The following is a 60,948-nucleotide window of genomic DNA, read 5'->3' as shown; positions in this document are numbered from 1 at the left end:
AAAGTGGTCACCTCCAATACATTTACCAAATCAATATCTTCCACATAATGTACATATTCACATATGAGTTTTCACAACATTGTAAATTAATGTCGGGTGGATTAATCCCCGGAAATAGGCTATTAACCTTGATTGAACTATGTCAGTATTGTTTGTATGTACGTTAGGCGTTGATTATTTTTGAGTCATTTCTATAATAATGAGATGTACAATTAATGTAAAACACAACTTGTCCTCTATATTTTAGATCTGTTATTGTCACTGTGTTGTCGGTTTACTGTTAAGTTTCAACATAAAGGCAAGCACAGGCGGCACTGAACAAGTGCGAACCGATGTTCCGTAAAGTGGCAACGTAAAAAAGCAGTGTTCGGTCATCAAGAATGCCTTTATCGATACTAGCGAAAATAATTTGGGTGAGCTGGCCAAAGAAGGGGAACGATGATCAGCTAAAATGTTGCTTCGAGCACTTCGAACAACTGAAGCTGAACTCAGGCTATCCGCCTATTCGTGCATTGTTGTCAAAGTTCTGTGCATTCGCATATAGGAGAAGATAGACACGACTCTTCGACGATAGCAAGCAGGATTCTTGCCCCGGAGGATAACGTTTGGACTATATGGTTACGTTCCGCGACATCTATTCAAATTTATTTAGTTTACATCTAAACACTGAATCAACAATTTGACGCCACAATACACGGTTCGAGGCCGCATCTTTCCATCCTCGAATGAGCCCCACGCTCGACAGGTCGTTTTGCTACTGGTCTGCCCAACTCACTCGCTGCGCTCCACGCCGTCTCGTACCTGCAGGGCTGGTAGCGACCGATGCCGCTCAAAATAGTGACTTTAGTGACCAAAGCTGACGAAAAAAAACCAAATAGTGACCTTTAGTTGCAGAAAAAGAGACCAAATAGTGACTTTTAGTTTCAGTTGCTAGTTCGATGAGACGAAATCAAGCGTTTTTGGGGTCAAAGGAGAATCTCTTTATCGTAATTTGTGGAGGAAAACATCTTTCACTCACCACTTTTTCTCGGCAAAAATCTGCGTGAATTAGCATTCTCTTCTCGTGATAATGAGTGAAAATTGCGATCACTGGATTGGCTGTACGTACACCTACTTAAGAAAGATGCATAGAACTCTACGATTTGTCATAGGTGCCACGGAAGTTTTTGGAATTTTTAGTGCGACAGGAAGAACATCGTTTTGGTAAAAAAAAACCCAGATTAATCCACCTAGTGGCGATGATGCCTTTCTCGTGCATCGTAAAATGTACTGAAAAAATCACATGGGAAAGGTCAAAAAAGCACTTTAGGGGGATAGATCGCATATTTTCTATCATTTTGCATGTTTTTGCATTAATTACTATGCATTCCCACCATTCTTGAAAAAAATTTTTTTTTCGATTTTGAAATTTTTTTTTCCAAGGGGGGACCCTTGGGAAAAAACAATGATTTTTCAATAATTCCGAAATGCAATGTCCGATCAGGCCAATTTTCAATAGCAAACAATGGGACCGCATTCCCCGTCGAATGCAACTTGTTGCGAGTAAATCGGGTAATGCTAAGTTCCAAAAAGTGTGTCTACAAAATTTGTACACATACACACATACACACACACACATACATACATACACACAAACAGACATCACCTCAATTCGTCGAGCTGAGTCGATTGGTATATAACACTATGGGTCTCCGAGCCTTCTATAAAAAGTTTGGTTTTGGAGTGAAATTATAGCCTTTACGTATACTTAGTATACGAGAAAGGCAAAAAGAAACAACAATTATGAAGATTCATGTACAACGAGCCTGGGATTGAACGCTCGACCTCCGGCTTATAATGAGGACCCAAGCAACCAAAAGTTCAGATTTTACTTAAATTTGTTCCTAACCGAACCAATTGGTTCACTTTTGGTTCACATTGAGTTCCAAGCACCTTAACGGAACTTCAAAGTTCACTTTTGCGCTCTCACCATCCAAAAAAATTACTTAAAAAAGATGTCTACTCATCTACAAAAACAAATTTCCCTGATTTTTCCAGGTGTTTTACATTAATTTCCAGGTAAAAACAAACTTGCCATATATAGATTTTAGCAGCAAAATAATCGATTCAAACAAGTAAGTATTGCAAAAAACAATTTTAAAAAAAATGGTTGCCTCACAAAAACAATGTTGTAAATTACTTAAGAAATTCTTCCAGGAATTCCTTCGCAAGTTCACCCAGAAATTACTTCAGCCATTCAATCAAAAATTTCTCCAGGAATCGCATAGGAAATTCCTCCAGGATTCCTTTGAAAATTTCTCCATAGATTCCGTCGGAAAATCCTCTGGAAATGATTACAGAAATTCCTTCAAAGAGGGAATTCCTTTTTTGGAAATTTGGTTAAAAACTCTTTCGGAAATTTCTTTGAATTTTATTTCAGCTTTTTTTAAAGAAACTTGAGGAATCCTCTTAAGGAATTGTTCCGGAAATATATTTGGGAACTTCCTCAGGAATTCCTTCAGAACTTCTTGCGAAAACTCCTTCAGGAAATGTGTTGATGCAAAAATATGAGATTGCTGGGTCCATGACGTTAGGCGTAATACTACCTTTTTTATGTCGTGGGCTTTTTTTTGGCATTTTATGCTTAACACCCTTTATGCCTAACGTCCTTATACCTGACACGGGATATACCCGAGATTACTATTGTTGCTCTTGTTCGCGTGACCAACATCTAGTTTCTTTAGACCTAGCAGCCAAGGTACCGGTACTATAGGGTAACCAACTTGATTTGGACCCCTAATAAATATCATGATAAACAACAACCTGATGCCATTCCCATACATTCAATTCTCTTTCTCCACTTTAACATGATAATTATTACGATAAATAATCTAATCGTAATCTGAGTAGGTTATTAAGCTTATTGAAGCATATTTTGGCAGAATAATTTAAATGGTTACAACGCCACTAACATTCTATTGCTTATGGCTTTACTGTAAAAACCTTCGGAAAAAGCTTCGAGTATTCTTTTGAAAATTTTTGGAAACTCATGCAGAAATATCTTGAGGAAAACTTTAGAAAACAGGAGGAGTTGGAGGAGTTTTTCCGGATATTTTGCTTTTAAGAATTCTTTGGAAATTCGTCGAGAATACCTTTAGAAACTCCTTTGAAAATTTCATTCGGGATTCCTTCGGCTATTCTATCAAGAATTCCTTTAGCAAAAATTCTTCACAAATCACTTACTTTTTTTTCAAAAATCCCTTCAGATGATTTCTTTGAAAAATCCTCCGGATATTCCTTGAAAACTGATCCCGAAATTCCTTCGGATGTTCCTCCAGGAATTACTTTGAAAAATCCTAACTAATTTAGTATTTTTTAATATATTCCTAAAGAATTTCCGAAGGAATACTCAAAAGAATTTACAAAGCAATCCCTAATTGATTTCCCGAATGAATTCCTAGATTTCACCAAGAATAGCTTCAAAAAGTCTCAAGGAATTATTTTGAAGCTGGCAAAACGTTTTTTTGCGGAACAACGATCCATAAATGTTTGCTACATTTTTAATAGATTTTTTTTTTAAATTAATAGAATCAATTCAAATATTTGTAAGAATTTTTTTCATCTTTTGAGAGAATTTCACCCATGATCACCGGATATTGAAATTTCCCTGATCATGTCAGGAATTCCCTGATAATTCCAGGTTTTTTCCAGGTGGGGAGAAATTCCCTGATAATTCCAGGTTTTCCAGGTTTTTCCAGGTAGTAGACACCCTGTTAAAATGCGAGCTGATTAAGCCAAAACATCCCACCTTATTCGAACTTTTGATTGCTTGGGGAAAGTACGCAGATTTTTTGATTTGCTGTGCGTATTCATGAACAATTTTTGCTATGTAATTCGACAGTCCAAAATTGGGGAGACTTGATCTCCTTTCTATGATATCTACCCAATCTACGCATGAGAACAATTTATATTTACTTGATTTTTTTTGTATGGGGATTAATACGGGATCAAGTCTCCTCATATTGAGGCAACAACTCAAAATCCAAATATCCTGAGATTGTGTTGGAATTTCGGCATTTTTATCATTTAGCTAGATCATTTAGCATATTTATGGGTTTGTGCTGTGAAAAAATAATAGCATTTGGTCATTATTGGGAGAAGTAGTTCAAATTTTGGTCACTAAAAACATCTTCAGGAGGGACAAAACACAGTAAATAAGGTTGTCAACACTGGCGGCGCCAGCTATTGTTATTTGGTGGGGCACCACTTAGCGTAAGAACAATAGCCTATGAGAACAATGGTGTGATTGCATCGTGTGGTGCCCCACCTCTGTCTTCACCAGTGGTTGTCAATCAGAAAAACAACTCGCTAAATAATGATCATTTGTCTAGAGGATCTATTATAGAAATACGCTATAACAATACTACTTTAGTTCTTGGTAAAACAGGGGAGAATCAAGTCTCTCAAGGGTTCAAGTGTCCAAAAAATCAAGTCTCCCCATCATCCCCTACTGTATAAAGTTTAAATTTGAAAAAAAAAATCGAAATCGGCAGGTCTCCTGCTTGCATGACTGTATAGTAATTTATAAACTGTGACGCAATACACCTTCAATGGTGAAATGCCAATAAGAGCAGCGAGTTAAATGGCCAGCGAATTTTCAGAGCGATCATTTTTCCAAGATCCGTAATTTAATTTCCGCCAAGCATCATCCGACGGATACATAAAGCTTTGTAAAAAAATCTTGGTGAATAGTTTCAAAATAGTTGAAAATAGTGACTTTTTGTGAGAAAAAGTGACTTTAGTGAATGAGGTCGAAAAAAGAGACTTTTTAGTGACGAAAAAAGAGACTTTTTAGTGACGAAAAAAGTGACCAAGTCACTGAAAAGTGGCCCGCTACCAGGCCTGTACCTGCCGGATCGGCAGCGAACACCATCTTGGCAGGGTTGCTGTCCTGTCCGGCATTGTTGCAACATGTCTTGCCCATATGCTTTAGCTACGTTCTGGATACTGGGTTCGCCGTAGAGCTGGGCGAGCTCGTGGTTCACCTCGCACCTCGCCTTCTTGTACCCGTCGGATCGTCGTCGAGAACCATTGTAACCGGCTTACTGTCCGACCTTCTGGCTACGTGCCCGGCCCATCGCAGTCGTCCGATTTTACGGTGTGAACGATGGATGGTTCTCCCAGCAGCTCATGCAACTCGTGGTTCATTCGCCTCCTCCACGTACCGTCCGCAGGGAATCAATATTCGAGCAACGCCTAACAATATACCCTTTGTCATCAACAGAGATTGTTACTGACAAACGCACCTAGCGACAAACCTTTATCAGAAACCGAACACAATATGACAAGAATCATTTGCCTTGCATGCTCTGATATTTCCGAGAATACGATGCTATTTTCTACAGAAACTAGCAGAAACTACGATAGCACAAAACCGTAATTTTCTGTAAAGATAATGCAAAATAACGGGATCAAAAGTTAGCAACAAAATTGTCTTCTTTTTTGTTGCTGACAAAATTTTTCGGATCTTTGTCATTATTATCTCCGACAAAAACAAAGCTTTGTCGTTGTTCCTCTTTTGTCGCTTGTTTCGCATGCGCATCCCAGAAAAATTGATTCCCTGACCGTCCGTCATCTGCACCCCACCATAGATGGTACGTAGCACTTTTTTTTCGAAAGCTCCAGTGCGCGTTGGTCCTCCACGAACATCGTCCAGGTCTCGTGTCTGTAGAGGACTACCGGTCTAATGAGCGTTTTGTAGATTGCCAGTTTGGTACGGTGGCGAACTCTATTCGATCGGAGCGTCTTGCGGAGTCCAAAGTACGTACTCGTGTTAATCCCTGCTCTTCATATTACCCTTTCCAAAGCGATGTTGAATAGCAGACACGAAAGGCCGTAACCCTCTGCGCGTTTCGAAGGGACTCGAAAGTGCCCCTGAAACTCGAACATCACCCGATCCATCGTCGCTTTGATCAACCGTGTCAGTTTATCCGGAAATTCGTGTTCCTGCATTAGCTGCCATAGCTGGTCCCGATCGATTGTGTCATATGCGGCTTTGAAGTCGATGAATAGATGATGTGTGGGCACGTTGTATTTGCGGCATTTCTGCAGAACTTGGCGAATGGCGAACACCTGGTCCGTGGTGGAGCGGTCGTCCATAAAACCCGCCTGGTACTGCCCCACGAACTCCCTTGCAATTGGTGCTAGTCGACGGCATAAAATTTGGGAGAGTACCTTGTAGGCGGCGTTCAGCAATGTGATTGCGCGGTAGTTGCTACAATCCAGCCTATCGCCCTTAGGTGAGACACACGACACCTTCCATTCCATCCACTCCTGCGGCAAAACTTCCTCCTCTCTAATCTTGGTAATGACCCAGTGCCTCACCACCGTGTTTAAAAAGCTCTCCTGGTAGTTGGTCAATCCCAGGGCTTTGTTGTTCTTCAGCCGGCCAAGCTTCTCCTAGATTTCCTGGAGATCCGGAGCCGGTAAAATAATGTCCTGTGCGTGTGCTCTCAGATCCATCACCATACCGTCTGCCACATAGCCATTCAGGTGTTCTTCGTAGTGCTGCCGCCCCCTTTGGATCACCTCACGCTCGTTCGTAAAAAGGTTCCCGTTTATGTCCTTACACATATCACACTGTGGCACGTGGCCCTTACGTGAACTCTTCCGTTGGGAGTGCCACTTCCAGCTGCTGCGCGTATCCATGGGCTAGTCTACCGTCTTGTAGCCGCCCAATGTTAAGCCGCGGCGTCCGACTTCGACGCGTGTTGTACACCGTCGAGAGTTTTGAGCGCCGGCATACTGCAACGAGGTAGTGTCGGATTCAATATTCGCACTGCGGTAAGTGCGGACGTTCGTGATGTCGGAGAAGAATTTACCGTCAATTAGAACGTGGTCGATTTGGTTTTCCGTTTCCGTTTCCGGTGATCTCCATGTGGCCTTGTGGATATTTTTGCGGGGAAAGAAGGTGCTTCGGACTACCACAAACAGACATAACACATTGAACATTCACTCATTAAATTCATCGTCGTACAAACACTAACGATATCTGTTGTTTTCACTTAGTTGGGCAAATCACGAACCAGATGGCGTTAGTGAGCAAACGTCAAACTCGAGACAATCCGATGCACGCGCCACTAGTGACCGATTGGCCAACTAATGATTATTTAAAGTGACCAGTAAATCAGTGAACGACGAGAATTTCGTGAGTGTTATGTCTGTTTGTCTGTGGACTACCATTCCGCGGGAGGCTGCGAAGTCTATGCATTGTTGGCCGTTATCATTCGATACGGTGTGCAGATTATCCGGTTCGATGACCGGTCTATACATATCCTCCCTTCTTACCTGTGGGTTCATGTCGCCGATGACGATTTTGACATCCCGCAGTGGGTATCCATCGTATGTCTGCTCCAGCTATGTATGTGCGTAGAACGCTTCCTTCTCGTCATCGGGCCTCCCTTAGTGTGGGCAGTGCACGTTGATGATGCTATAGTTGAAGAAACAGCCTTTAATCCTCAGCTTGCACATCCTTGTGTTGATTGGCTGCCACCCAATCACACGTTGGCGCATCTTACCCAGCACTATGAAGCCGGTTCCCAGCTCGTTGGTGGTGCCACAGCTTTGGTAGAAGGTAGCTGCTGGATGCCCGCTTTTCCACACTTTCTGTCCTGTCCAGAAAATCTCCTGCAGCGCCACGACGTCGATGTTGCGGGAATGTAATTCATCGTAGATCATCCTGTTGCAACCTGCGAAACCTAGTCACTTGCAGTTCTATGTTCCCAGCTTCCTTCTTCTTCTTCTTATTGGCATTACATCCCCACACTGGGACAGAGCCGCCTCGCAGCTTAGTGTTCATTAAGCACTTCCACAGTTATTAACTACGAGGTTTCTAAGCCAGGTTACCATTTTTGCATTCGTATATCATGAGGCTAGCACGATGATACTTTTATGCCCAGGGAAGTCGAAACAATTTCCAATGCGAAAATTGCCAAGACCGGTACCGGGAATCGAACCCAGCCACCCTCAGCATGGTCTTGCTTTGTAGCCGCGCGTCTTACCGCACGGCCAAGGAGGGCCCCAAGCTTCCAACAATCCTTTATTCGGCGCCTAGGTCTTTGCCGATTATATCAGTCGTATTATCTCTTATATTGCTCGTAAATATTGGTTTTATTGGGCCTGCGCAAACCTCCTGTCTCGTCGGAGGGCCGTCGTGTCAGGTCTGTTTTGTGTTCCACCTGACACCAGGACTTGGGCTTGTGCGCCTTGAGCGACACACGGTCGCTTAGGTGGACCTTATTGCGGATACAAGCAGCTTTTTAAAGGAATTTAACAGGGCCCACTGTCAAACCCCATCACATCCTAGGCAAGCACCACAACTCGCAGATGGCCTGGGGAAGGATAATCCCTGCTGCCCCCACCCCCACAGATGATGCGCCTTTGTATTTCACGACTAACATTGTTATCATCCGGCCTATAAGGCAGTCTCCCAAATTTTATGCCGCCATCTAACACCAATTGCATGAGTGTTCGTGGGGCAGTACCAGGCGGGGTTCATGGGCGAACGCTCCACGGCAGACCAGGTATTCGCCGTACTTCAGATATTGCAGAAATGCTGCGAATGTCCACGCATCTTCTAGTCATCGACTTCGAAGCCGCAGATTATACAATCGGGTTTATTTGTTTGTTCTAGATCAACGACTCCATTTAGCCATAATGATCTTATTACCTAATTACTAATTACATTCACAGAAAACCTAAATACATAAATACGGAATTACATCAGAGTTACTTTTAAAACAATCTAATAATACTAACAAGATATAACAGAAATTATCATCGACATTTCCATAAGACATTTGCTAGATTTGCACATTCCTTACGGTTCCCAGTATTGTGGCTCATGACATACGAATTCCCTAAACATCAATCCAGCGAGCCACGTCGTTTCCAAAACAGCTTTTGCTTTAAACCGCATGTCGAATCCCACTTTGAATGAAACACAATGAGGAACGAGTTCCGTCACATCAGGTGGATCGCTTAGATTCAGCGTTTCGTCAACCATTTTCCGTATATCGTCACAGGACACATGTTTGGCTATTCGCGTGAAGAAAATCCAGAACTTTTGGCTGTGGATAGGCAGATGTGCACTTCTCTTCACATATAGATGAATGCGATTTAAAGATGATATATTCCAACATTCGATTTGCTGCGAGGCGTAGATGTCGAAGGCATTATACTATTTTCAACAGCGGTCTTAGGGGATTAATTTGTGACTAGATTTATTTATTTATTTATGGTGTACATCAACAGATTGTTCGTAATCCTAATGATGATTTAAAACTAGTATGGTCATTACAATAATAACTGATTAACAAAACAGTAAAAACACAACGAAAAATCAACTTGTCATGGGACTTAAATACACTTATCTAGCATATGCGCGTCAGCTACTACGACGAAAAACATTTACAAAACTATGGTGAAGCGCATCTCTTGTCAAGTGGTAGTCAAATACTGATGCCACCCTATCAAAAACTCTCTGTAGCCCGTTCAGTGCGTTGCCCAGACCAAAGTTGGTGCGGCGAAGGGGAAGTCTCAACATTTTGCTATTCCGCAATGGCCGATGTTGCACGTTAAGGTTAATTTGTTGCAGAATGTCTGGACAATCGATCTTTCCTTGTATAATATCAGCGACGGTCAGTGCTCTGCTTAAGTCCCTACGGATACGCAACGGAAGAAGGTCGATCAGCTGGCAGCGATCCTCGTAACTCGTAACAGGCTTAGATGATGTCTTAAGCTTTGACATCGCTCTCGAGATGGCTTCGACTTTCACCTCGATATCATCGAGCGATTGATTAGCTAATGGGACGTTGCTGGCAGCGGTGGTCACGACATCAACAGGTAGTTGTTCGTCTTCAAACACACTGGCGAATTTAGCTGAGAACAGGTTGCATATACCATATAGCCATGGACCGAGCCGAATGGAGAAGACTCTTATATACCGCACAGGCCACTTCGGCCTTAGTCTGATTAAATAAATAAATAATAAGGTTGCAGATTCACTATTGAATACCATGGACGATGCAAATCCAGTCTCTTTGCGCTGTTCATTTACGTAGCTCCAAAAGGACTTTGGGTGAGATCTTAGTCGCCGTTGTATCCCTCTTTGGTAGCGTAGGAAATGATAACGACTGATCCGTTTATACTCGTTGTTGAGTCTAACATAGTGGAATTTGAGTGGCAACGTACGGTGTTTCGTGTAACCTCTGAGTGCAGCTTTCTTGCACCTTTTCAGCGACCGGAGAGCATTCGTCAGCCACGGGATACGAGAGTCTGATCGAACGGACTTTTTTGGGACATGCCTGTCGATGATATACACCATGATGTGAGAAAAAGTTTCTGCAGCAGAATTAATGTCTACTGGATCAAGAATATGTTCCCAATCCATATTCGATAGCACTTCAGTAATACTGCGATGGTCCGCCTTATGGAAATCGTACGACACCACGGCTGGGGGGTTGAAGAAATCACGCATAACATTATCTTCGACGGCAATCACTAGAGAGCGGTGATGAGCAACATCCTTAACTAAGGGTGCAGGGGCCAAACAGATGGAAGGTGCCGTGGTACGACCACTCACGAAGCAGAGGTCCAGAGAGCGATTATTCTCGTTAACCTCGCCATTGATTTGAGATAGCGTTGCGATACTGTAGTTATCCAGAAGTTTAACGGCACCTGCATGGAACGTGGAGCTTTTAAGATCCGGACGGAAGAAGCCGCTATGAATAGGAGTCCATGCAATGCTCGTAAGGTTGTAGTCGCCCAAAATCACAACCTCATCACAAGACGCGGCCATATCTGAAGCACAAGATACAGATCGGCAGTGTGTGTCAATGAGATCCAAGTCGCGAGTCCGATCCGGAGGGATGTACACAGCACAGAGGAATAGTTGTCTGTCACCAAGCTGAATAACAACCCATACTTGCTCAACGGTGTTCCAAGAATCGTCCTCGAGTATTTTTGCTTTCAAGCTGGAGTTAACTGCGACAAGTACGCCACCTCCGGTAGTTTTCCTGCTATTCTCCGTGTTGCGATCACAGCGAAAAACTTCGTAGCCGGCTCCAAAAACGTAGCTCGAAATAGTTCGAGAATCAAGCCAGGTTTCAGTAAACACTATGACGTCGTAGTTCTGATCCAAAACAACTAGTCTATATTCGTCCAGAAGGCCGTTAATTCCTCCAACGTTCTGGTAGTAGATGGATATGTCGGACTGCGAGAGGCGAGAAGCGGATGAGGCACTGCAAATCGGAACACTATCAGGCAGAGAAGAATTCATTGACTGAGAATACTTGCCGACATTAGGAGTTCGGAAGACCCCATTTCCTGACCCAAGCACAGGACCGGGACGTCTGCTGGTCGCTGGCAGGAATGGCACGACTGAGTTGGGAGGATTAGGGGCTTCCTCAGAGCTTGTGGCATGATTGCGTCCCGGGAGCGTACTGGATGTAGAGGCAAGGTGTGCGATATCATATCTCGGTTGAGCTGACGGATAATCATGTTCTTCGGCGTATTCAAGTTGTTGGACGACCCTCTCCCCGCTTCCGACAGCAGGACCGGAGCAACTGTGATGAGCGGAGATGGCAAGAGGCTTGACTGAGTCGTAGAAGTTGAGGGCTCCTTTGAGACTCTCTGCGGCGCGTTCCGGATTCCCAGAGGTAGGCCATATAGGGGAATCAGCACGTAGATTTGTCGAGCGCAGGATACTGAAAAGTGGATCGGCATCAGACGTCGGAGAAACGAAAACTTGATTGTACTTGCCTGTCGTCGGATGCTGGAAGACCCCCGATCTGCAGCTAGCGTCAGGACCAGGACGACAGAGGTGAGCGCAGGCAGCAGAAGGCAGAACTGAGCTAGAGGAGTCGGGGGCTTCCATAATGCTTTCCACAATGCGTCCCGGTTGCGAAGATAACGAAGGATTGACAGTAACCTCACATGTGATATATCTGCACATCTCTAATGCTTTCTGAAACGTGAAGTAACGTTCATCGTTTAGAATAACGATCGATGTAGCCGAAGGGCTTGCTCGAATAAAGAAATACTCTGGACAAGTAGTCTACTCTGAATCCTCAAACGCAAAGGTTGTTCTCCTAGTAATCACTATCACAAACCTTCTACAGCGCCAGCTGATACTTTTATATTATCTTTCGCTGGACATAAAAGTGGCGACGAGGATAAAGTTTTTTTAAGTGAATTAATAAAAAGTGGTAGCGGTAGCTCTTTTAATAGGATCTAAAATAGCAGTTGCAGTAGAAATATCATCACTGCGATAGCATTGGCTCCAGTCCATTGCGGTTTTCAATTTCAATTGAGGGATATAAGCAAAATCTTTTATGGGAGGCACCCATATCCTTAGCGATGACAACTATTCTAATCACGGCTTTCCCAGCAAATCTTTTGGATAACAGACACTTAAGGTTAAATACGAATTATTTGTGTACAAAAATTATGGATGACAAAGGTCAATATGAAAAACATAAAGTGTTTGATATGGCAAAGAGTAATAAAACATATGTAGGCAATGACAAAAATAGTAGGTACTCAGTGGAGAATCGTTTAGAGTTAATAATTTTAACAGAATGCCTGATGAAAGCTAATGAGGCAGGTAGCGCTGAAGTGGGCAATGGCCAACAAAAGAATACAACGAATATAAGAAGATGGCGAAGGTCGGATTACATTCCAAAGGTGTATAGTTATTATGAAGTCGATGGACAGGCGGGAAGCAAATGCTTTAATTTGAATTTTACAGAAGTTATTATGGTAGATCTTGTTGATTCTTTTGACTTAAGTTTGCAGCTATTGATATTTGCTAGAATTTTTATTTTAAATGAAGAATATGAAGTCCGGTTTGTGGTCTCGAATATTAATATTAGGCAAGTTATTAGAACCCAGAAGAAAGAAGTTGATTGTGACTTGACGTTATCAGTGGTAGATAAAATTAACGGTGTACTGAGCAGCATGAGCGAAATGATTGATCTTTATAACAGCGGATTAGTTTTGCTTGGCAAACTGTTGAATTTGTTCTCAATAGTTTCATACGCTCAGAGGATTGTACTGTACAATCCATTTTGGAATATTTCCAAAATATGTTGTGTCGCTAATCGTAACACGAATGATAATAGAAATATTTATGTGTTTTATTTGTACACAAAACTTTTATCCGTATATTGGGTGGCTTGATGAATGGTATTTTACTTATGTCTTACAGGTACTTACGCAGTACGGCAGCACAATGGCGCACCAAGTTTGTATTGAAGCGTGTACATATCAAGAACGGATTTCAAAGCACAGATTGAATGGTGTAATCACAGACATGTACGAGACGATATCCGTAGGCGGTTCGTTTTACGATGATGATCGACTTATCGACACGGTCTCCAAATGGAGTTAAGGAGCAATCAAGCTGTGGAGTGCGGATTACATCAAAGCAAAAGCGTACGAGGAAGATTTACCAAAATTGTTTTTGTATATAGTTTGGTATAGTCGAAGTTTTGGTTCTCCAAAAAGTCAATTAGTTATTGTCAAAGTCAAAGTTTTAGTTATTGGTATTATTTTATTTATATATTTGATAATCATATTAAACTGTAGTCAAGTTATAGTTATGTATATAATCTACCTTGTAAAAGGGGAAGAACTGATATATCTGCACATCTCTAATGCTTTCTGAAACGTGAAGTAACGTTCATCGTTTAGAATAACGATCGATGTAGCCGAAGGGCTTGCTCGAATAAAGAAATACTCTGGACAAGAAGTCTACTCTAAATCCTCAAACGCAAAGGTTGTTCTCCTTGTAATCACTATCACAAGCCTTCTACAGCGCCAGCTGATACTTTTATATTATCTTTCGCTGGACATAAAAACATGTAAAAAATGTTCTGGTCGTAGCTGCATCACTACCGGATCTGCCGCTTGAAGGTACAGTGGAATTGAAAGTTGCGCTGGAACACGGGAGCGGATCAGGCGAAGAAATATTGTCACGGATTGCTTACTTGCCTGAGAAAGGTGGTTGGGAGACCCCTACACCAAACTCGATAGCAGAGCCAGAACGACTCTGATGGCAACCAACTGATTGCTGCATGTCAGAAATACATTCTTTTATTTCAGATAGGTAGAATTGTAGTTGCTGTACTGTTGTTCCAAGTTGTTTTTTGTACTTGTAGCTTGCTTCTTGTCGTTCAATCCGTTTTGAACATTGTGGTGGCTGAATGTAGGTAGGCATTCCTCGCATATCCAAAATAAGTTGTCAGTTGTTGATCATTCTAATCAACAATAATAATGTTCTTTGATCAACATACAACACTGAAATCGTTTGTCACGGCGTAAAACACATTACAATCGATCGGGACCAGCTATGGTAGCTAATGTACGAGCACGGGTTTCCGGGGCGAACATTGGACTGTTACAAGACGGTAAACTAGCCCATGGCTGGAGAGATCTTTGATCCGCCATTGGAGAAGAGGAGAACAACGCAGTATGGGCGAGATTTCTGCACCACCGACACGAGAGCAAACGAGACGCGATATAAAGAGCAGCGGAACAAACAAAACTCGATTTTCCGGAGGAAAAACTTCAAAGGATTTCTTTTATGTTCTCATTGTGAAAAGCAAGCGATTCACCATAGACAAGGTCAGCAGAGACTGTATTGAATCGAATCAAATAGTAAGGATAGTAATTATCCTATGTCTGAAATAAACGCTAGGCATAGGAAAAAGCAATACTCTCGAAATGCTACCACAAATACGCACAGTATGTACTTACAGAAACGGTGCCTCGTTGATTTCCCGATTAATCCGATGATGACGATGAACGGCGGCGTGATTTCTTTTTCTTGTCGCGTTTCTTCTTGCGCGATTTATCGCCACTGGACGAAGAAGATGACGAACTCGATGAGGTGCTCCTGCGCCGTTGCTTCTTCTTGCTTGTGCCAGTGGAGCTTTTGGCCTTCACCGTGGACACTACCGTTTCCAGAATTTTGTGAGCTGCGACCAGCTTCATGCTGTCGTGCGCTTGCAGTTTTTCAATGGTTTCCTTTTTCAGTTTTTCCAGCTGTGCTATCTCCAGTGCTGCTTCAAGTTTTTCCTGTTCCTCTTTTTGCTTTTGCTTCTCTCGTGCCTTCCGTTGCTCCTCGATTTCCTTCTCCATATGATTTTTCAGCAGAAGAAGAGTTTCGGCGCGCTTCAGCATTTTCTCCTTCTGCAAACGAGCCTTTTCTTCTTCGTTGGTTTCTTGTTTCACCTGCGGAACATTGGACTGTGGTGATTTCAAACGCTGTGGCTCTGGGGATGAATTCCGTTCGGATTTCTTGGAGCGCGATCGTGAGCGAGAATCGCTGCTACGGCGTCTATCTCGGCGACGGGAATTTGAGCGGGATCTGCTTCTACGGTCGTAGCTTCGCGAGCGTGATCGATCACGCCGGTTACGACCGGAGGATCGTCTGCGATCATAGCTTCGCGAACGTCGATTACGATCGAATCTGCCACCACGTCCGCGAGGCGAAAAGAATCCACGTCTTTGGTTCCAACGGCCTACAAATTGCCGCCCTCCCCCTCGGCGAAATGGCACTGGCGAACGATCTCTATATGAGCGACGTCTATCTCTGGAGCGACTTCTGGATGCGTCTCGAGCGCGATCCCTCGAACGACTTCTAGAGCTATCTCGCTTTCGATCTTCTTTTTTTCTTTCGCGAGATCGATCTTTCTTATCCTTCTTGTACTCACGGTTTTTGTCAGATTCATCTTCATTGCTTGCAGGTTTATTTGAATTTTCGATTACTTTTTCATTGCTTTCTAGTTCACCTTGCTTGGTCTTTTTGGTGTCCAACCCAAAAGCTCTAGCGATCGTCTCATTGCGTGGATTCTTTGTTGCGTCATCGTCGGAATACGCACCCTGATGTTCGTAATCCAGTGCATTCATATCGATGGGTTTTTCGGATTCACTTTTCTTCCCATCGTTACTGCCATCATCGCTACGATTGTCACTGATTTTCGCTGGCTGATCCTTCTCCTGTGTCAACTCGAAGAAGGATTTCTTCGCGGAATCCTTAGCCATTTCCTCGTGGCGTTTTTTGCGTTCGTTTTCGCGACGCTTGATCTCCCCTTCCCGCTGACGCTTTTCATCCTCGATTTTCTCCAGATCCGTCATCTTTATCGTTCTCTTTTGCGCAATCTTCCAGTGAATAGGAGTGAAGCTTCGCGATCTTGATCGGGACCGCGATGGGGTGCGATAACGCTGTAACAAGTTTTTAATTATTTAAATTGCAGGTCGACCAGGTGAGGCATCGAAAACTTACAAAATTGCCACGACCCTTGATAGCACGCCCACTTTTTGAAATAGGTACACGCTTCTTGGACCAACCGAATGCACGCTGATCGCGAGACCGCTCTCGCTCTCGTCTCCTGCCTCGTCCCCTGTCATCATCCTCGTCATCATCGCTCTTATCCTCGTTTTGACGCTTGCGACCATCACCGCGCATCAAATATTTATTCGATACCTAGGAAAATGTTTTTGAAATAATTATCTAATTCTAACAAATAACTTTAATGCTTTAACGTACCTCGGGTATTTCATTTGGATCAATCTTGGTCACCGTTGTCATCGGATGGGCCTCAGCATCGTCTTTCAATTCCCCTTCTTCTAGATTGCTTCCATTTTTATCTCTGAAGAATTAAATAGTTTGATTGAATAACAATTGCTTATATTGATTGTTTTTTTTTTCAACTGACTCTTTTTCACTCTTTGATTTTTTGTCCTTCTTTTTCTTTTTCTCCTTCTTTCGTTTCTTTGATCCTTCTGCTTCTGAATCATCACTTGTTCCCGATTTAGACTTCTTTTTCTTCTTTTCTTTCTTCTCTGTAAAAGCAATTTTTAAAATAATTAGAATTAATCCATCTTAGATAAATATGAAATGAATTGGGTGAAGTGGAAAACTTGCCAGCACCTACTCAATGAATATCAATGATAACCAAAATGCCGTTCCCGTACGAACAAAATCATTCGATTTATAACGTGTATGACTTTGTTTTCTCGACTGTATTGAGATTACACCACATGAGACTTCCGATTTCCTATTACTTTTCCGATTACTAAAACACCATTTTATTCTCTCCCATTCTTCGTCTACATACATAGCCATATACATAACCCGAGAACTGGAATATTTTCGGTCAGTAGTTATGCAACCGCCTACCATGATTTTTTATCTTGGTTATTTTCATCACCGCGACCACACTTATTTTATTTATCATTTTTCATTTCAAAATCATTTTTCAAAAATTTTGTTCGCAGATTGGATAGATGATTCGTTGTCATAAACATGATCATTTTCAATATTATTATATCAGAGAAAGGATAACAAATTTCGAGTATTATGTCCGTTTATCTGTGACCTCCTAATTGTTTTGTAACAATTAATAACGTAGTATGCCTTGCTAAAACCAAATGTTTGTTACCTTCAAATAAAATGTTATTCTGTTATCAACCGTCAACCACTTCAGTTGTTCTTTATTAGCTCTGCTAAGAGGTTATGAGCCAAGAATAACTTGAAAAATTTACACGTTACGGAAGTCAGTCAGAATATTTACAGTCTCAAAATAGGTGACGATGATAAGTTTCTGCGTATCAAGCCTTTCGACGGTACGAATTTTAACAACTGGCGGTTCAGACTTCTGGCGTTTCTGGAGCAGTTAGAAATTGTATTTTTTTGTTAAATATATTGGCTGAGCATATGCACAGCACATGTTTCGAAACGGACAAATTGATATGAAATTTGCGAAAAAGAATCCATGTGTCTTGGAGGGACTCGAACCCTCAACCTCCTACTCTCTAGATAGGCGTGATAACCCCTGCACAACAAGACCACTTAAAGGTCACGTTTGCGGAAAAGCCATCAGAATTCGAGTACCAACCTCCACCGCGGTTAGCTCTCTTGCAAATTGAATATCTTTCGGATGCTTGATTTGTCCAATCTCCACATGTGCTTTACTGTTGTATATCCACAGTCAAGCAAGTGCACAATGTTTATTAAACGAGAGGATCACACTCCATGCCTCTTAGCAACGGGCTGGGAGGGCTGGTATATGTAGTATACTAAGAATGAGAGATAAACTTAGGAGGCTTAGACAATATGAGATGAAATAAACTTCACTTAATATCAGTACCCGAAAGTATCAACAAGTGTTTTACTACCGGTGCTACAATTGGCGACGAGGACGAAAAACGGCGAAGGAAATTTTGGGGACAGCGGAAAACTAGCGGAGTTTCAGAAAACTACAACAGGAAGCGAACCTGGGAACAACATATACGGAAGACAAAATGGCAACGGTAAATATTCTAATGAAATTGGCTTTGATTTTCTTTACTGAGTGAAATGTATGAAAATGTTATATTGAAGAAGACTGCGGTAAAGGGAAATTTATTTCCAGTCTGCCCAGAAAACCTCAGACATAGAGAAGTATGTTCTAGTCTGTCTGAGTAAGAACCAAGGACAAAGAGAATCGGAAATGTCTAGCCTGTCCATGGAAAATCCTGATTCACAGGGAGATTTAAGGAAATCCAGTCTGATCAGGTAGGCAAAGGGAAATCGTTTCCAGTCTGCCTCAGAGAAAAAAAAATATTTATGAAAAAAAACATTTTTTTTCAACCCAAAGTTTAATTGTAGCTATGGCATTTTGATCGTTGCTATGCAACCGATGGGCATTTCACCTCAGTAATAAAAAAAAAATCATCAGCCAAATGAACATTTGTACAATATAACCATTGAAAATGGTTGAAAATGATGTTGGCCCGACAAGCTCACGTTGGGACATGTGGAAGGATCAATTCAGTGCGTATCTCGCACTGAAGAACGTATGTGATCACGAGGAAATGTTCCGAGCTTTAATGTGCTTCGGAGGGCCAGACGTACGGAAAATTGCTCAAAATGTTTCTCTACCGGACGGTAACATAATGGACAATCGGTATCGATTAGCAATGGACGCTTTGGACGGCTATTACGCTCCTCGTATGTCTCTGCGGTATGAGCGATTTAAATTTAGGCAAATGAAATTTGACCCGCATGAAAAGCTAGACCATTTCGTCATCCGTCTGCGATCTCAAGCAGCACTATGCAATTTTGATGAGCAACTTGAGCAAATGTTAATGGACCAAATTGTTTTCGCTACGCAAAATGACGATAAATTGCGTGCGAAATATCTCGAAGTAGACGTCTGTCTGGATGATATGCTGAAAATTGGTAGAACTTACTATTCAGTGAAAGCTCAGGTTCAAGAGCTCCGTGGAAAAACCGACGACGTTGGAGATTTGAATGTTATGGATACTGCCAATCAAACTGCAGACAAACAGGTGAGGACATGTTTCAGATGCCTTGGAAATCATTTCGCCAAAGATCCAGGATGCCCAGCACGTTCATCGCGGTGCAATAAGTGCAAGTCAAAGGGACATTTCGCTCCATGTTGTGATCGTTTTCAGAAATTTTTCAAACAACGACCAAGATTTACCAACACAAGAAAACAAGAAACTGGTGAAAATATTCGTCGTTTTGACAAGAAACCTAAGTTTATTCACGAGATCGAAAACGTTACAAAGCCAGTTGAAATTCGAGAATTGTTTCATCTAAATGGTAAACGGTTGATTCAAGCCACCGTAGGTGGCGCTGCCCTTCAGTTCGTCGTTGACACAGGTGCTGACGAAGATGTTCTGAGTGAAGCTGATTGGAACACCTTGAAACAAGTTGGTTTCGAAGCGTTTGGAGCTCGACGTGGAAGTAACAAGGTTTTCAACGCGTATGGATCGAACAAACCGCTACAAGTGCTAGGAGAAGTTGATGTGAAAATTCAAATAGATGGAAGTTCCTGCTATACTACATTCTATGTCATCAAGGGTGGCAAATGTTCTTTGCTATCGGGCAGCAGCGCGGAAAAGCTTGGTGTGGTAAAATTTCTCAGAACATTGTCCGCTGATACTTTACCTGTAATTAAAGGTGAGTAATCTTTTAAACATATAACGTGTGTATGAAGACAGTGCGTTCAAATAAATACTGTAAATCCAGATTTTTGCGCATCAATCAAAATTGATAGAGCAGTACCGCCTGTCCAACAGTCCTATCGTCGGATTCCAGTTTCTTTAGAAGAGTTAGCTCTTTTGAAACTTAAGGAGTTAGAAAAGCAGGACGTAATCGAACGTGTGCAGGGTGCATCTGAATGGGTTTCCCCAATGATAGTGAAAAGGAAAAGTGCGAATGAAGTAAGAATTATTATTGATTTGCGAGAAGCCAACAAAGCGATTATTAGGGAGATTCATCCGCTTCCAACTATGGAACAAATGGTTTGCCGATTGCGTGGAAGTAAAGTTTTCACTAAATTGGACATAAAGCAAGCATTCCACCAACTCACATTGCGGGAAGACTGCCGATATATAACGACATTCATCTCTCCTTTGGGTTTGATGAGATATAAGCGTTTAGTTTTCGGTTTATCAGCAGCTCCTGAGCTTTTTCAAAAATGTATGGAAGCAATATTGGGCGATTTACCATGGATTATTGTGTACATTGATGATATTTTGATCCGTGCTCCAGATATTGTAACATTAAAGGTATTACATTCATTTATGAAATAATCAATCATACTGAAAATTTTAACATATATTCTTTTAGATACGAACACAGATCGTTAAAAATCGCTTAGCTGAGAAAAACATAATGTTGAATGAATCTAAAACTATAGAATGTGTAACACAGATAGACTTCCTTGGCTATAATCTATCGGCAGAAGGTATACAGGTTTCCAACGAAAAGTTACAAACTATCAAGAATTTTAGACAACCACGATCTGCAGAAGAAATACGCAGTTTCCTCGGATTGGTGACATTTGTTAATCGTCACATTCCCAATATGTCTTCTATCGCGAACCCTTTAGTAGCTTTAACAAAGAAAGGTACAACTTTCATTTGGAACGACAAACATCAAAAAGCTTTTGATCTATTGAAAAGTAGTTTGCTTAAAGAGGAGACTTTAGCTTATTTCAACCCTGATTTGGAGACATTTGTAGTCGCAGATGCAAGTCCAGTTGGATTGGGCGCGGTCTTGTTTCAGCAAGCAGCTTCTGGTGAATATAAAATCATTAGTTACGCTTCGAAAACGTTATCTGATGTTGAAAAACGATACGCACAAATCGAACGCGAGGCCCTCGCTTTAGTATGGGCTCCAGAAAAATTTCATTTCTACTTATATGGCAAGTTTTTCTGGCTCATAACAGACCACAAACCATTGGTAGCCATCTTCGGGGAAAGATCAAAACCATGCGCAAGGATTGACCGGTGGAAGTTACGTTTAATGTCATACGACTATAAAGTCATATACCGACCAGGAAAGTCCAATATTGCAGACCTTTTCTCACGGTTGTGCCAAAGTTAGACCGTATGCTCGAGCAGTTACGATGAAGAAAGCGAAAGAATTGTGAGGATGGTTTCATGTGATGTCGCTCCTGTAGCGGTTTCGGTCTCTGAAATAATAGAAGCTACTAAGCACGATGTAGAAATGATGGAGTTAATGCAGTGGTTACCTTACCCTATTAAAAGGTGGCCCAAAACATTAGCACGATACAAAATGATCGCGAATGATTTGTCATGCGATGGTGAAATAATATTGAAAAATCAGAAAATTATTATTCCAAGAAGCTTACATCACAAACTTCTTGAACTAGCACATGAGCCTCATCTCGGTATGGAAGCTATGAAAAGGCGATTAAGGGGAAAAGTTTGGTGGGTCCGTATAGACTCAATGGTTGAAGATTTTGTCAAACGATGCCAATGATGTATGCTTGTTTCACAGCCATCCATAGAACCCATGATTCGAATCGAAATGCCTACAAAACCATGGAGAAAAGTTGCTTTGGATTTCATGGAAGTAATCAATGGAATTCATCTTCTCGTAATTGTGGACTATCATTCAAGATTTCCAGAAATAGAGATCATGTCATCTACAACAGCAAATGTTACAATTTTCAAACTAAGAATCATTTTTTCAAGATACGGATTTCCTGAGGAAATTGTATGCGACAATGGACCACCATTTCAATCAGCTGAATTCCTGAGCTACTGCAGCTCCAACGGAATTTGTATAAATCACTCAGTTCCTTATGCCCCATTTCAAAATGGCTTAGTAGAACGTCAAAATAGGACGTTACTAAAAACTATCAGGATCAGTATGGCTATGGGCAGGGATTGGAAAAATGATTTATACAGTTTTCTTCTAGCATACCGAAATACTCCACATTCTGTAACCGGTATACCACCTGCGGTCCTTATGTTTGGCAGGCCCGTAAGAGATAAAATCCCTGAATCACCGGATTTGCAAAAGAAAGGAGAAGGAGATGTGACACAGTTTGATAAAACAAACAAGGAAAAAGGAAAGCAATATGAGAACCAGAAGAAAAAAGGCAAAATATTCTGATATTGACGTTGGCGACACTGTACTATTGAAAAATCATATGAAGAAAAATAAAATGACTACCACATTCAACCCTCAGCCGCATATTATTCTAAAAAGATCCGGGACAAGACTAGCAGTCAAAAACCTCAACACAGGAGTTGAAAGTGAGCGACACGTGAATCACACGAAGAAGCTCGCATCGAACAATCCATTCCGAAATGCTGAAGTTACGAATACTGAAGATTTATTCAAGCCTGGTCAAGATAACACTACCGATAGTCATGAAGAAAGAAAGAAAGACACCATTGGACCGATCAAAAGTTCTAAACGTGAACGACGATTACCAAGCTATTTGCAAGATTATTGCGTAAATGAAATTAGTAAAATTAATAATTAATAAAAAAAAAAGAGTTAATTAAATAAATAAATAAATTATGTTATAAATTCTAACAAAATAAAGGCAAGGAGGGATGTAGTATACTAAGAATGAGAGATAAACTTAGGAGGCTTAGACAATATGAGATGAAATAAACTTCACTTAATATCAGTACCCGAAAGTATCAACAAGTGTTTTACTACCGGTGCTACAGTATAGAATGCGAATCAATCGCACTCTGCTGTGCCAAAGGCTTGCTTGGCTAAAGCATTTGATGAGTTTGATCAAGTGTCGGTTTTTCACCGTCATTAGTCGTCTGAGTACACGCGACCGCTTGAACTTGCGGTTGTTGACGTCTTATGTTGAGCGAGCTGCAGGCTTCTACCGCTCATCCAACCGTGCTGATCACGTATACTGCGGTCAGTTCTACCTCGGGAATTAACTCCCAAATCGGCCAAATCGTCATGACGACATCGAAGAACGAAGACTTCATACCATCATTTTTCAAGCAGCAGCTGCCATGCGAAGATTTTTGTTAATTCTTTGTAATTATGAATTTGAAGTAACGTATGGCGTATGGCTACTATTTGTTTATTTGAGACGCCATTATGTTTTTAATCAGTCCGTATGTAATGACGAGCAAACAATTATGTGATGAAGTGACGACATAAATCGCCATAACTTTTAGCTGCGCGACTATCGTCGTGGTAGGCATGTTGCGCGAAGAAAACGAATAGGTGTTGCGTTGTGCAGTACTATGACAAAGACTATGTTTTTTTCGCTTTCTTCATACGACGAGAACGACTATTGTCCAACGTGGACTTACCCTTGCGAAAACGGAACTTGACAGGCCGTTCGTACCCTCTGAGTACGGGATCAGCCTGTTGAAGATGATCTTCTCTAGCAACTTGCCCGTCGTCTTCATAAGACGGATTGGTCTATTGGCCGATGGGTCGCCGGCGGCTTCCCGGCCTTCGGCAACAACACCAGTTTCTGTTTCTTCCATCTTTCGGGGAATCTACACTCATCTAGGCATCTTTGCATAGTTAGCCTGAACATGTTCGGGTTCGCTATGATGGCTGCCTTGAGAGCGCTGTTCGGAACTCCATCGGGCCCTGGAGCTTCGTTCGTTACCAGGGATTTGACCACCGCGAGTAACTCTTTTCTCGTCGCCGAAGCCACCATTTAGGCCACACCCATATTGCCTTGCGGTGTAGGAGGCCAGGGACTTGTGGCTCGGGACGGGAAGAATACCTCGATAATCCTAGAGAACCTTTCCCGTGACCGTTCGGGGAGTGAAGAGCTCCCTTTGTTCTTGGCCATCACTATCCTGTAGGCGTCACCCCACTGATTCGCGTTGGCTCCTTCGCATAGGTTAACGAAACACGCTATCTTACTGCTCTTGATGGCCTTGTTAAATGCCAGTTTCGCAACTCTAAACTCTTCACGGCGGTCCGCTCTTTCATCCTCGGTGCGGGCACGTTGCATCCTTCATCTAGCCTTGAGGCAGGTTGATCGAAGGGCTGCAATCTCGGGACTCCACCAGTATACCGGGCGTCTGCCATTTCTCGGCAAGGCTTTCCGGCATGATGGCGTCGCATGCGCGTGATAAGACAGCATCCAACGCATCCCCGCTTAGACCTTCAGTATTGGCTTACATTCCCAGGGCAGTATCCCAGTGTTGCACGCCTCGTCCACCCTCCAGTTCAAGTCTGGTGCCAGACTAGGACTGACAAACGCTACGTTAATCCATGACTCGACCCCGTCCCTCCTGAACGTGCTAGCGGAACCATCATTGACTAGCACTGGGTCGAACTTCGCTAGCGTCTCTAGTCACGCTTGACTCCTTCGATTGGCGCAGCGGCTGCCCGACTCCACTGCCCAAGCGTCTCCTGCTATGACGACTAGGCTTACGACCCACTAGGTCAGACGATAGCCTATCGATCATCTGGTTGAACTTTTCTAATGGCCACCTTGGTGGGGCGTAGCAGCTACAATAGAACACACCATTGATCTTGAGTATCGCGACACCCTCAGCAGAGGAGTGTAACTCATGGATCGCGTACCGTCCCGTTGTGCAAATAGCCGCCATCCTAGACCCGCCCGCCACCCAATTGCCGTTATCGACAAGGACGTTGTACGGGTTGGACAAGGGGGCGACATCGGTCCTGAACTCCGAGACCGACTGCCACAGCAGCTGTTGGGCAGTTGCATAGTGGTTAAGATTTAGCTGTGTTACTTGCACTGCTTATTCTTATGTTTCCCTCCAATGGGACACGAAGACCCACTCATAACGTGGTTACAGGCTTGCTTTTTTGCTGCCGCATTCATGCACCTCGTGCCCTTCCTCACCACAACGACGACACATGTTGCTACGGTCTGGGCCTATACAGTTGTTGGACTTGTGTCCCAACTCTAAGCACCGATAGCACCTGTCCACTGAAAGCGGCTGGAGTTTGCTCACTGGGCATACTGACATCTTCAACTTCTCCCGCTCCATTACCTTTTTGGCTTCCGCAACCGGTAACCTGCGTGCCAAAGGAAGCGCCTCTAGGCGTACAGAGGTCTTGTCGACCTTTGTATCGCACTGGTCTCTGACGGCAGAGACGACATCGTCTGCGTTCGTAACCTCGTCCTGTTGCTTGCACTGGAGGGTCCAGGGCTGGTAGCGATGAATGCCGTTTAAAATATTGACTTTAGTAACCAACGATGACAAAAAAGTGACCAAATAGTGACTTTCAATTGCAGAAAAGTGACGGAATAGTGACTTTTGTATGGAGTATTTAACCTTGTATAGAGCTATAAGTTACATTAGCATCTATACGATATAATTCGTAGATTGCAAACTAGTGTTTTATTTTTGAAATCCTTATCTAGAATTATCATAAATCAAGAAAAGGCTTAAATAACAAAAGCATGAAAATTACTGCTACTGGCCACGCCCATCTTCACCGTAAGGAGGAAGAGGATGGAAGCAAGAGGCCAGCGACTATGACACTCTCATAAAGTACCATGGAGTTGGATATTGAGGATGGTATTCGTTGGATAAGCCAGAAGCTAGCAATGTGGCCATGGTACCTCATATTAGGTAACACACCACGAGAAGGTATCCATCCGGCGTCACGAGAAACAATATTTGTTGTTTAATATGAGCTCGAAGTTTTCTCTATAATAGTAAAAGGATGATATAAAATCATCTAATTGGTTCCCAGGCCAAGAGGAGGAGTTTAGACCGACCATTGGAAAGTTCAGCGCTCACCGGCTGACGAATGAAAACGGCCTACGACTAATTGATTTCGCCGCCTCCAAGAATATGGCCATTCGCAGCACCTACTTCCAACACAGCCTCCCGTATCGGTACACCTGGAGATCGCCACTGCAGACAGAATCACAAATCGACCACGTTCTGATTGATGGACGGCACTTCTCCGACATTATCGACGTCAGGACATATCGTGGCGCTAACATCGACTCTGACCACTATCTGGTGATGGTTAAACTGCGCCCAAAACTATCCGTCATCAACAATGTTCGGTACCGACGACCGCCGCGGTACGACCTAGAGCGACTGAAGCAACCTGATGTCGCCACTGCATACGCGCAGCATCTGGAATACAGTCAAAGCAGCCATTAACGACGCCGCGGAGAACAACGTCGGGTATATGGGTCGAAGTCGACGGAACGATTGGTTCGACGAAGAGTGCAGACAGATTCTGGAGGAGAAGGACGCAGCGCGGGCGGTCGCGCTGCAGCAAGGTACCCGGCAGAACGTGGAACGTTATAGACGGAAGCGGAGACAGCAGACCCGCCTTTTTCAGGAGAAGAAACGCCGCCTGGAAGAAGCGGAGTGCGAGGAGATGGAACAGCTGTGCCGTTCTCAAGAAACACGCAAGTTCTATCAGAAGCTCAACGCATCCCGCAAAGGCTTCGTGCCGCGAGCCGAAATGTGCCGGGATAAGGATGGGAGCATCTTGACGGACGAACGTGTGGTGATCGAAAGGTGGAAGCAGCACTACGAGGAACATCTGAATGGCGCTGAGAAAGTCAAGGCAGTGAAAGTCAAGGCAGCGGAGGAGATGACTACGTCAGTTCAGCGGACGATGGAAGCCAACCAGCCCCCACCTTGAGGGAAGTTAAGGATGCCATTCAACAGCTAAAGACCAACAAAGCCGCTGGTAAGGATGGTATCGGAGCTGAGCTCATCAAGATGGGCCCGGAAAAGCTGGCCACTTGCCTGCACAGATAGTCAGAATCTGGGAAACCGAACAGCTACCGGAGGAGTGGAAGGAAGGGGTTATATGCCCCATCTACAAGAAAGGCGACAAACTGGAGTGTGAGAACTTTCGAGCGATCACCATCCTTAATGCCGCCTACAAAGTGATATCCCAGATCATCTTCCGTCGTCTGTCACCATTAGTGAACGAGTTTGTGGGAAGTTATCAAGCCGGCTTCGTTGACGGCCGCTCGACAACGGACCAGATCTTTACTGTACGGCAAATCCTTCAAAAATGCCGTGAATACCAGGTCCCAACGCACCATCTGTTCGTTGATTTCAAGGCGGCATACGACAGTATAGACCGCGTAGAGCTATGGAAAATTATGGACGAGAACAGCTTCCTGGGAAGCTTACCAGACTGATCAAAGCAACGGTGGATGGTGTGCAAAACTGTGTGAAGATTTCGGGCGAACACTCCAGTTCGTTCGAATCGCGCCGGGGACTAAGACAAGGTGATGGACTTTCGTGCCTGTTGTTCAACATTGCGCTAGAAGGTGTCATGCGGAGAGCCGGGTGTAACAGCCGGGGTACGATTTTCAACAGATCCAGTCAATTTATTTGCTTCGCGGATGACATGGACATTGTCGGCCGAACATTTGCAAAGGTGGCAGAACTGTACACCCGCCTGAAACGTGAAGCAACAAAAGTTGGACTGGTGGTGAATGCGTCAAAGACAAAGTACATGCTTGTGGGCGGAACCGAGCGCGACAGGGCCCGCCTGGGAAGCAGTGTTACGATAGACGGGGATACCTTCGAGGTGGTCGAGGAATTCGTCTACCTCGGATCCTTGCTAACGGCTGACAACAACGTTAGTCGTGAAATACGAAGGCGCATCATCTGTGGAAGTCGGGCCTACTACGGGCTCCAGAAGAAACTGCGGTCGAAAAAGATTCGCCACCGCACCAAATGTGTCATGTACAAGACGTTAATAAGACCGGTAGTCCTCTACGGACATGAAACATGTACAATGCTCGAGGAGGACTTGCAAGCACTCAGGTATTCGAGAGACGAGTGCTTAGGACCATCTTTGGCGGTGTACAAGAAGACGGTGTGTGGCGGCGAAGAATGAACCATGAGCTCGCCCAACTCTACGGCGAACCCAGTATCCAGAAGGTAGCTAAAGCCGGAAGGGTACGATGGGCAGGACATGTTGCAAGAATGCCGGACAGCAACCCTGCAAAGATGGTGTTCGCTTCCGATCCGGCAGGTACGAGACGGCGTGGAGCGCAGCGAGCGAGATGGGCAGACCAGGTGCAGAACGACTTGGCGAGCGTGGGGCGTATCCGAGGATGGAGAGATGCGGCCTCGAACCGTGCATTGTGGCGTCAAATTGTTGATTCAGTGTTATCTGTTTAGATGTTAACTAAATAAATGAAAAAAATGAAAGGGTCAGACAGACAGAAATTCATTTTTTTATGTATGTAGATTTTTTATTCTAAAAGCATTTTTCAAAAATTTTGTTCGCAGGCATATGAAGATTGGATAGATGATTCGTTGTCATAAACATGACCATTTTCAATACTATTAAATCAGAGAAAGGATAAAAATGTTCGAATATTATGTCCGTTCATCTGTGACCTCCTAATTGTTAAGTAACAATTAATAACGTGGAATGCCTTGGTACAACCAAATGTTTGTTACCATCAAATAAACTGTTATTCTGTTATCAACCGTCAACCACTTCAGTTGTTCTTTATTAGCTCTGCTAAGAGGTTATAAGCCCAGAATAACTTGAAAAATTTACACGTTACGGAAGTCAGTCAGAATATTTACAGTCTCAAAATGGGTGACGATGATAAGTTTCTGCGTATCTAGTCTTTTGATGGTACGAATTTTAACAACTGGCGGTTCAGACTTCTGGTGTTTCTGGAACAGTTAGAAATTGTACACTGTGTCGAGAAGAAAGCTTTCGAGGAAGATTTTTGGGAAGGCCTGGAGACTGATTCGGCTGCACAGAAGTTAGAAAAAGAGCAGAAGAAAGTCAAATAGAAGGAAGGAAAACAACAAGTGTCGGTCAGTCCTTATTGGCGCTGTTGCAGACAGTCATCTTGAATATTTTAAGGACAAGAAGACTCCGAAAGAGATTTGGGATGGACTTCACGAAGTTTTTGAAAGGAAAAGTATAACGAATCTATTTTTACTGAAACGAAAGTTGCTGGAGATGAAACATGACGATCGATCAAGTCTTGAAATCCATTTCTTGCGACTTGATCAACTGGTTCTTGAGCTGAAGTCTACTGGAGCGAAACTAGATGAAGAGGACGTATTTTGCCATTTTATGCTAACCATGCCGGTATTGCCAGTATCATATGATTCTGTGAACACAGCGTTGGTAGCAGTATCAGAAAAGCTTACGTTGGAGTTTCTCAAGAGCAAATACCTAGACATTGAGTCGAAGCGCACCGTTCACACCGCGAAAATCGGAAGACTGCGGTGGGCCGGGCACGTAGCCAAAATGTCGGACAGTAATCCAGTAAAAATAGTTCTCGACAACGATCCGACGAAAACAAGAAGGCAAGGTGCCCAGCGGGTAAGGTGGATCGATCAGGTGGAGGACGATTTGCGGACCCTCCGCAGACTGCGTGGATGACGAAGTGCAGCCATGGACCGATCAGCAACATACGGCAAATCCAGGAGCACAGTTTCTTCGCCCTCCTTTGTTGCAGCAAGGAACACAACCTCAAACTCAACAGCAGCAGCATACGCCATCCATACAAGCGGATCCGATCATGCAAATCCTGCAACATCTATAGCAACAACAATCATCAATCAATCATTTGTTGCACTAGCAGCAGGAAGCTTCGCAACGACAGCAGCAAGCATTCCTACAACAACAGGAGCAGCTTATTCACTCAACAATTCGAGCGTTCCAGCAACCAGCATCACATCCGGAGCAAATACTATACTATCTATCCAGTAACATAATTGAGTTTCGTTATGAGCCGGATAATGGGGTTACGTTTGCCGCTTGGTATCAAGTAGCCGAGCGAAGATTATAAAACGTATACATGCCGGCTCAATCGACTTTGTGTCGAATTCGAATTAGCAAAAAGGATGAGGAGCAGTTCAAATGTTTGTTATTCGTATGCGGTTTGAGATCTGAAGGAGATAGTGAAATCCGGACGAGATTATTGACTCGCATCGAAGAAAATACATCAGTGACATTGGAACACATTTCCGACGAGTGTCAAAGACTACTTTCGATTAAGCATGATACAGCTATGATCGAATCGTTAGCATCCGTCAAGGCGCTTAAGCGTATAATAATCCTTTTGCGAAGCAGCAGTTCAAGTAAGAGAAAGGTCATCATAAATCAAAATTCGGTAAATCGGCTAGCGCTGGTCCAGCTACCCCCTGCTGGAATTGTGGTGCCATGCATTATGCAAAGGATTGTATCTATAGGTATAGTATACGTCAAGCGCAGCTGCAATGAATGCGGTCAATATGGTCACCGGGAAGGTTATTGTTCAAGTGCAAGGAAGGCAAGCAACTCGGTGAAAAAGAAGAAGCAGCATTCGGTGACAACCAACCAGTTCTAGACAGTGAGCAGCGTGAAGAAGCAGCGAAAATTTGTAACAGTGCAGTTAGCTGGAAATCCGGTCCAACTACAACTTGATACAGCGTCCGACATTAGTGATGTTTTGGGACAGACGTGGAGAAAAATCGGTGTACCTTCATTAAAAAAAAAGTGACAATCAATGCATCCACGGCGTCGGGGCACCCACTGCAGCATTAGTCGGAGTTTTCATGCGAAGTCACTTTCGGAGGAATCAGTCGCATAGGTCGTTTCTACGTCGTCAAGCAACCATTGCATTTATTGGGAATCAACCTAATCGACACATTCAACTTATTGTCGGTTCCAATGGAAGACTTTTGCAATCAAATCAGCTGTTTCAAACTCACCTCAGAATCTCTTGGCCAATTGTTTCCATCCGTATTTTCAAATACACCGGGCCTGTGCACCAAAGCAAAGATCCATCTTACGCTGAAGACAGATAAGACACCAGTGTTCCGTGCAAAGCGTCCTGTAGCGTATGCAATGTATGACAGCGTAAACCTAGAGCTCGGCCGATTAGAACTTGCCAACATCATTACTCCGGTGGAATAAAGTGAGTGGGCTGCGCCAATTGTTGTGGTTCGGAAGGTGAATGGTGCTATAAGAATTTGTGGCGACTACTCGAGTGGTCTTAATGAGGCTCTTCAACCGCACCAATATCCGCTACCTCTTCCACAAGACATCTTCGCAATATTAGCAAATTGCAAGGTGTTTAGTCAAATTGACCTGTCAGATGCATTTCTGCAGGTCGAAGTGAGCGAGAACTCAAGGGATCTGCTAACGATCAATACCCATCGGGGCCTATATCGCTACAACCGGTTGCCACCAGGAGTAAAAGCAGCACCGGGAGCATTCCAGCAACTGGTCGATACAATGCTTACTGGTCGCAAACGCACCGCTGGCTACATCGACGATGTGATAATTGGAGGGACTGATGAAGCGGATCATGAGAGGAATTTAAAAGCCGTATTGCATCGAATTCAGGAATATGGCTTCACGGTTAAGTTGGAAAAGTGCTCTTTTGGACAGAATCAAATAAAATATGTGGGACATCTTATCGATCAACATGGGCTGCGCCCAGATCCCGCCAAAATTCAAGTGATTCAAGCTCTACCACCACCATCAGATGTTTCCGGAGTTCGCTCATTCCTCGGGGCGACTATTTATTATGGGAAATATGTTTCCGAAATGCGAACGTTACGTTATCCTCTCGACGAGTTACTGAAAGTTGGTAGAAAATTCGAATGGTCACCAGAATGCCAGAAATCATTTGATAAGTTTAAACAAATTCTGTCTTCCGATCTCCTGCTCGCGCATTACAATCCGGAACTGCCTATCATCGTGTCGGCTGATGCCTCTTCAGTAGGCGTTGGAGCTACAATAAACCACAAGATGCCTGATGGAGCTATCAAGGTAGTACAACATGCTTCCCGTGCACTCACACCGGCTGAAAAGCAATACGGCTAACCGGACCGCGAAGGCCTTGCCATCGTGTACGCTATGACCAAGTTCCACCGAATGTTGTACGGTCGCAGTTTTCTTCTTCAAACGGATCATGCTCCTCTTCTCCGAATCTTCGGATCCAAGACTGGAATACCAGTGTATACGGCGAATAGATTACAACGGTGGGCATTGCAGCTATTATTGTACGATTTCCGTATAGTGTACGTCAGCACCGACAAATTTGGAAATGCGGATATTCTTTCACGCCTTATAGCGCACCATGCAAGACCAGAAGAAGATTATGTCATAGCCAGTGTAATACTTGAGAAAGATTTGAGATCAGTCGCCACAAATACCATCAAATTTGTTCTTCTCAGCTTTAAAGCAGTTCAACATGCGACCCAAAAAGATCTGGTACTTAGAGAAGTGCGCCGGTTCTTGCTGCATGGTTGGCCCAAAACCAGGTCAACTATCGCCGATCATAAAGTCCAAAAGTTCTACGACCGACAGGATTCATTATCGGTTGTCCACGATTGCGTGATGTTCGGAGAGCGCCTCGTCAATCCGGAACAATATCGAGAACGTTGTCTTCATCAGGACTGCGAAATGGTGAGTTGACATCCGGGAAGGGGCACCTAACATAGCTCTGGTCCTCATAATTTCCAATACTCATGCTTCCACGGGTTTTCTGATGACAATTGACTGCAAGCTAAGGGTTGCGTACTTAGCTGGTACACGGAAACAAATCCCTTACCGCTTTCATGATTTAAAAATCATGAATTCATGATCCTTCTTATTTTATGAAATCATGATTATGACACATGTTTTCATGATCAAATTGTCTAAAATCATGAGTCGCAATAACCGCTGCCATGGACGTGAATCATGATTGCGACAAGCGTTATGTGCACCTGTCAGATCATAATTATAATGTTTAGTCGTCCATTACGTGCAAAAAAGGGTTTTCCCAAAAAATTGATTTGTAAGTAATTCAATTTTTTTTTCAATGAATAGGAATGATAATATTTTAGCTATTGCAGAAGAAAACGGACTACCGAGAAAGGCGTTTGCGTCGAACCAACAGACCCGCAATTCGTGCTTCCAGTTGTCGGTGGTTGGAAAATAAACAATTTAAAATGCTGAACTGGATTCCATCTATCCTGGAGAATCTTGTTTTATCTACAATGATCGACACTAAGTAATATGTACGAGCTACTAAAATTGTCAGTCAGAAGTGTCAACCCTGGAAGCTATCTCTGCATGATGCGAACTTGGTGGGTATCATTTCATTTTTCATCTAATTAAAAGCATTTAGAGCAAGAAAGCTTAAACAACAGCAAAAAAAAACGGTTGGAAAATACGAACACTAGCTGTATAATCTTGCGATACGCGTTGAACGAAAGAATGTCTATGATTTAGGTTTGAACTTGGAACAATACAAAATTGAATCTTTGATGGCCTCAAAAGGCTTCCATTTAAATTCATAAATTGAATATCGGAGCTTTTTTATGAAGATGGGATAAATTTGCCATCAAGGCAAATTTGTCCCATCTTCATAAAAAAGCTCCCATTTTCATGAGTTAGATTCATGATTTCAGGTTAAAAGACTCATGATTTCAGATTTGATGACTCATGATTTCATGAGCCCAAAAACGTCGATAGTACAAATCGTAACGCATCAACGCGTTATGGTTGCACAAATCATAAAACGAATCATAAATTCATGATCCAAAATCATGGTGTATTTTCATAACATGAAAATGTGCTATAATCATGAAATCATGAGTCAGTTTTATCATTTTCGGGAATGGAATTTTACCCGTGTAGTGCAGCCTGGGCACTGTTATCCTTCTGACATGAACTAGAGTGAGAGGGTGCGTCCTGTGGGATCTACCTAGGATGTGGTGGGGTTCGACAGTGGGCTCTGTTGAACTTCTATAAAAAGCTGCATGTGTCCCCAAGCAGGCCCTATCAAAACGACCGTGTGCCGCTCAAAGCGCACTAGCCTAGTCCTGGTGTTGGGTGGGACTTTAAACAAATTTGACCCGACTGACCGAGCGTCTGTTCACCAAGGAGGTGCGGCTCTAAAAGCGTCTATTCTGACATCCAGCGGCTGAGTATGAAATGCTATTCCTCGGAAGCTATACCTAAGATGGCAGCCCCATCCCGGTGGATAGGGAACCTTGGGCCAACAACCTACTGTTCCCGAAACATCAATTTGTTCGAGAATCCGATAATGAAAGAATACGGACTGATTTTACGACGACGACTCTTAGCGCGAAACAAAGGACACGAATAGAAACATGGAACGTTTTAACCCTAGCCCAGCAGGGTACATTGGCACAGCTTGTCAATGAGGCACACCGGATGAAGCTTGAGATCCTGGGACTGAGTGAAGTCCGTTGGAGAACACAGAACGCAGTCGGGACAAGTTCTGCTATACTCTGGTTTACGAGGTGAACACACTCTCCGGCATCGCGGAGTTGGCTTCCTACTAAGCGCTCAGGCACACTCTGCGCTTATGAAGTGGGAACCTATAAGCAAGGATGTTAACGATCATTCAGTAATTTGCGTTCGATCATTTAGTAGTTTGTCAATAACACATTCCAGAAGCTGAATTTCAAAATATGTTATATTGTGGACTTCTAGTGCGAAGGTTTTTCTTCAACATTGTCTAATGGTTCGTTACTGGAATTCAAGTAATAACGAAGTTATAGCGCTATTTGCAGTAACTTAAACTAAATTATTGGAATTTTGATATCATTTAGTCTAAGTTACTGAAACTATTGCTATAACTCCGTTATTAGTGGAAATCAAACAACGAACCATTAGGCAGAGTTGTAGAAAAACCTTCGCCCTAGAAGTCCACCACACAACATATTTTGAAATTCAGCTTCTGGAATGTGTTATTGACAAACTACTAAATGATTGAACGCAAATTACTGAATGATCATTAGCATCCTTGCCTATAAGTGAAAGGATAATCTTTGCCAGATTTAGAACACGGGTCCGAAACCTTACTATAATCCAATGTTATGCGCCAACCGATGCTGCCGATCTACAAGACAAAGAGAACTTCTACAGTCAACTCAATGCCGCTGTTGAGGATGATCTTCTCTAACAACTTGCCCGTCATGTCCATAAGACAGATTGGTCTATGTGCCCGGCCTTCGGCGACAATACCAGTTTTTAATTTTTCCATCTTTCGGGGAATCTACACTCATCTAGGCATCTTTGCATAGCTATCCTGAACATGTTCGGGTTGGCTATGATTGCTGCCTTGAGAGCGCTGTTCGGAACTCCATCAGACCTTGGAGCTTTGTTCGTTACCAGGGCCACCGCGAGTAACTCTTTGTTCGTCACCGGAGCCACCATTTCGGTCACACCCATATTGCCTTGCGGTGCAGGATGCCAGGGACTTGTGGCTCGGGACGGGAAGAATACCTCGATAATCCTCGCCAACCTTTCCCGTGACCGTTCGAGGAGTGAAGAGCTCCCTTTGTTCTTGGCCATCACTATCCTCTATGCGTCACCCTACGGATTCGGGTTGGCTCCTTCGCATAGGTTGTCGAAATACGCTCTCTTACTGCTCTTGATGGTTTTGTTAAAGGCCAGTTTCGCAACTCAAAACACTTCACGGCGGTCCGCTCTTTCATCCTCGGTGCGGGCACGTTGCATCCTTCATCTAGCCTTGAGGCAGGTTGATCGAAGGGCTGCAATCTCGGGACTCCACCAGTATACCGGGCGTCTGCCATTTCTCGGCAAGGCTTTCCGGCATGATGGAGTCGCATGCGCGTGATAAGACAGCATCCAACGCATCCCCGCTTAGACCTTCAGTATTGGCTTACATTCCCAGGGCAGTGTCCCAGTGTTGCACGCCATAGATGATCTTAAAGCGAATTGCAAGATGATCACTATGGGTGTAACCCTCGTCCACCCTCCAGTCCAAGTCTGGTGCCAGACTAGGACTGCCAAACGTTACGTTAATCCATGACTCGACCCCGTCCCTCCTGAACGTGCTAGCGGAACAATCATTGACTAGCACTGGGTCGAACTTCGCTAGCGCCTCTAGTAACGCTTGACTCCTTCGATTGGCGCAACGGCTGCCCGACTCCACTGCCCAAGCGTCTCCTGCTATGACGACTAGGCTCACGACCCACTAGGTCAGACGATAGCCTATCGATCATCTGGTTGAACTTTTCTAATGGCCACCTTGGTGGGCCGTAGCAGCTACAATACAACACACCATTGATGGATCGCGTACCGTCCCGTTGTGCAAATAGCTGCCATCCTAGACCCGCCCGCCACCCAATTGCCGTTATCGACAAGGACGTTGTACGGGTTGGACAAGGGGGCGACATCGGTCCTGAACTCCGAGACCGACTGCCACAGCAGCTGTTGGGCAGTTGCATAGTGGTTAAGATTCAGCTGTGTTACTTGCACTGCTTATTCTTATGTTTCCCTCCAATGGGACACGAAGACCCACCCATAACGTGGTTACAGGCTTGCTTTTTTGCTGGCGCATTCATGCACCTCGTGCCCTTCCTCACCACAACGACGACACATGTTGCTACGGTCTGGGCCTATACAGTTGTTGGACTTGTGTCCCAACTCTAAGCACCGATAGCACCTGTCCACTGAAAGCGGCTGGAGTTTGCTCACTGGGCATACTGACATCTTCAACTTCTCCCGCTCCATTACCTTTTTGGCTTCCGCAACCGGTAACCTGCGTGCCAAAGGAACCGCTTCTAGGCGTACAGAGGTCTTGTCGACCTTCGTACCGTACTGGTCTCTGACGGCAGAGACGACACCGTCTGCGTTCGTAACCTCGTCCTGTTGCTTGCACTGGAGGGTCCAGGGCTGGTAGCGATGAATGCCGTTTAAAATATTGACTTTAGTAACCAACGATGACAAAAAAGTGACCAAATAGTGACTTTTAATTGCAGAAAAGTGACGGAATAGTGACTTTTGTATGGAGTATTTAACCTTGTATAGAGCTACAAGTTACATTAGCATCTATACGATATAATTCGTAGATTGCAAACTAGTGTTTTATTTTGAAATCCTTATCTAGAATTATCATAAATCCAGAAAAGGCTAAAATAACAAAAGCATGAAAATTACTGCTACTGGCCACGCCCATCTTCACCGTAAGGAGGAAGAGGATGGAAGCAAGAGGCCAGCGACTATGACACTCTCATAAAGTACCATGGAGTTGGATATTGAGGATGGTATTCGTTGGATAAGCCAGAAGCTAGCAATGTGGCCATGGTACCTCATATTAGGTAACACACCACGAGAAGGTATCCATCCGGCGTCACGAGAAACAATATTTCTCGGGTACTTATTCAAAAGGACGTATGTGATTTTGTAAACAAAGATTCAAACGTCGATTTGTTCAATCTGATAGTACCCCCACGCAAACCATCAACACAGACAGGTAGGGGAAGCCTTCGGCTACCTGTTGGTGGTATTGGTTTGCGTGGGAGTGCCATCAGATTGGACAAATCGACGTTTGAATCTTTGTTTACAAAATCACATACGTCCTTTTGAATAAGTACCCGAGATTTGTTGTTTAATATGAGCTCGAAGTTTTCTCTATAATAGTAAAAGGATGATATAAAATCATCTAATTGGTTCCCAGGCGGAGAACTATTCGGACTCACTAAGCTTATAAATCATTGGTAGGATCATTTGTTTGAAAAATATAAAATAATGAAAATAATGAAGAAATTAAAAAAAACGATTTTTCCTGTTATTTAACTACGATTTAATAACATATTGAAATGAATATTTGGAGATTTTGAACTCGACGTGGCATTCTGAGGAACATTAAAAAAATCCATTAAAAACATGGTCTCTTAATAGAAACCCAGAAATTTTAATAAGCTGTAATTTCTAAATGGCAGATTTTAGTATTAAAGATTTTAAGTTAATAAAAAATGGGTGGCCGAATAATCTCGAGTTGAAAAAATCTTTTAAGTCTAATTATATTTTTGTTTTATTTTAGATTTTAAAAAATTCGACCAATTCATTTACTGCCACAGTAGCTTTTTTGGGTATCTATTCATAATTGTTAATAAACAGATTTTTTCTATATTTTTTTTTACAAATCTCACCGGAGTAAGGAGCGTTTAGTACAGTAAAAATCAGAGCATTAATGATTAATCATAGATTTAATCATGATTAATGAATAATGGGTTATTTAATCATTATTCATTAATCATAATCATTCTGAAAGTATGATTTAATCATTAGTCACTAATCGTCAATCATATAATTTTACATTCAATCATTAATCACAAATCATATTCATAATTGTTTTGAGTTTATTCATTAATCATCAATTTTAATCATTGCATACATTGCTTTTATTCATTAATCTTTAATCATAATCATATAATGTTATACCTTTCAATAACCCAATTTGAAAGAAAAGTTTCTTTACTATTGATTACTATGCAAATCATTCAATTCAATTTTTCATTATTACTATTCATTAATCATATCGATCGTTAATCATTAATCATGCACATATTCTGTCAACATTTAATCACGATCGGTAATCGTTAATCATACTTAAAACGTTTTATTCATTAATCATAATCGTTAATCATCGTAAAAAAAAAATATTCTTTAATCATAATCTTTAATCATTGTCAAGAATAAATAAATCATCAATCATAATCGTTAATCATAGAGTTAAAAGATTTAATCATTACCAATTTAATCATTCATTGGAAGCTTTATTCATTAACGCTCTGGTAAAAATTAACACCCTCGTGAAAAATGAGCGCAGCGTCGTGTAATTTTGTTTTTCTTTGTGAAGAAGCCATTAATCAAGCATTTTTTCCTTTGAGACTTCCTGCATATGATCAGCAACTTATTTTTGAAAATCCTGTTTTCACACACGGTCAAAGCCGAGGTCGAAACGCCCTCTAGCCTGGCTTGTGCCAGAATTACTTCTGACATAAACTTGCTCTACAATTTCTTTCAACCCCCTCCCCCTATCTTATCCCGAAGGGCCGCAAGGCGGATTTAACAATCATACACGGATTCAAAAACCATTTAACAATCATAATGTAGTTTCTGTCATCGACGACTGTCATCGCCCATTGCTCTACCTGACATTGAAAAACAACAAACATAATTGTCATGTGATGAAACCGAAGCTGTTTACTATCTTTGTCACCGGAGGGTACGCTCGCCAACAGACGAGGTATTGGTTCCAAAACTCCTCAATTCTGTACTCTATACTCGAGGTCAGCCTTTCGCATTTTAACAAATTCCACTCGTGGAGAAAAAGATCATAGTTGACATGAATCGGAAATAAACACACTTGGAACTTTTTTGGTTCATATTTCCCAAATTTTATAACTATATTGCTACCAGATTCACATTTGGTTTGGTTAACAATAATAGTAGGTACAAATGATTTTTATTTTGAATTTTTTTACAATAGGCAATGCAAAAATAGTGACTTGAGTGACCATTTTCAGAATAGTGACTTTAGTGACTTTTGGGTGCAAATCTCGGGAACTTTTTCAAATCCGCGTATGTAACATTTTGATCAAGCTGAGAAAATGAGCTTGGAAGTTTTCAGATTTTATTTTTATTCCTATTTAGAAACTAATCATTTTTATTGCAATTGAATACACCTCAACGATACACAGGGTGGCCAGTGGATTTTGAATTTCAAATTCCCGGTTATTTCCCGGTTTTCTCCCGGTATTATTGAAAATTTCCCGATACAAAAAAAAATATAACTATTAGAGAAAAATTCAAATAACCCACGGATTTATCTTTCTATAAAATAAAAATGGAAGGGTCTGTGTTCGTATCCGCATAACTCGAAAACGGCTGGATGGATTATCTTCATTCCTTCAGCGGAAACGTTCATTATAGTTTCCGACGGGTTTATATGATATTTCCTCATGTGAAAATCATATGCAGGGTTAAGTAAATCATGAAAAACTAAAATTAACATTTGAATGGAAATTTCGCATGGGCAGTTCATACTGCGCATTTTCGCCTACTATGCAGGACAACGTCTGCTGGGTCAACTAGTAAATATTAAAAATAGAAAAGAATTTCTATATAAACAATTATACTGCAACTGCCAATTTAAATGCAGAAGAGTGATTTTTGCTGGCCTAAATAATATTATTTTTTTTAACTTTATTAGTTTGATTTTTTCAAGTAAGTGGCAAATTATTTAGACATTACAATTCTGTTGTCATAAAAAAAACTCAACAAAAAGGCTTTTAAAACTAACAAATAAGCACTTTATTTTTCACATATTTAATATTATCACATATGCTATGCCAAGAACGTAAAATTCCTGCATTAAGCAACGAATAACACAAATCAAAACGGTTGATCGAATCTACATAATTTCGTTTAAATCGGGCATGCGTTCTAAGTTTTGAGTTTTTTTTTTCAAATTATCTTGGTTGGATATTTTATACATAATTGAAATATAGATAATATAGTAACATTTTAAATAGAATTAGGGGAACTGTTCCGTTTTCCATCTCACTGTACATATATTCATCTCATCGTAAAACAGAGAAATACAGCACATCTTGTCACTTATTTTTGCTAAATTCGTGCTCACTACTGAAAAAAATTACAAAAATAAATAACAAATCAAATACCTTTTCATTGCTTTGTTTTTGATGGGATGAAAATGGGAGCTATGGGATGAAGTGCCGAACCGTTCCCCTATATAGACTTTTTTTCAAAAAAGCCACAAAGCTTAGGCATTTTTGATTGCTTTGGGAAACTTGTCATGCATACTTCTATTAATTATTCAAATTTATATTTATTTGTGTCCAATGCGCTATCAGAAACAGGGCCTTTCAAGACTGAATTTGCTATACAACTTGTGAACATATTTTAATCCAAAACATATATCTCATTTCAATATTTCTGGAAGGAATTGTAAACAAGACCTTGCAAAGGTGCAGAAAAATTAGGATTTTTACGTAATTTTTTTAAAAATCTCCTATGTATCGTATTTATTCTCCTAATCTCGATGATAAACCTAATTTTCTAAGAACATGTGTACAACGTTCTATGAATCGAAAATCCATATTCTTGTTAACGTTTGAAAGTATAGTTCGTCCGTAAACAAGAATACGGATGAAAGAAAGAAAGAATTTTTTTTTTACCGAACCTAAACCTCATATGAATATAATGTGTAACTGTGTACCAAATTTCCATCGTCACAACTCTTTGATGTATCATGAGGATTGTGAAAGACAAATTGCATTATTTTTTTTGTTGAATACAAGATTATTGTTGAAAACGAAGGTGTTTTTCACCTTTCTAACGGCTTTGGAAATGTTGCAATATTTGAAATAAAATAGGAGGAATACCAAATATATTTATTTGGACAAATTGGAGATTGTAGAAAGAATCGATTGAGATAATTAAAATTTAAGGAAAGTTCAATTCAGATTTAACATAAAAAAATCAGTGCAATCAAAGTTGATTGCTCAAATTCCGGGTATAAGTAACCTGGAATGGTAATTAATTACTATGTCTGAAACTCAACTTTGGTGAGGATTGATCCTTGATTGAATGGGATATCTAGGGTCTATAAATTCATAAATACAAGACCCACTTTAGAAATTTGTATGAGTTCACAGTATGTACGAAAAATTTTAAACTCTGAAATAGAATGGAATGAACGAATGAGTCTACCAATTCTCTCATAATTTTTGAGATTACTGCACTATTTTTTACAAAGAGACAAATGCAGATTTGAAAATTTTCCCGGTGGTTATTGAATTTCCCGGATATTTCCCGACATTTTCCCGGTGATTTTCATTTCCCGGTTTTTTCCCGGTTCTCCCGGTTTTCCCGGTTCGCTGGTCACCATGGATACATTATGAAAAGGTTCATCGTCACTGACCCTGAAATCTGCACTGCGTGTGAACATTTCGGTTATTTTGATAAAAATATATGTTACAACGTTCTGCAACAGATAAATCACATACGTCGTTTTGATACGTCAGCATGACCGAGGTCATGCTACTTTCGTCGAAATGCTACGCTGCTCCGTACGCTGCATTGTTGATACGTCGAAATGTTGCGTCAAGTTGAAACATTTCACGCACATGCGACAAAAAAATTGCAACACTTACAACACGACGTAACAACATTTGCTGCAGAAAAACAACGTAAAATGTTTTTCTTAACGAAAATCAGAATATTTAAGCAACATGCTTAATTTTGAAATCAGTGATGAAAAAGTACAAGCAGACGCACGTTTTAAACTATTTAGTTGTTCGAAAAAACTTTTTAAAGTACATTTTCTGCTAAGCGGTGTATGTGCAATATTTTCAACAATGATGTTACACCGTTTTGCAAAAAATTGATTTACATGTTTAAAAACACATTTTCATGTAGCCTTGAAGATATACACATTTTTAGATGAATTTGATGCCATATGCTGTTGAAAACGGGTTTGTTTACAATTTGCGACATACGCCGTTTTGAAAAAGTACCCGAGAAATAGTGACTAGACTCAAAATAGTGATCAAGTCACTAAAAAGTGACTCGCTACCAGGTGGGTCACTTCCGCCCCCAAAGACCTCACCTCGGCGTCTTCACCCAAGACCTCTTGGGCCAGCTTCCTATAGTCAGTCAGACTAGCATTTCAGAACCAAGATCATTTCACCGGTCTTGGTGCATCTGACGCTTCGCACGTTCTTAGCAACTTCATCTATCAGCTTACCAAGTACGAATTCCTTCGAAACCGGCAGGCTGCTGAGAACAATGTTCAGCTGCAAATCCTTGCAGAACTTTTGACCAGCGTTCGAGATTTTCTAATACAGATTTTTCATCTGACTAACATAAGCTCAAATGTCTTCACCGTAAGCGTATGTCAGCCGCATTAACTTCTTTAAGATAAAAGACTAGCTAGTAGTTCGTCCCTGCTTCTCGTTAGCACCATGGTTTTATTGACAGGCTTCTTTTGGACAAGGATTCTGAATAAATATTACAACTTTTTGGCCGAAAATGTTACAATGTCTCAAACGGGTCAAATGCTAGTAATATACTAAGTTGAAAAGCAGGCCAAGTTGAAATGTAGAGCCATTGAAGAAGAAAAAGTTACTTATGTTACTACTTTATGAAATTCTAAGGAGTTTCCAAGAAATTACTCGGAAATATCGAATAAATTTGCAAGAAAAATGTTGTTGAATTTCCACCGGATTATTTTTTGCAATTACTACAATAAGTTCTATTGAATTTCTGTGGAGAATTATCCAATTGTTTATGGATAAGTTATTGGAATTTCAACAGACAAGAAAGACAAAACTGAATGACTTTTTGGTATTCAAGTTAATATCTTAAGCTACGAAGCCCTTCCGAGCATTTTGCTTACCTTTCACCTGACGCACCAACTCGCCACAGTTGGCAACGATGGCATCCTGCAGCGGACGAGAGTTTCTATCGACCGGCAACTGTTCCAGCTGCCGTACTAAATCATGACCGGAAACGACGTGTCCGAAGACAACATGAACGCTGCAATTGTAAATTAATACTTGTATCAATTAAATCCGATGAGGAATACCTCTGCTAAGAATGACTTACTTATCAAGATGGGGTGCAGGTTGCGTTGTACTACAATAGAAAAAGAGAGAACAAAGAACAAAACAAATGATTGCATATGCTTTTGGTTTCTGGTGGAGTAGTTGTTATTTGGTGGATTCTTGGGAATATTATTTGTTGGCGCATATTCCTGTTCTTGTCCGGAGGCTATTGTGTTTCCGGTTCGGATGAAGGAAAAGCGATAGAAATTGAGCAACGAAGTCTGCTACCTAGAACTGCCCCTGCTCAATGTCTATCGGGCTTGGAACGAGACGACTTCCAAGTGGTTAACTGCGCTGCGGGAACGCTATTTTCGGTGAGCTTGGTCCTGAGTCACGAAAGAGACACATGCCTCGGAGATGGCCACCACTAACCATATTCATTTGTCGTAATCAGATGTCGGACTCAGATTCTTTCTTTTGCTCTATACACAACATAAACAAGGTACAAGAAATTGTACAATACCATTAAAATCGGGGGAACATGACAAATAGTTTCAAGAATGCTGAAAAGTAAAGGGATTAATCCGAAACGATGCGCTCTAGCAGCTCATCTTATTTCTAGAAATTCAAAAGTATTGATTTATCATCCATCATAAAGCAACCTCTCGAAGAAAAACTTACATGAAAAACTGCGAACCGTTTGTATTCTTTCCACGGTTTGCCATGGAAAGCAAAAACGGTTTGTCATGCTTTAAAGTAAAAGCTTCATCTGTGAGGAAAAAGAAATCGATTGATTATCAGCTCCTTCGTTCAATATCGTGAGCTTTACCATCAAAGGTCCCTCCGTAAATCGATTCACCACCAGTTCCATTACCATTCGAGAAATCTCCCGATTGAATCATAAAGTCCTTCACAACTCTATGAAATATTATTCCCTGCAATGAAACACCCACCCTTGAACATCACAATATACAGAAACAGGATAGTCGTGAACCCACCTTGTAGTGCAGCGGCTTTCCCGTCTTCTGGCCAATGCCCTTTTCCCCGGAACATAAGGCGCGGAAGTTTTCGCAAGATTTTGGTGCAATATCCGGATGTAGTTCGAACACGATACGACCGGCGGGTAGCCCACCGAGAGTAACGTCGAAAAAGCATCGGATTTTGGCTTGCCCGGTTCCGGCGCCGATTTCCGAATCGACGGTCATTATGGTGTCCTGTCAAATAAAAATCGATCCACGGAAGAATGAAAATGGCGTCAGAAAGTGCCTAAAATTGTTCGTACTTACTTCGCTCCGAAATCTCTCTAAAATACGAAATACGTTGCGTACATTTAAGAGGAGACTCTTTAGCTTTCAATGAAAATTGAATTGAGCAATTAAATTTATAAAAAATACACAAAATTGCACGATTTTTATAGAAAATAATCCGGACCCACAATTTTATAAACACCGCGATGTCAACTTATTTTTATTTCGCGTGACACTTCCAAGGGCAGGGTAGCCAGATCACCAGATTATAATTCAAGACAAAATTTTCAAAACGACTTATCTACTTTTGTAAACAAAGATTCAAACGACGATTTGACGAATCTGATAGCTCTCCCACGCAAACCAACACTATCAACAGGTAGCGGAATCCTTAACCTACCTATTGATGGTGTTGGTTTGCGTGGGAGGGCTATCAGATTCGTCAAATCGTCGTTTGAATCTTTGTTTACAAAAGCAGATAAGTCGTTTTGAAAATTTTGTCTTGAATTAATATACGCATTATCGGTATACCGATAATTATAAAAAGCGAATGCAAAACAAATGGTGGGATCGTTCAAAAATTACGTCCATCGTTTTTCGGCATTTTCAACCCCCCTCCTCCTGTCACAAACTGTCACAAATAATTGACCCCCCCCCCTCCCCCTGTACGTACATGTCTCATTTATATTTTAGCGATTACTGTGGTTTATCTTTTTCGTACACTATTTTCACAATAACATAGTGAGTTATGTCCCTTACTAACAGTTTGAATGTTTTTAAAATGCAAGTTGTTTCTAAAATGCTTTCAGTATTTTTTTCTTGTGGACGGACGTCACATAAGACGTACCCCCCTCCCTCCCCCTGTCACAAACTGTCACAAAACTCTGACCCCCCTCCCCCCCTCAAACCTTGGACGTAATTTTTGAACGGCCCCTTATCGGTAAATACAATCTCCACCATATAAGCCATTTTATGAGACAGATTCGAACCAGAGTCTATTATATAGAGTTGCGCAAAGAGGATCTTCTTACTCTTATTCTGAATGATGCTCTTGTTATTATGTTGAAAACTGTCATTTTTGTTCAACCCTTCAAGTGACTTCACGGGAGTGATCACTTCTAAAGCTTTTTAATTCAATAACCAAAGTCACCTACAGAGTGCAAACACGTGAGTTTCTTGTTGCAACTTTATTGGGGGGTGTATTGAAGTTTTTCTGAAGCTGTTTCTAGAACAAATCTAATACATTTCAATTCATGAGTTTTAATTCGCCATAATAATCATCAGGCGATCACAATACTTCCGCCTTACCAACAATCATTTGTTTACTTTGCTCGATAGGTAGACGGTTTGACAGTTCAATAGGTAGATTTAGCAGACCCCACACGAGGCATATATTGACAATACTTTTTTCGTCAAACTTTTCATCAAACTTTTCTTCAATATTTTCACTGATTAGCCGGCATGGCCGTAGCTGAAGAAAAACTCAATTTTTTCTTAAACTAATACGAATCAAATAGCGGTATAACGCACAAAACACGCACACACTCAACCGTCGTCGACTCCTGTGGGCAAACTGCGGGGGGAGATGAGGGGAAATATTGAAAAGAATATCAAACTTTTTTGATTTCCCTCAATATTTACTTCAATATTTTGGGTTCACCCTCACACCATCAATCTTTTTCTTCAATAATCAAGAGTTTGTCAAACTTTTTCCGTCGTGTGGGGTCTGCTTTTGCGTAACTCTAAATATTGCTTTTTGCATTGAAACTTTTCGTTTCGTCACTGAAATCATTGACACTTGTCTTCAGCGACTGCTTCCGCGATAGAGCATTTGCACATTTTATTCACTCATACATCTATATTACTGTCAATGTGCATTTGACAAATAAATTTTCAGCTAAAAGCTCTATTTTTTTGACACCGGTGCACTCACACAACCAATCGACATCAGTTGTCAAAAAATCAGGAGTACCAACTTGACGACTATCTCCTTGTCGCCGAGTCTGGCGCTGAGTGCTCGGCGCGGAAACCCAAAGGTGGGCATAAAATTTTGGGGCTTATGCGCAATATAATAGACTCTGATTCGAACAGCTGATCGAAATTTTGAGTGGACGGCTCGGTCTTTGTTTTGGTAAATTTGCATGTAAACCATCGTCATATCGTCATCATCATCATTATTTCATTTCATTTTCGCAAATGTTCCTTGTAAAATGTAAATATTAGTATTTGGTCTCCTGTCATTTGAGCTTTCTAAAAAATGGCTTATACACCTTGTTGCCTACACAGAAAAAAATGTGGTGGAAACTACCATTCCGAGGGTTATTTTAAGAATACGCACCGACGATTTTCAGCATTAAAAATCAACCTTGTGGTCTCTGTGAAATGTTGTCATATGAACTGAATCAGTGAATTTCTCTGGAACCATACGCAAGGAGAAGTGGATGAACGCTGTCATCAGAGGAAAAGTAGAATCACTGAAATTTAACACGGCAAGGTATAGCCAATGGAATTGAAAACAATTTTAAAAATTATTGCGCTTTTTGCACTTCATAAGGCCGGTCGCAATGCTGTTGGGTTTTGTATGGCGTGTTTGGAAATCAAACTGAAACTGAAACTACCAGTTTGCAACGCAGAGTTGTAATTTAATTTTTCGAGCACTTTTTGAAACTGATTTACAACTGCTCGACTGGTTTGTTGTAAATATGAGCTGATTTGAAACTGGAATGAAACTGAGTTTCAAATTCATTTAATAGTGTTTGTGTGTTAGATGACAGACCAATTCCTTGTTGTTCGTTTGCGAGGTAAAAACTACCGCGAAAAATGTTAGTTTGTTTTGTTTTGGCTTTTTGGAAAAATAAAACCAAGTTTTATTTTGTTTACAACTGTGGGTTGCGGGTACCAAGTTGTAGTTTTATTTTGACAGTTATAAATTTTATAACATCAAGCAGTACCAAACTGAAACTGCAACATTAGCATTGGGACCGGCCTAAGAGTTTCGCGAGATTTTTTTTCTCACAGTCATCTTTTTCTCACACTCAATACACTCAAAAAAGTTTGATTTTCCGTGTATAATATTTGTGTGTGAGTGCTCAATCTGAAAACAAATAGACGTCAAATCATGGCGGGAATCGATTTAGTGTACACGCTTACATGTGACTAACGAGTAATACTAATGACACACTGGTGGTATTCGTACCATGGTACAAGTTGTACCACTAGTGTGTCACCTTGTACCATGCTGGTACAACGTGGAAAACCATGGTACAATATGTACTAGGGTATATAACCGTGGTACTTGTACCATCAGTGTGTCTTTAGTATAATGGGTTATAATTGGGTAAATTTCAGTAACAAAAATCGATCAACCCGAAATGAGAGTGGGTGTGAGAAAAAGAAGCGGGCAAACCACAATCTACACATAACTCTTCAAATTGGTGAAATCGGCAATACAAACAGAGATTATTTTGAAAATGATTTATTAGGCGGGATTAGAAATTCAATTAATATTAAAAGTAGTACCATCTCCGGAATCATTTCAAGAAAAAACTTCATTGTCATTAACAATCAAATTAATATATGTATAATGTAGACAATAAAAATTCTAACCTCATCCCGCATAGTAAAAAACAGTTTCACATAAAGTTTAAACATTAAACAGAAAATAAGCCACATGTTGACAATTATTGTTATTGTTATTTCATAGTTTAACCTAGGGATCCTACATTCAGAGATATGCGAAAGCGGCCATCTTGAGCCAATCGAGCATTGAGAGCTGTCAGAATCTAAGCAAAATGAACGTTGTTATTTTTGCGGATTGAAAGGTATTGCGATTGTGATGAAAAAGATTTTACGAAAAGTTTTGTCGAATAAACAATTTGTTTTACATTGGCAAGTTGAAGTAGTCCAGCTTATGCAAGGTACTTTGATCATTTGTATTGCATTTTTGTTTGAGTGATTATGCACTGTTGGACGTTAGATAACGAAATCTGAAAATGCCATTATGTGCAAAGTCATGTTCGAGCTCCAACATTTTGCGCCACGGCAAGTGCTGGCAGCGTTTGTTTACAAAAGTAACAGCGTTGCTAAATCGTCTGGAAAAGTATTCGCACATCTCTTAATATAGGATCCCTAGTTTAACCTTAAACTTCGTCCAACGTGGTCCAACCTTGAACTATGTATAACTTCAAATCAACATTACCAGTTAATGTTTTACACTCACAATAATAATTATATAGCAGACCCCACACGACGGAAAAAGTTTGACAAACTCTTGATTATTGAAGAAAAAGATTGATCGTGTGAGTGCGAACTCAAAATATTGAAGTAAATATTGAAGGAAATCAGAAAAGTTTGATATTCTTTTCAATATTTCCCCTCATCTCCCCCCGCAGTTTGCCCACAGGAGTCGATGACGGTTGAGTGTGGGCGTGTTTTGTGCGTTATACCGCTATTTGATTCATATTAGTTCAAGGTTATACAACATATGTGTGTGTGATCAAAGTTCCGTTTTATTTATGTCAAACTTGAACTGCTAGCAATTAACTGCAAGTGATAAACACCGGTCCAAAACGATTAACGACGAAACTGCCACATCCGGAATACGGGTCCCCGGGGTCAGTGAATATTATGGTGCAGTGCTAACTAGTGGTGATAAATTGACAAAGATACTGTCTCTAAAGGCGTCGTGGTGAACTGCTTCAAGAAGCCTCGATAATGGTGGCTGATTCGAGGAAGCTATTGCTCCGTTGGAACTGGATCATAGTGGAAGGTGAAAACCAGGACATTGTGTCTAACCTTTTCACGGCCGATCAGCATCCGATTACGTTGGGATACCATATTCAGCCGAAACTTGGTGAGGGTTTCAATCTGGTTCGGAGGATAAAGAACGGGGGGTCGCATCGCAGGTGAAGCAGTGGCCACGAGAATCTTTCCATTTACTGAACAGATTGATAAGGTAACACATTGAAAAATGATCATTTGAACATATCCATTATAAAACCAAGTTTGTTCACTTGTCCTAAGACGAGTTTGTACAATCCCATTTAATTCCACCACTTAATTTTACCTTGACAGATTCGTATTTCGACCTCAACAGTAAGGTCGTCTTCAGTGTCTCGTACTTGACTCGACTTACTTGACTTACTTACTTGAGTCGAGTCAAGTACGAGACACTGAAGACGACCTTACTGTTGAGGTCGAAATACGTATCTATCAAGGTACAATTAAGTGATGGAATTAAATGGGATTGTACAAACTCGTCTTAGGACAAGTGAAGACATTCCACTAAAAAGCTCAAACTAATTTTCTTAACAAAATTTGTTTCTTTTCTTATTTTTAGCTCACCGCTAAAGCCGATCTAATGGTGTACAACCGCCTCTAAATCAATCCACCAAAAGTCGTCATTCTACATGACCTTGCTCTCCAACATCGGATGGAGATGAATTGTACGTGTGATCAGGGATTGTCTAAATACTCAGAGCGGTGCGAAAAATGTTGGTGCTGCTCCTAGCTTCGGGAGCGCGACTCTCAAATCTTGCGAGCTACGGAGCCGAAGGTGCGCGCGCTCTCACAACTGCGTGCGAGTCAGAAGCTGCACTACCCTTTAAAGAGCACGGGTAGTGCACTTTGTGCGTTTTTGAGAAAATAGGAATTATGGTTAATTCCCAATTCCCACCAGTAGACGGTGAATGTTTCTGATAGTTTATTTAAGCTTAACAACATTAGAACTTTAGCCATCCAACACGTTCGTGTCTTATTTGCAAATTATTTGAACTTTTTTTGCCGTTTCTTTGATATACATTAAGGAAAATAATTAAACAACGTAGAATAAAACAGAAATGTGGTCCAGTTCTTTATTTCAAAATAAGCATTATTTCGGGAGCAGTAGCCCGTACGTTAGTTATAGTGAAAACAATGAAGTTCGATTCGAGTTGAATGTTATTCGGAAATATTTTTTAAAATATTTTAATTTTAAAATCTCTGCGGCACTATTTAATTGCGGGTAAAATGCTACAGTACTTTTTATTTCATATTAATTTGTTTCATGCAAGCAAGGATTCGTTCAGATGTACCGTTCATAGAATTAACTATTATTCTATTTACACTAAACATTCATGAATATAGTATGTCTGGAATACTCCTCCATTTAAAAAAAATGTCTTTTAATCACCGGTAGATGAATCTGAGTGAATTTTGCTAAATAGTAGCGTTTATATTATTACCATCAAAATGATCAATTCATACTGAATCAATAATGATAAATAATAATAATATACATTGGGGTCGCTTGCCAAGAGTTTTTATTTTTTACGTTGTTTTTCCCCTCGATTTTGCGGAAGAAACGGGATGCGTAACACCACAAATATCGATTTCTGCTGATGAAGTTTTTACCTTTATTTTGGGATTAAGCCATTTTAATTCTCCGGGTAAAATTGATTTATTTTCATTAGGATTTACATGAAGTCATTCTTGGAAAATTAGAAGATGTTTCAAAGTAAATCAATGATGAAAAACAATTTATATACATATTTTATCTGTGATTATGATTAGAATGCATTTAACGCAATCATATGAACAAACCACAGTAGCCGTTCGATAACTGCAAAATGTTTACTTTTCAGTTAACGAATGCCGTTCGAGTACTGCAACGCATTCTAGACGTCAAACGGTTGTCAATCGACGTCAAATGCAATAAAAGTGCATCTAAATGTGCAGCGCAATGCAGCTGTCATTGAGTTTCACATCAGTTTGAAGTTTAGCGATCCGATAACTGCAAAACTGTTGCAACTATCGAATTGCAATTAAAACTTGCAGTTATCGAACGTCTACTGTATTCTCTTTGAAATATAGACTTGCGCTATTTGCCTTATTTATTTTTATAATGAAATATCGAACAACTAATACGCACAGTTATTCTCTCCGATCAATTATATTTTTATAGAACGCAATAGCGGGAAATAATTCCCGTTCATAGCTCGAAAGTCATGCAGAAGCAGAACCGAAAATGTGCAGTTAGAGTGCCACCCTGTGCATGGCTCTTTGAGAGCCCCGAGCACAAACTGCACTTACTCGTCTCTCTCGATCCGAACGTGCTCGCTCCTAACAGCGCGTGCTGCACGTAAAGAGTTTCGGGTCGCACCATATCCCTGCGTGTGATACAGCCTGGAGAGCTCCTTTTTCACGGTTGCAAAGGCCGCACCGAAAGTCATCTGAACAGCGTCAAATGGCAGCGATCATGTCGACTCCGAGCAATGATAGCGAAACTAGTGCCAAGTCTAGCCAAGTACGCATTGTACTTGCACGGAACATCAGGTTATCGGTATAGGTGGTGGTCAATAAGGCTGGAAGTTGTAAATACTGTACAATTTCGAGAGTGTTCTATGGATCTATTGAATTGAAGTACATGTGGTTCTAGGACCGTTTCTCCGATAGTGTTTTTATATATTTTGTTTATAGTTTATAATATTTCTGAATATATACTCCTAAATAAACATAAAATAGTAATTATTATAAAAAGAAAGGAATCAAAAACCAAAAAAAAAAATACAAATTCAAAATTCAACGCAAGGGGTACCGTTGTACAAACTTTCCTTATATGCTTCAATTATAACTCCACAATAAGATTTATTGTTCTAATTTTCAAAAGTGGATAGTATGCCAACCTTCTGTCGTATAATCTGTAGAAAATTTTGTTCGAGAAAATGGCCATTTTTTTATTGTAACATAACTTAACCGCCCTTTCCTCATATTGTAATTTGGTCAAAAACCATTTATCGTATTGTCAAAACAATTTGGTGTAGTGTTGACGAATTGTTGTGATGGATGGTTTTTATTGTTGTACATCTATTGTTTTGAATGGTTGTGAATTATATGGGAAAAAGGAGTTTAATAATCCAAAACTATGCGGGATTCTATAAATTATTTATAAACAAATTTTATTTTGAAATTTTGAAAATTATTTTGAAAGCTGCATTCCATACCTCACTGTGAAATTTTTTTCATGATTCTAATTTTTCTTTTGATGACAGAATTCATTCTTCTCTTAGCGTATACGCTTCGGGATGCTTGCCACATGTTGTTTGGACACTACCCCGGGCAACCTAGCCCGGAGGATGTGTAAAGATGAAGTTGGCTAGAACGCCGTTTTATCGGCTATCGTCCAAATCGTCTCGGAGCTATACAGAAGGTGGCGTGTGGACTCGAGGAATGACTACCCGAATAAAAAAAACAATAAAAAAACAGTAATTTTTTATGTTACAATTAGAAAGAATACATTAAAACTACAATAAAAAGAACTGTAAATTTAACAATAAAAATACAATACAATATATTGTATTGAACCATAAAACTTGTTGTTATTGGGACTTTTACAATAGAAAAGCAGGGTTGTTAGTTACCGTAACAGTAAGAAAATCCTTTTTTTCCCATATATTCTGGAACACAAAACAATGATTTCTATTTTTCTCATATTGTTAAAAAATTTTGAACTAAACAATAAAATGTGTTGTTAAACAATTGTTTTTCCAATTCGAATAAATCATTGTTGTTCTATTATATTTTATTTGGTTTTTTTAAGACATTATACTGCCCACATTCGCATATTTGTCCCATATGAATAGGAAATCCAGCAAATATGAGATTGACATGCGATAATGGGCAGTATAGTGGAATTAAAGTAAATTTGTTATTTTCTACTATAAGATAATAGAGCTTTATGTCAATCAATTACATTACAATGAAACAAAGATTTATTTTATACTGTTATACATATTTTATTTCCTCAAATAAACATATTGTCTTCATTATAATTACTGTAGCAAATATTAAGTCCTAATTAAAACTAAAACTCTTTATATCCAATGTCAAGTGATATAGCTCGTCTGGCCGGTACATAAAATTGAAACACTGCTACACTAATTGCTTGGTCTGAGTGAATTATTAGCAGCAATAGTATTTTATTACAATTCATCTAGTTACCGTAAACGGTTATCGGTGCATTATGTAGACTTCTCTGGGTATTAGTGTTAAACCTAATACTTCTTCTTTGTTCGCATTTATTCTTTTATAGAATATTAACGGTTCACAGCTAAGTTTCGATGGAGCACTTCCACGATAATTAGCTTTATGATGTTTATACTAAGCTACCATTTATGAATTCGTATATCATGTGGGCCATATCCATTTTAGGAAAATTCTGAATTCAGACTATTGTCTACAAAGTTGTTTTCTAACCAACTAAGAACAATTGCAAATGAAACACTCACCCGTGCAATAGAATCAACAGCTCACTAATGTCTCCCATGAGACACCGTCCCGAGGATTTTACCACTGTACATTTATCGTGAAACATGTGCTGAACAAGCGATTCTGGGCCACGCGCGTGCTGAACAATCGAAATCCGGCTGCATAGGTAGCACTATTCCAGCTTTCACATCACATCATCGGAGTGCTCGCTCCTCGGATCGCCCTCAATGAGCCCGACCAGTATGGAACCGCCATCGTCAGCATTGAAAATCACGTTCCACAGCAGATTGAATTGGTACAACGTATTGATTCACTCCTTGAAGAACTTGGCCTGATCACCGATCGATGAAATGCTCACATCATAAGAATAAATGCAGTTCCTTGAGCCACCGCTCTTCCTCTGTGTCTCGTCTGCCGAATACGTGACAACTTCCGGAATTCAACGATTAAGGATGCAGATGGTGCGCCAGAGTTGTCGTATCTGTTGCGGTTGTCGAACACTGCGACAATCAGTAATTGGTACTGGAAAAATGGGTTAAAGGCTATTACACCGAATTAATGGTCAACAATCTGGCAAACTGAAACTTTTAGTTAGGCGATAGCCAACCTGCAAGAAAATAAAGAAAAAGCTTATTTGATCGAAGATTTTCTATATATCCCATTATCCGAGCCATTATCTATATTTACCAAATAAACTTAATGAAAACGAATGTAATTTGATGCAAATTTGAACGGAGTCTAAAAACTAAATTGAAATCGCCATTTTTTGTCACTTTGTTTTTGTTTGTAATTGGAGAAATAGCATTTATTGTAATTTTATTGTATTTACAATAGATTGTTTTATTTGAGTTAGAAATCGTACAATACACGAACAACAGTTTTAATTGTTACCCATAAATTTTATTGTTCTTGTATAGTTTACACAATGAAACTTGAGGTTTTGTTCTATTCGGGTAGTTCATGCGCAAATAAGAGGTGGTCCAAGGGTTTGGAGTTGGCTTCATGGGTCATACCGGTGCCCTGTGGTCGAACTCGACCCTTTTATCGAACAAGTGGCCGCGCGAAGAACAACATGGTATCGTCGCTTTCGCGGCGTCGGTCAGCCGGACGGGTTCCGCGTGGGCACCGCATCGGCAATTCCCTTTGTGTGTTGGCGAATACGCCCTATCGCAGAGAGGTCGATTTGGGGTGCACTAGCTGTTCCTCCCTCTTTTCGTAAAACAGCTGACAAAACCCAGAGCTAAATCCCGTATCAAATCCCGCGAACAGTGTTGTCCTACATTCTGCCCAACAAACAATTTAAGCTGAATAAGCTAGTTTTTTAGCTTAAGTAGACTATTTTTGGCTTTATAAGCGCTTCACTTACCTTCAATGTTTGTTGGGTGTGCAATAAAATCTACTCTTTGATTTTACTTCCTCTAAACGATTTTATAATCTCATTTAAGTAAGTGCAACTAATAGAAGGATATTTGAATTTTCTAAATGTCATGTCAAACTATCAACAAAATGCACGCCGGAGCCACAGGAGCACGCGCACTGAAAATACACTGAAGTGCTGCTGTGGCTCAGGTGTGCATTTTTTTGACAGTTTGACATGACTTTAAGAAAATTCAATGCCAAATATAGTACACTGAACCAATCATTCCGCTCTATATAGAAGAGAAGGAACCATCCTACCGACACTACTAGCCAGCTTTAGCAACCCCTCCCACTCTGTGAGGCTGAGTGAGTAGGGACCCAACTGTCTAGCAGCTGGAATCCCTCATTCATACACTCCAGTTCAATAATTGATAATACCCTAAATTAGGCAATTACCAAGGATTGGAACACGCTGTATGGACTAAACTACGATGACGTCATGCGTCGATTTTCAGTAAGAAGAAAACCTCATCTGAGGGCAAAGTTTACAAAAAATGAACATCATCGTGAACATCCGGTGAACTAAAAGCTCCGAATTCACTCAAATGTTCATCGGCCCGCAGCGGATGTCATTTTTTCGAGCGAAAAGAAGAAGAATCGTAGAAAAAGAAGACGCTCGTGGTAGCTCGTGGTTAAGTCCATAGGGGATGCATTATACACGACCCGGTGTCAAGCGTGGTGTCATCATCATCAATAGACATAGCCCGCTGTCATCATTGAAACGCAGTATGAAAAAAAATATAGCCCGGGACATCCTGGCTACGATCTGGCGATGGGCTAAACAATAGGATGTCAATAGCCTGATTATACATGAAAGAACTAAAATTTTCAATAGCTTAGCGTTGATAATCAAAAGTTTCAAAACAAAAACTGGAAAATTGGTGGAGAGTTTGCGAATTGATTGATATATAAATCTTTTAAATCCATTAAAAGATAAAGGACCTATTAAAGTTACAAATCTTACATGATTTCGTGACGGTCCCCAATTTTGAAATTTTCATTTTACACTCTGTATCTGAGTCTTCCCCTTAGACGTAGTTTACGTCAAAACAGATGGTGCATTTGCACCATCCGCAAGCTAAACATCTGATCCGTCGTTGATTGGACTTCATGAAAACTTGCCTGGTATTCGCCGACGAAGGACAGCTCAAGCGGTCTCAGCTTGTTAAACAGAATACGCCACAGAATTGTGTACGCCGAGTTTCGATAGTTGATCCATCTGTATACTCTAGTCTGGTAAATAGAAATGGTATCTACAACAACAGTATATTAGGATTTCTTTCAAATCACACGATTAACCTTCATTAACACGATTCAATTCATTAACCCTTTTCATTTCTATCCGAACTAAAATTTATTAAAGATCCTTTATACGTCTATAGAAGTGCTGTCTGGTATTCTTCGATGACGTATTTAATTTTACGAATGGCCAGATCCACTTCCTCGTCCGTTAGGTTTGTGTACACTACAATTCGCGCAAATGCCCAATCACGTGCACTCAACTTAACACTAATGCCCTTTCCGGAGCTATCGGTGAGTCCGCTGTCAATTTCATTCGGTTTAACTTCCAACAACCGTTCGGTGAAGTCAGATGATTTAATGTTTGCGTTCAGTATCTGCACCATCAAAATGTTTGTCTGGACGTTCTCCAGATCCACCGTGAACAAGGGACTATTCATACTGTGGATAGCTTTCGCAATCCTTCTTGCACGATCGTGATCAATGCCGAGCTTAGGCACTATTTCGTCCAGGGCCGCCAATGCGGCTCCCGCTAGGAACCCTACCTGTCTCATACCCCCGCCGAGGGCTTTGCGTAGACGATGTGCTCTTCAAAGAAAAGAAAAGAAATTACATATGTACAACGGGTAGTAGTTCGTATTCTATAGACGGTTTTGAATACTACATAGTTATCTTATCTGGCGCCATGTGGGGTGAGAATCGAACTAAGGGTGATAATAGGTCATGGCTAGCGAAAAATCGCCAACCAGTTCATAATAGCCAATTATTAGAACAGACTCGCGCAGAGAATCGTTTTTCTTCTTTGACATCAAGCAACTTTTAAAAAAAGTGTTGCAAATATGTTAAATCATTCGTTCCACAATTTCACTTTATCACTGTTTGAAAAAAAAAAAACCAGCTACTTAAAATTGGTTGAATTTGATGGGAAAGGTCTATGTTGAATATTGTCAAATTGAATGTAAATTTGATGTTTACATCCAATTACCAAGGAATATCAGTACATATATTCTTATTCACCCACATAATAAATTTCAGAAATAAATTGGTTACGTACTGTTTTATGAATTCTTTCGATCCAACCAGCATCGATCCCACGGGGCATGCTAAGCCTTTGCTAAGGCAGAAGCAAACTGAGTCGACATCGCGTACCACTCGGGAAACCGGCACCTTCAGGTATTCCGCTGCATTGAAAACGCGTGCTCCATCCATGTGAAGTTTTACGCACTTTTCTTTGCAAATTTTGGACAGATCCTCTATCCACTGCAAAGGCAGTACTTTCCCACCGCATATATTGTGCGTGTTTTCAATCAATACCAGCTCCGTATTTGGCTCATGCACGTCATAGCCGCGAAATTTGTTACGCAGCTCCGCCAGGCAGAACGTTCCGTCCGTTTTGTTTTTGATGTTGTTGAGTAAAACACCAGCGAGCTGCGCGGACCCACCTTGCTCATACAAAAACACGTGAGCCATGTCTCCGACGATAGCCTCCGAGCCCCTCCTGTTGCAGTGAACCATCACCGCCAAAAGGTTGCCCATGGTCCCACTCGGCACAAACAGAGCCGCCTCCTTTCCCAACAGCTCAGCTGCTCGCCGTTCGAGCTCGTTCACTGTGGGGTCCTCCCCGTAAACGTCGTCCCCAATGGCGGCTTCGAACATAGCCTTGCGCATGTTTGCCGTCGGAACACTTACGGTATCGGAACGGAGATCCACCACACGGACCAACGAGGCAGCCTCCGTCGGTGTTCCATTGCTTGATGAGTACATTGCAGTTTTTTTTAAACTCACTTTGAATTTGACGAAAACTTGACACTAAAACGGAACGTCCTACCACGAGAGGAGTGTGTTATCAACTGATTCTCTAAAACTGCGAGTATTTGCAAACTGCGTGTCTCGCCAACCTAAAGCACATATACTTAGCTATAGGGACTTATTAGGTACATGTGGTAGGTGTCTATTGGAGAGACATTCAAGTGCTGAGAGTTCTAACGTAATTTGTGAGTTTCTTGATGCAATGTATGATCTGGTTGTACCGGTTGTACACAATACTATAATTATGATAATTCGGATAAATTGAGTTTATCAACTGTCGAGAGCTATGGCCAATAAATCCATTATGTATAGCGAATTCAATTTGCAAATAGGAGTTCAGTTTAAGTTGTATGGCGTCTAAGTTTTGTGTTATGTCACCTCCTATACACATACTGTTTGTAAGCACGCGCGCATGTGTTCTGGATCTAAGCGTTAAAAATAAAGGGGAAAAGATTTGTTGTCCCACTGCATTGAGCATGTCGATTGAAATATAATATTCCCGTTTCTTGGTAGCATGTTCGTTTAAGCTAGACTTGCGCGCCGATCTAAACTCATTTTTCGTGCGAGAAAAAAAGAGCCAAGCTTGTGTTTTATTGAACATAAAGTGACTGTTATGTAGACATACGAAACTAGATCAAAAATGTAAGAAAACATTGTATAATTTCTGAAAAATACAATTTTGTGAATATTGACACATTTTTCTCACTGATTTTTGACACATTTTTCTCACTGATTTTAGTATACTTTTAGTAATATAGATTTGCACTAGTGCCCCTCACAACTGTGGAATTAAGCAGCAGAGCATTCCACACACACAGCGTACATGAAAAAAAGCTAAAGAAATTAAAAGTTATAAATACAAGTAGTCTCCAAACCGGCAGTCACAAAACCGTATCACGACCGAAGAAATTAACTCGGATGCTCACGTAACTTGATAACTAGTGTAAGTAGCGGCTAGCTCAGGGCTACCCTCATCAGACTCACAATCGAAGCGGACCATAACAAACAGGATGAGATGATGGAACAAGCATGCACCTAAGGCTCAGTTTTTAAAACGAAAACAATGAAAGATTCATTTCTTTCATTCATTTTTCACATATTTTATATAATTAGTTTTATACCGTGAAACCCGATGGTTTTCTTCTCGCGATCCTCTACATAAGAGGAATAAAACGCGTAGAGAATAGTGATTAAAACTATATTTCGCGACACATTAAAACGGTACAAAACTAACTTATGTACGAGACGTAAACAAAACTGAACTACATACAAAACAAATACAACGACAACCACATTGAAATCTCATTGATGCGCATCTCCAGCATCACACAGTGACAGCTATGCTGCCTAGTGAGAGCACAGCGGCGTGCAGGGTACCGAATGGTACGCTGCGATAAGGTTGTCTGCAACATCTCCCCTCTCAATACAGGTGGTAGGGATCGAACCTATTTGGCGGTCTTCGTACTCGAGAAGAGCGCCTTGGAGGATCTACCACCGGTTCCACTTCGATAGCAGATTCGAATTCGGTCGATGTTGACGTTGCTGATGATGTTGACGAAGTTGGCTCGTTTCGTGGCGTGGACGAAACACAAGCCGGCAAGGGACTTCAGACTGACACCGATGATGGAGTTGAAGCAGAGGCGTTCCGAACAGGCGAAGATGCCAGAGTGCCGGCTGATTCATTTGGAAGATTCCAAGCACTCAACAGGATATCGAGCGGCAATAAATACTGGCGAGAACTGGCTTCATTAGTGGATTGGTTTTGCGTCGTGTCAGCATCAAGACGACTCCGTAGCTGATTGATATGGCAGCGCAGCATTCGTTGATTAACAATCCACACGTTGTACATCACGTCTCCGATTCTCTCAACTACTTTACCGGCAACCCACTTCCAACCGTTACGACCATGTAGCTTGGCGTAGACGAGGTCATTTTGGCTGAAGAATCTGAGTTGCTTACGGTCGGCTGGCATTGCCACTGATGTTCGTACCGGCGGAGGACGCAGAAGTTCGAGACACGTGCGGATTTTTCGTCCAAACATGACCTCGGATGGCGACTTCTGGTCGGGTAGTCCCCGATTAGGCGTGCTCCGGTACGTCAGCAAGAAAATGTCCAGTGCTTGCTGTATCGATCCTCTTCCCTCTCGAATTTTCTTCACAGATCTCTTGAAAGTGTCCACGAACCGCTCCGCTTGGCCATTCGATTGTGGATGGAAAGGAGCCGTTGTCAGGTGTTCGATGCCGTTAGATCGGCGAATTCGGCACTAGTGAACTGGGTACCGTTGTCACTGACCAGTGTTGTTGGCATACCCAGTCTAGCAAACAATCCGCGAAGG

At 41.3% G+C, this 60,948-nt stretch overlaps 4 protein-coding genes across 4 annotated transcripts in view; 1 reads left to right on the top strand and 3 right to left on the bottom strand.

Moving 5' to 3' along the window:
- Window positions 1–14,649: 14,649 nt before the first annotated feature.
- LOC134204835 (peptidyl-prolyl cis-trans isomerase G) lies at window positions 14,650–45,128 on the bottom strand. Its single transcript, XM_062679636.1, has 10 exons — window positions 44,943–45,128; window positions 44,655–44,870; window positions 44,486–44,591; window positions 44,338–44,425; window positions 43,718–43,747; window positions 43,509–43,648; window positions 16,761–16,887; window positions 16,592–16,694; window positions 16,328–16,528; window positions 14,650–16,266 (listed from the first exon to the last, which is right to left on the bottom strand). The coding sequence occupies exons 2-10, from the start codon at window positions 44,859–44,861 to the stop codon at window positions 14,824–14,826; spliced, it is 2,445 nt and encodes an 814-aa protein (XP_062535620.1). The 5' UTR covers window positions 44,862–44,870; window positions 44,943–45,128; the 3' UTR covers window positions 14,650–14,823.
- LOC134204843 (uncharacterized protein K02A2.6-like) lies at window positions 18,815–21,125 on the top strand. The gene is made up of 2 exons (XM_062679647.1): window positions 18,815–20,014; window positions 20,084–21,125. The coding sequence occupies exons 1-2, from the start codon at window positions 18,841–18,843 to the stop codon at window positions 20,647–20,649; spliced, it is 1,740 nt and encodes a 579-aa protein (XP_062535631.1). The 5' UTR covers window positions 18,815–18,840; the 3' UTR covers window positions 20,650–21,125.
- An 11,766-nt stretch (window positions 45,129–56,894) lies between the features above and the next one.
- LOC134205345 (uncharacterized) lies at window positions 56,895–58,944 on the bottom strand. The gene is made up of 2 exons (XM_062680526.1): window positions 57,859–58,944; window positions 56,895–57,392 (listed from the first exon to the last, which is right to left on the bottom strand). Exons 1-2 carry the CDS (start codon window positions 58,566–58,568, stop codon window positions 56,942–56,944), a joined length of 1,161 nt encoding a protein of 386 aa, XP_062536510.1. The 5' UTR covers window positions 58,569–58,944; the 3' UTR covers window positions 56,895–56,941.
- Window positions 58,945–60,839: 1,895 nt separating this feature from the next.
- The window catches only part of LOC134206425 (uncharacterized protein K02A2.6-like), a 5,343-nt gene continuing 5,234 nt past the window's right edge, over window positions 60,840–60,948 (bottom strand). The window contains exon 4 of the mRNA XM_062682142.1: window positions 60,840–60,948. This exon is cut by the window's right edge and continues 516 nt beyond it. Coding sequence (XP_062538126.1) covers window positions 60,840–60,948 — 109 coding nt within the window.

Source organism: Armigeres subalbatus, chromosome 1 (genome assembly GCF_024139115.2).
Source record: "Armigeres subalbatus isolate Guangzhou_Male chromosome 1, GZ_Asu_2, whole genome shotgun sequence".
Classification (NCBI taxonomy): domain Eukaryota; kingdom Metazoa; phylum Arthropoda; class Insecta; order Diptera; family Culicidae; genus Armigeres; species Armigeres subalbatus.
Note: the sequence above shows the minus strand (reverse complement) of the source record. Positions and strands in the feature narration are given on the sequence as shown.

Excerpts from the sequence above, each read along its gene's own strand:
- LOC134204843 (XM_062679647.1), top strand. The coding sequence starts at position 18,841 with ATGTGGAAGGATCAATTCAGTGCGTATCTCGCACTGAAGAACGTATGT. Across the intron at positions 20,015-20,083 it reads TACTTTACCTGTAATTAAAG|ATTTTTGCGCATCAATCAAA; the intron begins GTGAGTAATCTT and ends CTGTAAATCCAG.
- LOC134204835 (XM_062679636.1), bottom strand. The coding sequence starts at position 44,861 with ATGACCGTCGATTCGGAAATCGGCGCCGGAACCGGGCAAGCCAAAATC. Across the intron at positions 44,426-44,485 it reads TTACGGAGGGACCTTTGATG|ATGAAGCTTTTACTTTAAAG; the intron begins GTAAAGCTCACG and ends TTTTCCTCACAG. Across the intron at positions 43,748-44,337 it reads AACGGTTCGCAGTTTTTCAT|TACAACGCAACCTGCACCCC; the intron begins GTAAGTTTTTCT and ends TTTCTATTGTAG.
- LOC134205345 (XM_062680526.1), bottom strand. The coding sequence starts at position 58,568 with ATGTACTCATCAAGCAATGGAACACCGACGGAGGCTGCCTCGTTGGTC. Across the intron at positions 57,393-57,858 it reads TCGAAAGAATTCATAAAACA|AGCACATCGTCTACGCAAAG; the intron begins GTACGTAACCAA and ends TTTTCTTTGAAG.